Source organism: Protomyctophum parallelum, assembly GCF_964188405.1.
Source record: "Protomyctophum parallelum genome assembly, chromosome: 20".
Classification (NCBI taxonomy): Eukaryota; Metazoa; Chordata; class Actinopteri; order Myctophiformes; family Myctophidae; genus Protomyctophum; species Protomyctophum parallelum.
In genome coordinates this window covers 42,965,612-43,037,700 of record NC_139718.1, presented here as the reverse complement: position 1 = coordinate 43,037,700, position 72,089 = coordinate 42,965,612, and the positions used below count along the sequence as shown (strand labels likewise).

The following is a 72,089-nucleotide window of genomic DNA, read 5'->3' as shown; positions in this document are numbered from 1 at the left end:
TACAGATGTAGCATAGAACTCATGTATGCATGGCCGTTTACAGATGTAGCATAGAACTCATGTATGCATGGCCGTTTACAGATGTAGCATAGAACTCATGTATGCATGGCCTTTTACAGATGTAGCATAGAACTCATGTATGCATGGCCTTTTACAGATGTAGCATAGAACTCATGTATACATGGCCTTTTACAGATGTAGCATAGAACTCATGTATACATGGCCGTTTACAGATGTAGCATAGAACTCATGTATACATGGCCGTTTACAGATGTAGCATAGAACTCATGTATGCATGGCCTTTTACAGATGTAGCATAGAACTCATGTATGCATGGCCTTTTACAGATGTAGCATAGAACTCATGTATGCATGGCCTTTTACAGATGTAGCATAGAACTCATGTATACATGGCCTGGTTTACAGATGTAGCATAGAACTCATGTATACATGGCCTGGTTTACAGATGTAGCATAGAACTCATGTATGCATGGCCGTTTACAGATGTAGCATAGAACTCATGTATGCATGGCCTTTTACAGATGTAGCATAGAACTCATGTATACATGGCCTTTTACAGATGTAGCATAGAACTCATGTATACATGGCCTGGTTTACAGATGTAGCATAGAACTCATGTATGCATGGCCTTTTACAGATGTAGCATAGAACTCATGTATGCATGGCCTTTTACAGATGTAGCATAGAACTCATGTATACATGGCCTGGTTTACAGATGTAGCATAGAACTCATGTATACATGGCCTTTTACAGATGTAGCATAGAACTCATGTATGCATGGCCTTTTACAGATGTAGCATAGAACTCATGTATACATGGCCTTTTACAGATGTTGCATAGAACTCATGTATACATGGCCTTTTACAGATGTTGCATAGAACTCATGTATACATGGCCTTTTACAGATGTAGCATAGAACTCATGTATGCATGGCCTTTTACAGATGTAGCATAGAACTCATGTATACATGGCCTTTTACAGATGTAGCATAGAACTCATGTATACATGGCCGTTTACAGATGTAGCATAGAACTTTATACGGGGCCGTTTACAGACACCACTGCTTGTTTTCTATCCCTCCCGCATGCTGTGGTTCATGCAACGAGCAGTGCAGAGTAGCCCAGTCAGTGGTTCTCAAACCACCCAAAAACAATCATATTTGAACTGGGAACCCCCCAAAAGATTCATATTTGAACTGGGAACCCCCCAAAAGATTCATATTTGAACTGGTGACCCACAAAAGATTCATATTTGAATGGGTGACCCCCAAAATAATCATATTTGAACTGGTGACCCCCCAAAATAATCATATTTGAACTGGGAACCCCCCAAAATAATCTTATTTGAACTGGGAACCCCCCAAAATAATCATATTTGAACTGGGGTTGTGAACTTGTAGATCAGCTATTTTCACAATTGTTGCCTCTTATACGATTAACAAGTTTGATGATGACTTTTGATCAGGGGCGCAGTCATACAGATATTTTGTGAAGCCACTGAGGAAATCGGGATTTCCTGAAAGTTCATATAATGGCCTGTTGTGGCGCTGTCATTGGGCCCAAAAAAAACCATAGCCCCATAGAAATCCATGTATTTGGGCCCAACTTCACCTAGACTGTATTACCTTAATAAACATGGTCATGAATACTTTCTGCTTCCAGTCACTAGTTTAAAGTCTCATTTCTAATGTCATAATATTCTTTTTGGAAAATTATGGTCCCATTTATAAAAAGAATGACCATAAAGTCGCGTATGTTCTGAGGGGCGTGGCTACCGTTACAGTCTATGATCGGGATTCCCCACCCACTCGAGTCAAAATAAAAACCAACGGAGAAGAAGGGGGGAAGTCCCGCCTCGTTGTCGGGGCCAGCCAATGGCCAGCTGGGCCCAAACGGATGTAGAAAGATGGCGATGTACAATTCAAGGACTGACAGGCTTCATTTTACGTTCATGTTAGACCCGCGGAACGCTTTGTCCATAATTTTTTACAGTCTATGCTTTTGATGCAGCAATGGTCTTTTTTCCCCCTTTGTTTTGAGGTATTTAAAAAGGTCTTATAATGCCTTAAAATGTCACTTCATTGTCATCCTGGGACCGGCCCTGAGTGGTCCCGACCCACAGGTTGAGAACCAGCGGAGTAGTATCAATGTATGATAGCAAGTACAGTACATGAATCACACTTATGCATTTCACAGACCAATGATTTTATCCTGGGAGGCTGGGAAGAGGAAAAAGTGTTCCTATTTCTTTCAGTTCCTTTTTGTGTTTTGCTGACAATTAATCAAATTCTTTGGACGATGTGTGACTTAATGTATTCCTACTAGCAGAGACCAATATGGGTCCTTTTCTAAATCTCAGGATCCTTCTTTACTGCTGTGAGATGCCATTGCCATCTGCTGGCAGCAGATTGTCGTTGCACGTTGGAACTGTGACGAAATGCCTGATAATCAAAAACACTACTGTAATACAATCTAGTGATGAAAACCGGTCAATGCCTTCAGGAGAAAGATAAGATTATTTTATGTTGTAACATGTCAGAGTAATTTGAGATTTGGGCTAGTTTTACAAATATCAACCACTGCCTGATTGATTGGTAATAATGTCCTTTGTGCCCCCCCCCCCCCTTCCACCTCACCCCAGCCGCAGTCTGGATAGTTTTGAATCCTACTCAGGTAAACCATGTCGTCCTCGTCGTCGCAACCATCCCACCACCATTCACCTCCACTTTAGTCTTTATTCACATTCTAGGAGTATTGGTTTTCGGGGTGGCCAATATCAGGATGCATTCTTCTTGTGTCCTTGTGAAAGCCATGGCTCAGAAAAGAACCCTGTTCAGACAAACCTTGGCAGATCAAAAGGAGAAGATGATTATAATCGCACAGACAGTATACGATCCTTGTTCAAGCTTTCATATACTGGCACATGGATTAGAGTTCTCAGTCGCCACGACTGATTTCTGATTCAGTCATTTGGATCCTGCTAAATGCTGCGGAAGCATGCTGGCGCACCGGAAATAGCCGATCTACAAGCACACAACACGTCGCAGCGCGACGTGTTGTGTGCTTGTAGATCGGCTATTCTCGGTCATTCGTTATTTTAAGATGAAAGAGTATTTGAAGTGATCAAACAAGGCAATAGAATACAGGTTTAGAAGCATCTTCCTGGAACATTAATGATCTCTGAAAATGCCATGGTTTCTTCAGCCGGTCGGCCTAAAAAAACATCATTACATGTTCAGTCTTGAGATTTTATTTGGCTTCTTCATCCCACGTGATGGCAAGGTTCTCCGCGGCCATGATGGGACGTCCTCCTCGACATATATATAGCTCTGTCCGCATTCACATGTACGTTGTTCTCATCGGGGGAACAGGCGTCGTCTCCCCCCGACATGGTTCTGTCCATATTCACGTTACACGTTCTCATCTCGGAATGTCTCGTTGTGTTTTGGTCTTCCTGTCTCCATCAGCGTTGTGCTCCCCCCGTCGCTGCCGCGTCACTCGTTTGAGTGATGTCATGGTGGTGAGCAAATACGGTGTGTGTGTGTGTGTGTGTGTGTTCATGTGTAGCTTTTTGATGTGTTGATTCTACAATCCCGACATTTTACGTCCGTTCCGTTGTCTCCCTCTCCGGGTTGAGAGAGGTAACTGCAACGATGTACAAACTATAAATATATATATATATGTGCATATATATATATATATATATATATATATATATATATATGCACACAGAATAACGGAGGGTTACACGGTAACCCAGGTTCTCTGAAGAGAAAGAGCCGCTCCGAAATGTTGTGTAAATCAAACGTTAATCAAAGTGGCCTGGCCCGGATGGGGCTTAAACAGCCCGCTGATTGGGCATCAGGGACTACCATAGATAATGTCTTAAAGAGATATCCATCCACGTCCACTGTACATCCCGTACATATTGAATAATATGGAGTGGAGAGCCAAGTCTCGAACACGATGGAGAACTCTTCCTACTTCCGGGGCTGCTTGGCTTAACCTACTGTACTTCCGTCACAGGCGTTACTGACGAATGATACAAGTTAAAGGTATATTCAGTGATTTCACTTAATTCAAATATCACTTATTTTTTTGTTTTGTTGTGATAATCCTCCCTACTATAGAGTGTGCTGACCATATAAGGAGTTCCTCCCTGTCCCCAGTTAACCCCTGGGGGTCAAAAAACCTTAGGTTTCGTTTTTGACTCTCTATCCTGATTGGACGAAAGGCTGGGTCCCACAGCCAAAAACGAAACCTACGGTTTTTTGAGTGAAATCACTGAATATACCTTTAAGGCTCTGTTCCATTTTGTGTGCAGTACGTAGTTCTCAAACGTTTGAATTTCAAGGATCCCCATAACTCAAAGTGAACAAATGGAACCAAAAAATGGTTCCATTGACCGAAATTGGTTCTATTTGTGCACTAACTCAGAGTTACACACTCGTTCAGGGCAATTTGGAACCCACTCAAGGACACTTTGGGGACCCACTGGGTGTAGCCGTTTGACCAGAATGGAACAGATCAGTGTCATCGGACGGTAACGCACAAGGAAGTAGGGATGGGGTCCAAGTTCTTTCCAAAATGGCGTGTGTGTGTGCGCGCATAGAGCCCGTTGAGTGTTCTGTCGGATTCACATGACCTTGTCAACCAGCAGGCGTTTGTGTGCTAGTTGCGTTGTATTAACAGACTCTACCATTACAGATTGTTAAAATAATGTCCAGGATTGTAGCTTTAAAAGGGAAGTCTTGTGTTTGCACCGGTTGTAATCGTGGTGTGTGTGGGTGAGTCTTGTGTCACTGTGTGGTGTTATCATCTATGCTATAGATCGATACATGGGCAACTGGCCGGCCCGGGGCCCACATGCCCGGTTGGTTCCCAATGGGAACCGGTTCGGTTCATTTTTGTTCTTATAGGGCAGATCCTATTTTAGAGCCGAATAAAAGTCGTTTCGGCGCTGTAGAGCCTACAATGTGACGTCATTTGAGGTTCGGGGGGGGGCGGGTACCGTCCTAAAGTCTGCTCTTCGGTGCTACTGAAAATTTCTGACGAGCCGAAATCATTTCGGCACTACAGCGCCGAAACAGCGGTAAAATAGGAGTATGAATCGGCCCTTAGTCCATGAGCCAGATCTCCAACATGAATTCATGAATTGAGTGGGCAAAGCCATACCTATATTAGATTGTTATCACCATGACACTTCCCCCCAATTGATTACTTACACAAAGACAATGATTTATTGTATTACAGATTTACATTTAAAAAAAATGCAAATGATGTAGGAAAATATGCAAAATAATAGAAAATATGAAAAACGCTACTACTGTGGAAGGGTTATCGTGTATTAATGTACTTTTATTGATCCTATAAACAATTTAATATAGGTCTTGTTTTTTCCACCAATTTTGGAGCTCTGGCTGATGGACTTGGAACCAAAAAGAACTGAACCGGTGGAAAGGGGGTCTTAATGCCACCCGCAGGTTAATATCAGAATACTATTGATTTCAGCTAATTACTAGTATTAAAATATTATTGCCTCTTTTTTTTTAACTCCAATGTATTTGTATTTAGTTCATAAAAGTTAACATAACTATAACTGAATGCATTTGAAATTTAATAAAAAAGGTTACTTTTCAGGATTCCAATTGAAACATGGCAAAAAAAGACATTCAGGATTTCAATTCAAAATTTCAAATAATATAGCAAAAATAGCCGATCTACAAACTCAAAGCGCGTCGCGCTGCGACGAGCTTTGAGTTTGTAGATCGGCTATTTTTGCTTACGACGGTAATATGCAATGTGGCCCGGGCCTCTGGAGTGAGTGTGGACATTTAGTGGCCCTCTCCCATCGTCAAAGTTGCCCACCCCCCGCTATAGATGACCATTTTGTTCCCACTGTCAAGCCATCGTGCCTGTGTTTTCCTCGTAACAGACTGGTTTTGTTGTAGAATAGTGCTGTGGAATGGGTGCTGAAGTGTGTGTGTCTGTCTACTAGAATCATATATGTGGCTCATAACTTCTCACATGCATTTTCACGTTTCATCATCATGGTAGCTGTTGGGGGTCTGTGATTCTTCCCCCGTGCAATGGAGGTGCAACACTGACACTTTTTCCTTCTCTTTTCGTGTGTGTTGTTTGTCCCCCCCCCCCCCCCCCCCCCATCCCTTCCCCCTCCACACCTATGCAGACTCGCTGAGTCTCGCACTAACCCCCAGGTCCTGGACATTGGGGTGACCCCTCAGGACTTCAACACAGACGAGTGCCTGTCCCCTGCAGGCAAATGGGACAAAGCGGAAACGGAAGACCTCGGCGAGCAAAAGGACACGTTGGGCTTCTGAAATGCTGAAAGTATATAGCCACCAAGAAGGGAGAGGAGGAGAAAAAAGAGAGGGAAAGAAAAAGGAGGCGAAAAAAGTGGACAGAGAGAGACATGGCTGGAAAATGTGGAGAAAATGTTGAAAGGGACACCGCTGACATCGGTGTGTGTGTGTGGTTTTCCAACTTTCCTCGCTTGCCAAGTCCTTTCAATGGTGCCATCTAGTGGCTATCGGATGCTACCGCATCGGGGGCTAGAAGGGGGGGGGGGGGGGGTCACATGAGCTGTCTGCTCAAAGAACAGACCAAAGCAATACAGTACTACATACCAATGTATCCTTTTTTTTTTTTCCTATCAAAGGAACATGCAGTCGTTTAATGTTTGTTACAGTCGGCATTGCTACTCTTTGTTTTTCCGTTTACCCACTCACTGTATAATTTGTACGTTTTGCTTATTGGTAGCCTATGTATTTCTATTCATTATATTCAAGTATGTTTGTGTATATATGTACAAAGTGAGAGAGCAAAGGAACTATAATGATGATTTGCTTGGCACAGATTATTATGTCATTAAGGACATGCCAGGGTGCCGTTTTTCCCATACTTTGATATCGAGGCATAAATGCCCGATTTATACGTGCTTGCCCGTCATCGTGTCATGCACCAGAAGTATAGCTGATCTACAAGCGGACAACGCATTGCACCGCTACGTGTTTTTGCGCTCGCAGATCCGTTATGTTTGATGCTCGACGCTGGCGCGCAACTTTAAGGGTGCGTTCAGAAAATGAGCTTGAGAATCTGCTCTGATTCTAGAACACTTTGGTTTTGACGGATCGAGTGCTCTGATATCTATCTGTTCGTGAAATTTCAGTAGATGCTCATTAAATGATGTTGCCAATTTTATATTTAAAATTAACTATTTTGTTACACATACCGTACTGTATGTGTAACATTTTGAAAGTACCAATTAAACGACAAGCTGCGAGTATCAGAAAACCCGGGTTTGTCCCTGCAACGGAGCAGGGATAGGGAGACATCGCAACATGCATTGACTGCAGCTTGTTTGGTGCTCTAGACCAGGGGTTTTCACCTGATTATATGAACCACCTATAGGACCAGTGACCACCACCCTGACTTAAGAATCAACCTGGGGACCACTGTTGTGTTGTGTTGTGTTGAAGGTTATTTGGTGGGGTGTGGAAATGAAATATTGACTTAAGGGCTCCATTCAAATTGTTCATTTGAGGTGAATTAAATGAAGCCCTTTAACGGTCATTATTTAACTGACATACGCATGTGGTCTGGAGCTCAACAAAGAATGAGAACCACTGATCTCTTCCCTTTCCCATGGTTGCCCTTATTCTGTTCTTAACCTTCCGTAAACTCATACAGCAGACGCATTGCATGACAGCGATTGCATGATTATATGGGGACATTTCCTAATAATGGTAAACTTTCCCTTGAAATTCTAATTCCCCTTTCTTGACAACTTCCCAGTAACTGACAACATTGATGTGTCCTCATACATCACCAGTGCCATTTAGTGCACCAACTAGTGGTCGATAAAAACACATCTTCAATTTCCTACTACATCACTAAATGCATTCTCATCAGGGACCACATGCAAATACCTTCACGGACCGCCAGTGGTCCACGGACCACCAGTTGAAAACCCCTGCTCTAGACTGTATTCAACCGGTCATAATCATGTTAATACATGGACTGAGTTCATGTAAAAAAAAAAAAAAAAAAAAGTGACAACGTTAGTTTATGGGAGTCTCTCCTATGACAGCTTTGAGCATTATTCTCAGAGCATATTTGCAAACTCACCCTAAATGTAAATCGGTTTTGATGAGCAGAATTCCTTGGAGAAAAGGCGGAGAGGAATAAAGTTACTACCTGTTGGGCAATAGCTTTTGGACGGTCAAATAAGGCTTTAACAAAGTGTCTGTGCGTGCGTGTGTATGTGTGTGTGTGTGTGTGTGCGTTATGCCTAAACGTGTGAGAGATGAAAGAAATCAAGATGACAATCTTATTTTTTTGTATTGCAAAATCTATTTTTGCACTCCACTCACATCCCTCTCTAAAGCACATATTTCAATTAGAGGAAATGACCCTCAATACCATCAAGCTTATTATTAATTAAGGCATAGGTTAAATACTACTTTACAGTATGTTAAATTATATTGCTGCAATTAAGTTTTTGCTAGTGCGTTCTTTTTTTTTTTTGAGGATTGGTCCCAGTGTTATTTTTGACATTTTCTTAATCTTTGAAATTAATTTAAGTAACTGATTCATTTACACAAACTTCAATAAAATTGGCAGTGCGTGGCCTATCTTATTGTGATTTGTTTGTTGCTAAATCTAATTCTGTGTGTGTGGTTGGATTGTAATGCATGATTAGGGTCTGAATCCTTTTAGGATTGTAACGATTCCAGTTCCTTAAAGGCTCCCTTTAACCATTCCTATAAAAAGGGGGTTCCAAATGGACCCTCGCAGGTCTGTAACTCTGAGGATACTTACTTACTTAATCCTCTTCTTCGTGCTAGGTAGCACATAAGGTCTTCACCAACGAACGCCAATGCTGTCTGTCTTCTGCCCAATGTTGCATTTGTATTCTGAGGATACAAATGGAACCAAATGGACCTGTGGTTTCATTTGTACACACGGAGATTTGATGATCCTTCAAACAAACAAAAAAGTTTGTTACCGTTACTTGTAATTTGTATAGCAGACGTGAAGTCCACATACCAGTCGGGACGGTGTGATAAAACTTATCCATACTTTTATGACTATTATATTTATGCTCCATGAATTGGGCTTATGCCACAGCGTGATTTATTATGCCATGATTGTTTTGTACAGAGGAATTGTACTCGTGACACAATTGTGTGTTCCATTTCCATGTGTTTGGTTAAAAATGAATGGCTCTTGTATGATTCAAATCCATCTGTCTGGAACGCTTTGGAGGAATGACCTAATGGAGAACGCTGTGTAATGTTGTAATTTGTTCCTAAAAGGGACCGTTTTGGTATAGGATCTGACCGAGGCTGTTGCATGGAATACATCATGTAATGTTTGGAATAAACCAGTGTCGTCATGTACAATACAAGCCAGGCTAATGGAGAATGTGGCTAAACCACAGATGTTGGAGATATCATCACCGGATCTGTTCCTATTTTGGTCTGCACTCTGCAGGTCTTCAAGAGATCTAGAGGTGAAGAATGGATACTGTACATGTTGAGAGAGAAGCTGATGAACAGCCAAAAGTGGCATCCCAGCAGACCTACTAGGCTGGGTGCAAAAACAGTAAGAATGAAAGATCTGCACTCTGATATTGCTGCTCCCCAAATGCATGTTTACTGTAAATCGTGCATTTTGATGCAGCAATATTGCTTTGCACATCTTTTTTCTTTCTTGTATGCTGAAGAATGGATGCGTGCCACAAAACACCACCGAGGTTTGGAATACCACTACTATACCAGCAAGACTTTGCCAGTGGCTTAGACGGTATTGAATCCACGTACTGTAACACCCTGTCAGATGCGACACTTCCAGCACTGCCTCAGCACTCTTTACGAGTGCTTCGTTATTCTGGACTGTGCAGTGCACCTCTACAGTGGAGTGACTTGTCAGTTTACGCTGTTCACTCCACAGTTGTGATGTGTGCCGGCGCCTGAGGCAGAGCATCCTGTGACAATGAGTTTTCCGAAAAGTTTGGGGACACTGACAGAGATGCCATTTCGGCACCAATGTATTTTAGGAACACAACATGGCTTTTCCCAAACGGTTGGCACAACATGGAGCCGTGGTTGTGTGTTTGACTTTGATGTTGATCTATAGATAGGAAAATAATGACTTAACCCATTCTGACCTGAGATCAGATTCATACGAGGTTTTCCGCCGGACACACACTGGTCTGACGAACCCATTCTGACCCGAGATCAGATTCTAAAAAATGTCAGTCGTTCTTCGATTTTTTCAAAAATAGCAGACCTACAAGCTCGTATCGCGCCACTCGGTGGCGCGATATGAGCTTGTAGATCTGCTATTTTTAAATAGCTAAAGCATAACATGATGATCAACCTACAGTACCATGGACACAAAGTGGAGGGAGGGAGGAATGATTAGATCGCATTTCTATGTAGACATGGCACGCTATAGTGTACTGTATACTCAAAGTTTCATTGTACAGATATTCTACTATTAGACGGACGTTAGGTTCATAGCTTACGTATGATTCTTGATGACTATGTGTTCTTGCTTTAATAGGCCTATACTGCAAGTCGCTCTGGATTAAGAGCATCTGCTAAATGCCTAAATTGTAACCCAAAAACATCATCATTGGTAAATGGTGCATTCATATAGCGCCTTTATCCAAGGCGCTTTACATAGATTGAGGCACATCGGGAGCAATTTGGGGTTCAGTGTCTTGCCCAAGGACACTTCGACATGTAGACAGGAGGAGGAGCCGGGATTCGAACCGCCGACCCATGGGATCATTGGACGACCTGCTCTACCTCTTGAGCCAAAGTCAAAGGACAACGGTTCCAGTGGCTGCAGAGAGGATTGCATCACGCAATCCTCTGCCACCATGCGGTAGAAAGAATCTCAGGCCTTTTGCTGGCTCCTGCAGGACCATCATGGCGACCATGAGGATAGATGTCACACAGCTTAATGTCTGTGCAGAATGTATACAAAGAGGAGTTGGAACGGAACCAATCTTTGGAACTGCGTGACCACGTTGCCATTGGAGGTTCACCAATGCAACGTCACTCTCATCCCCTATAGTGGCATCAATTCCAGCATGAAAGAAAAGCGAAAGAAACCAAAGTGAATGCTGTGCTACATCCACTTGTGACTTCCCTGTGTTTCCATGGTAACGACGATTCAGATTCAGATACCTTTATTTGCCATTGTGTAACACACAGACATGTTGACATGTGTGCGTAAATAAATATATATAAAGTGCAGAGTTATAGTTCATAGTGCAACAATGTTCCCGGTGTCAAAGTGCCGGTGTCACTATAGTGGGCAGGGGTGGAAGGGAAGCCAGAGTCATTGAGCAGCCTGGCAGCTGAGGGGGGAAAAAAACTTTCTGTGTCAGGTTTTATTCGTAGCCTTCGGCAGCCGCAACCTTCTCCCGGAAGGGAAGGGAGCATGGTGAGGAGGCTGTGGCCAGGGTGCATCAATGCATCAACACAGGGATCAGAGCAGAAAGTTCAATTGCACCCAAAACCCACCAAGAAAGAACATGTTGACTAATCTTTAACCTATACGTAGTTTAGATGAACGGTCCTGAGTCTAGACTACTAGACTGACTGTGATCATGTTTCACATTGATCCACCTCCACAATAAATAAATAAAAATTATTAAATATTAAAGATCATACATGTAGCTATGTAAGCATCCTACTGCAACCAGTAGGCCAGTCACTGACTGTTGTATATAACCTTCTTGTTTATACACAAATGTAGCCGTTGTTACCGTATTATATTTTGTCATATCACATGAGAGAGTGCAATATGTATCCAAATACAGGTTTATGCTCTACCATATTGTCTATATTGTTTAGACTAATTAAAACTAGAAAAAGTGCCCTTCTGGGCACAGGTCTCCACCAGGATAGGAATGTAGGACATTGCAGCTTGCCTTCATCTGGTGGTTGGATAAAAGGGCAACAAAAGTAAACAAAGTTATCCACAGATCCATGCAGTTAGAGGTAAAAACACTTTTCGGCCAGTTATAGCACCACCTTGAGGCTGAGTTGAAATTGTTCATGTGGCATTTCTTCCTCGGCCTAGTGGGAATGTGCGTGCACAATTTCACGGAAATCACGCGATGTGTTCATGATTTAGGGAATTTTGTTTGAAACTGAGCACTCCTGTGAACTTTGGAAGCCAATCTTAACCAATCAGGATGGAGTCTGAGAAATCTGAAAGACCGGTTTCGTTGAATGGCTCTAGAGAGACTGTGTACCAATTTGCGCAATGTTTGGACAAAATCTGTAGGTGTACTGTGCAAAAACTTGTTTTGCACAAAGCGGCCTCCTGGTGGCGCTATAACAGGCCGTTCTGGACATTTTGGGGCAGAGGTTCATCGTTGGCATCCAGGGAGTGTGTGTGCAAAATTTGGCATCGACCGGGTTAACGGTGCCGGAGATTAGCTGCTCACGGACACACACACGGACGGACACACGGACGGACGGACGGAGTGCAAAACACACTCTCCCCCCATGCCTTCGGCCTGGTGGAGACAATAACCTAGAGGGAGGACACACTGCTGACACACTGCTGAGCAACGCGGCGATGGCCTACTAGAAAACCAGAATTGTGACAGGATGGAGGATTGCAATCCTATGAGCGAGGTGGCTGACTGGTGGCTGGTGACTGGCTGTGCCCACGGAGCACACATGGTGCCGAAATAACAGAGGGAATCCTAAACTTGCAGTGAATTTAAGACACCTGTAAAGTAATGGGACAAGTACTGTTGATTTGTATTGTTATTGGGGTTTAATCATCTGTTTTCATTGCTAACAGTCAATGGCTTATATTATATATGGCTTATATAAATTATGTTGGAGCCTCTACAGCGGTGTCCGTTGGGCACTGGCCTACTTGGAACGATGCAAGTTGGAAATGCATGCCCCACCCAGATATTATGTCTGTGTCCCTTATATGCCCATATGGAGTTCTTTGTCAGGCATGCCCTTAATATGGAGTCTATGCAGACGTCAGAATGATGTCAGAACAGGCCAGCTCCATATATGGGGCCCTGTCAGAGCCGGCCGGGGAAGAGGCCTTTTTGTGGCAGTTCTAACCAACCGACTTGCCACTGGGCACTGCACTCCCTGTGGGGGTGTGGAACGCGTGTGTCGAATTTGGATTTCAGACGTACACACAGATACTTGGTTCATTTATATTATTAGTTTTATGTTTTACTTTTTTTTTACTGTTCTTCTCTTTTGTTCACTTTTATCAGTATGATGTATGGACTGTCATACTCTGTGGCAGGCAGCTGCTGTGAACACAACAGTGGTTTAGTTTGGAGGTTTGTAAGTTTGGAGGTTTGTAAATATATCCGCTGTGTCTGGGCTCCCTCTAGTGGTGGTGTCTTGACATGCGACAGCGACACCCTGCGACTGCGAGTGTTTCATACTATTATAATTTGAAACAATTAACAAACAACAAAGGCGCAATATTAAAAGGACAATGGGACGATTTACATAAAAAACAATGAACAACCGACAGACAGAAAGAGAACCAAACAAAACAACAATACACAATTGACTGTAGGCCTACACAATTCTTAGATTTGACTTTTCCACAAAATGAAGAGGAAATTGCCTGCAACTGTCATCACATGCATTTATATGCACCACATGCACCATATTCTTCAGGCATCCACTTATATTATAGCACCTTTGAGGCATTGTGAGCTTGTAGATCTGCTATTTTCAAATGGCCCGTAAATGTATAGGGCTGAATATTGATTTCAGCTAATTACTAGTATTACAATTGCCTCTTTTTTTTAAATCCAATGTATTTCTATTTAGTTCATAAAAGCTAACATAACTATAACTAAATGCAGAGCATTGGAATACAATGGGACTATTAAAATAGCCTATGATGATTATTTGTTTTAATTTCCCCCCAATTATGCCGGTTTAAATGAGCATGTTTGCTAATTAATATGATTAATATATATTAATATATTGGTTGACGTGTTCTTCGCGTTAATACACAAAACTGCACGTATACGGACGCACGCACACGCGCGCACCCGACCCTTCATCATTTAGATTAGAAAGTCAACGTTTGTACCGTGAACGCGCAGCGACGTCACATCATCATCATCAGGAAGGGCGACAACTCAGACAGGTGAGCCGTTACTATACCACGGTTAAACTTGAAAACACAGATTAGGTACATTACTGCTACATAATTCTAAACTGGTTAGTTCCCAGTTACGTTTCATAACGTTGTGCTGCTGATATATCAGGACACACTTAGCTAGCTTTAATGCAGAATCCCGGTGGAGGTTGACTTTAAAGTTTGTCGGTCAATTTAACGTGTCATCATATCTGCATATTCTGTTTGGAAGAGCTGTTTGCTGTCTGCTGTGTTTACGTTTTGGACGTGTCTAGCTTTCCTCCAGCTGAACAAACGGGCGTTGATCTTTGGTAATTATGGAGTGATCTCTATCATCTCTTTATAAGCTTAATTTGAGCTTGTTCTTTGTGTGGCCATTATTCCACGATTAGGTCATATAATATTTAATGGGCTGCTGTCCTCCAATGTTGGCTGAGAGTTGAAAATCAATCTCAAAAGTTGTGCTAAATTGCGGCTATGCTATATATAGTTATACACTTTTATCAGTTCGCGAAAACATGCCTAAAAGTTAGTGCTGAAGTTGTCTCAGATGTTTAAAAATAAATCTGTTTAATTGTTATATAGCCTATAAGTAGGGGAAACTAGGCGAATGTGTTCCTACATGGTCATGGAGTTAATGGACCATATGCTCTTGTAGTGGATCTGGCCCAGGATCATAGCCTAAGATTTAGACTCTGAGTCTTGGACTCGGAATCGATAAAATACATCTACACTTTCTACAGGGAGTTTAAATCCTATAAGCTAGCAGTCTCCTATTGCAAATAATGGAGAGCAGAGCAAGAGCATACAGTACCTAAACCAGAGAAGCATAGGCGGCGGGTGCGTTTTACCTTTGGGTAGGCTATAGAATTGCGTTGGGGGGGATTCTCGCGGCCGAGCGGAGCGAGGCCGCCGCCGCAGATTTATTTATTTATTTATTTCCCAGATGGTCTAAAAATGAGTTATTTAGCATACTTTTACCAATGAATTAGCCTATACACAGACAACGACTTTTGGAAGTCTTTTTCTCAAGTCTCGAGTCAGTCAGTCAGTGACAGTGTAGATTACCCGGCGGTGTTGGCGTGTTGCTGCCCCTCCGGGAGTCGCGGCTCATGGCTCTCCACAGACGGCACAGAGACAGCAGTCACTCCACTGAACGTGCCAGTGTTGCTGCAGTGGTGTGAACTGTGAACCGTGCGGGCACTGGCGCTGCTGAGTTCTGACACCTTCTATAATGCTGCGCACATATATTATATATATAAAAAAAATACCCAGCATAATTTTTGGGAAGGCTAAGCCTTCCCTAGCCTTATGCACCCGCCGCCTATGCAGAGAAGTTGGATTCTCATGTCATGTCTGCTGACAGTTTGGTCTCTAGAAAGTAGAGGTAAAGATTAAGAATGGTAGCCTACGTATGTACATGCCACCAAAAGCCACAAAGGTTTGGCATTGGTTGACAACACTACAGGAAGACCTGGCGAGAGCTTTAGAGACTGAAGCTTTAGAGATGCTTCCTGCACTGCCTCAGCACCTCAATTGTGTCATTATTCTGTGTGCCTCATATTCCTCCAAATAATATGTGAGAATTGTGACAAATGTGCCTAAAGCACACTGATGAGTGATGATTATTGTTTTCACTTGATCCATATCTCACTATGGTGGTTATAGTACGCCCTGGCACTTATGTATATTTCATACACAAACCAAAGACAATGTATTGGTAGCATGGGTTCATTTATTGGCTGGTTTGGCATGTTCATGCCATGGCTGTATCCAACCTCTAACTTACTTGGTTGCAATTCCCTCCATTGCCCCATTTGAAACCGAAAAGTCAGATTTTTATTATGACACCAAAAAGCTGCTTCTCATCATGATGTTCCCTTGGCTGCCCCGTCAAGAAGGGGCTAACTTGGGACAGGCTCACCGCAATCCATCCTGAGCTTCTCCATGGGCCCGGAGGCCCTGAAAGAAGACTTCCTCCATCCTCTTTCCCAACATAACCAAGAGCCCAACGAATGGACTAGTAATAGTGGGGGAGAGATGCTTTTCATGGTTTTACAATTGTAGATTTCCACATGCTAACGCAGTGTCCGAGTGCTCGGATTTCACAGTGGTTGTCAATGTCACCCTCCCTCATGTTTTTCGTTCTTTGCTCCATGCATTTTGTTTTCTACTGTAGGTAAAGCCAGCCATGAGAGTTCGTCCACCAAAGGCCGACGTCCTGTCGCCGACCTCTACCTTTGATCCCTACTACTACTACAAGTCTAATAAGGAAAATGTGAGCCGACGAACACCTAGGGATACGTTAACTCGGTCTGAGGTGAACGTGAACGTGACCACGCCATTGGGGCTTCACTCTCATAACGGTAGGATCAATTTGAACACCGCCGCCAACACAAAAGTGAATGCCGGTGCCTTTATGCGTCCAAGAGTGTCGAATTATGTGGCCATATCACCACCACACCAACCCAAGCGGAACAAGACGGAACAGCCAGGACACAAAGTTACGAGTTTGGCGCATCCAAAACCCACCAAGAGAGAACATGCTCACAAATCTACGTTGAGGTACATCTGTGTTTTCTTTTATGATGATTCCCAGGTTTGACTAACTCCTAGCAGACACTGATGCAGTGATGCATACGGTTATAATTAAATAGTGGTCAGTCTTCTAAATGGCTTTGATTTTGATCTCTATTTAATTATAACCATATGCATCACTGCATCAGTGTCTGTATAGTGCATAGTGACCACAAAACTATGCGCAGACATTTAGGTTGTTTTGAGAGCACATGTCCACAGCATGCTGTAGAGATATCTCTACAATGTAGCATGTCGGAAAAATAATGCATCATGAAGATCTCCAAATTGAATCATATGCTCATTAAACAATTCCTCTGTTTTGTTTGTTAATTTAGCTGTGGGCCGGTGGCCAGTTTGAACAACGCCGGGACAAAAGAGAATACTGGTGTCTTACGTCCAAGAGTGTTGAATCATGTGGCCGTACCGCCACACCAACACACACGTCTGATCAACGGAGAGCAGCTAGGCCACAAAGTTCAGAGTTTGGCGTACTGCCCACCACTCGCCAAGAGAGAACATGCTGTGAAATCTATATCGAGGTAATGTACATCTGTGTACATTACCAAGTATTTATAACCGTATACATCACAGCGTAGTAGTAGTAGTAGTAGTAACCTACAGAACTGTGTGCAAAGTAAATGTTTAGGTGGTTTCGAGAGCCCATCCACAGCATGCTACAGATTCTCTACAATGAACGTAGCATGTCTGTTGGAATAACTGCATCATGACGGTCCTGGTGAACAAAAAAAAGCTCATTAAACAATTGTTTCTTTTTTTTTACTTTAGCGGTGGGCCGCTGGCCAGTTTGAACAACGCTTGCACAAAAGTGAATGCAGGTGCCTTGCATAACGTGTCCAATCTGGCCATAACGACACAGCAACACAAGCGGATCAACTCGGAGCATCCGGAACACGACTATGCGAGGTCGGCGCACACAGAAACCGACAAATCTACATCAAGGTAATGTACTTCTGTGTTTCTTTTCCTGATGATTCCCAGGTTGTAGTTATATAACTTGTAAGTTGTATCAATCTAAATGGTTATTTAGACCCCGAGTTAAAAACATTCACTTTGAAAGAATATATATTCAAAGATTTGCGCCACATTTTTACGAATTTTCAAAAATGGCAGATCTACAAGCTCGTAGCGTGCCACTCTGTGGAGCGCTATGAGCTTGTAGATCTGCTGTTTTTCATTAGCTAAATTATAACGTAATGTTTAAAACACCAAAAGGGGTTCCCGTCCAAAATGGGTTAAGGCCTATAAGGTGACCACGTAACGGCGGTTAGTAAAAACAGTGAGATGTGTTTGGTTGAGCGGTGAGTCGCTTGCCACCACTGCGTGATGTCCACAGCACCTCAAAGGCCCTTACAAAACAAGGCTCCAGACTTCCCAAAACAACTTGGTCAGGCCACTACTTGGCCTCACTGCCCGAACGCACCTCACCCCTGCCCATTTTAGGGTTGATGACAGAGTACAGCATCTTGCAATGGGGTCATCTTGCACCTGTCTAGATACTTCCTTATTGTCAACAAAGTTCACACCCACAACGCCAGAGAGAGTTCAACAAAAATGTGCAACCCAGATTCGGCATAAACAAGGGACTAAATTAATTTCACTCCTATGCCACAATGCCAAAATGTGGAACGCTCTCAAAGGGCACCAACGGACTGTTGCAATTCGAAACTGGCCCCTGAAAAACGACTGAATACGTTTCTTTTCCCTTTTTTACCTCCTTACATGACGCACATGCATATTTGTATCTAAATGTTCTGATGAATTGAAAATGGTGTAATGCTTTATCAGTGTGTTGTCCACAGTAAGTCTTTGTATTGAGTTGTGCTTTCATGTTGAAATGTACCCATTCTGCAAACTGTTAATAAATTCATCAATCAATCAATATCATGTTGTATAGTTGTCGGTGGTCACCTTATCACCTTACTCGAGTATGAATAGGCCTTTTAGAAGCCTTGGTAATTTTGATCACTATTCATAACCGCATGTGCATCAGCGTCTCTAGGAGTGGTGACCACAAAACTACGTGCAAACATTTAGGTTGTTTTGAGAGCACATTCACAGCATGCTACAGATGTCTCTACAATGACTGTATGCAGGCTATGTCTGTTGGAATAACTGCATCATGCCAGTCCCGGTGAACATCTCCCAATTGAAACATAAGCTCGTTTAAACAATTCCTGACTATTATTTTTTTTCTTTAGCGGCGGGCCGGTGGCCAAACGGATCAAGACAGAGCAGCCAGAACGCAAAGTTGCGAGTTCTGTACAACCAAAACCCACCAAGAGAGAAGGACATGCTGACAGATCCACATCAAGGTAGTGCACTTCCCGGAGTGTCCTCTAGAGGGAGCAGTGGGACCATGGTTCACAACATGGATCTACCTCCACAATAAACTAAAGATGAGAAACATGTAAAAACATTTGATGATACTCTTATTATTTTGCCCACATATCATATGAGCAAAAGCAATCCTATTTATTCATGCGAATACATGTTTTGACTCGCATAAATGCAGACCAGCCTCTCGTCTAAATAAAATCACACCTGTGTGAACTGAGTGGTGCAACTCCCCCACCCCCCCACCTCTCTCTCTCTCTCTCTCATTAGCAGGCAACAGTGCAGCACTGCACAACAGCGCCCCCTACTGGTACTCATTATTGGTGCTCATTTAATGTCATATAGGTGAACAACACATAGATCTGCTATTGTGGCGCAAATGAATATATATTCTTTCAGAGCGAAAGTGTCTAAACTGAGAACTTAAATGTAATTAAACCAACCTCACCAACAAGTCCACATCCCCATTTGTGAAAGCATATATTATTTGGTGAATTAAAAGAATGCCGATGATGACGCTATTTTACATACCGTCAACATACCGTCTAATTGGAAATTAGAATCACCTTTATTGTCACATCACTGTCTCAGTAACAGTGGATGAAATTCATTTTTTTTGTGCATAGTTCCCCACCGTGTCGTTATTCTAAGGAGACAAACAAAATGTATGGGTTGCATGATCATAATACATGTCTTACTCTTGCAGACCATCGGTTGAAAATGAGTCCTACCTGCTGCAGAAGAAGCTCGCCTACATTGACATGGTCAAAAGACACATGGCTGAGCATCCTGCTGATGCACAGAGTGAGTATATTATAATGCACATCTTCCCATCTTATCCAGCAAGCATAGCTATTGAAAAATAGCTATGCTATGCTGAAAGGTCGTGAAAATGTGGCGCAAATCTTTGAATATATATTCTTTCAGAGCGAACGTTTTCAAGTCAAATCTTTGCTTCTGTGGGGTCGCTGGAACAACATATCTTCAGATGGGGGGGGGGGGGGGGGGGGGGGGGGTCGGTGGCCAATTACATATATTTTTGGGCGGTCCTTGACATGAAATATTGAGCGCCATTGATACAGAAACGTGGGTATTTCAGAAAACTGTCGGCATTTAGAAGACATTTTGTAGAACCGTCCTCGGGTCTAAATGGGTTTGTTTTCGTTCTCATTCCCGGCTAGTCTCGACGGTCACACACGCAAAGACAGAGTTGCTGACCCTGATGACCCATGTGGCCGGACAGACACGTTCTGACAGCACACAATGGCAGCATCCATCTGACCTCACATGCAGGTATTTCATCCACTCATCGATTCTCTCTCTCTCTCTCTCTCTGTGTGAAAACATAATTTTGCCAATTAAAATCATTCTGACGGTATGGATTGGCAGTAGCTTTAGGTAGTAAGGGTTGCGTCGTCATTTGTTTTACTGTTCCAGACCCAATAGGTGAAAGCGGTCATTATTATTATTGATGGGGGATTTATTTAGTTTGAGTAGGATATGATACATAACTCGCAGCACTGAAAATGCCCAACTCAAAAAAGACACTATGATGGTTGTCGGAGCAGGTCCACCTGTCTTCAAACCAGGGGGGGCAGTCAGACAGATATTTTGTGAAGCCTGAAACTCCTGAAAGTTCATATAATGGCCTGTTGTGGCGCTGGACCCAAAAAAAAACCCATAGCCCCATAGAAGTCCATGTATTTGGGCCCAACTTCACCTAGACTGTATTACCTTAATAAACATGGTCATGAATACTTTCTGCTTCCAGTCACTAGTTTAAAGTCTCATTTCTAATGTCATAATATTCTTTTTGGAAAATTATGGTCCCATTTATAAAATAACCATAAAGTCGCGCATGTTCTGAGGGTCGTGGCTACCGTTACAGTCTATGATCGGGAGTCCCCACCCACTCGAGTCAAAATAAAAACCAACGGAGAAGAAGGGGGGGAAGTCCCGCCCCGTTGTCTGGGCAGCCAATGGCCAGCTGGGCCCAAACGGAGCCAGCCAATGGCCAGCTGGGCCCAAACGGATCTAGAAAGATGGCGACTTACAGTGCAGGAATAACAGGCTTCATTTTACGTCCATGTTAGACCCGGGGAACGCTTTGTCCATATTTTTTTACAGTCTATGCTTCAAACACCACCTCCACCTGCTACATGCATGCTTGCCTTCCTTGATATCAATGAGAAGAGAAATAGAAACATAGGAGTAGGAGGCTCTTTTGTTCATTTATTAGGACTGATATTTCCTCATCTTAGACCATCCATGCCTACGTGTGTGTGTGTGAGTGTGGGGGGGGAGTTGAATAAAATGTGGCAGAATGTTGGTAGTCCGTATCGTTCGGCCGTAATCGTTGTCCGAAGTTAGTGGGAGGGGGGCCTATTTTTACAAAACAATGTCACAAATCACAAACGGAAATATCCAATCCATCACAAATTTGAATCGCATGTCGTGGGTGGTTTAATCAACCCAGAGGCCAGAGCCAAAAGCAATTCCATTTTCATTCATAGGGGGCACCGCAAATGCAAATGATGTAACCGTTTGTTGCAGAAAAATGATTTTTGGGGGGGGGATAAATAAATCCCCTCCAAATTACTTACACATGATCACAGGGGTGATGTGACAATGTAATTGGCTAGCAACAATAGTGGGAGGGGCCTATATAAGCCATTACGGCAACCAGACTTTGCAATTTTTTTCCAAAATTGAGACTTCTAGTTGTATCAATCAAATGGCTTAGATTTTGATCAGCATTTATAACCACAGTATGTGCACACATTTAGGTTGATTTGAGAGCAGCTTATTCATCCACATCATGCTACAGATGTCTCTACAATGAATGTAGCATCATGTTTGGAGATCTTTACCAGAACTGTCTTGATGCATTTATTCCAACAGATTGAAAACATAAGTTCATTGAACAATTCCTCAGTTTTATTTTCACTTGGTGAGCCTGTGGCCAGCAACCCACCAATGTAAACAATTTAATTTCAATACAACTTTATGTCCCGTGAACTTGGTTAGTTCAATTTAAAATAAATGAATAAGGGTCTATTGGACTCCGGTGTGGTGAGGACCCCGGTACACGTATTCATGTGTTGTGTGGGAGTGCCCGAGGGCACAGACTAGTCTACGGTGTGCTATTCCATGAGAATATAATGCAAATCACAAACCAGGATATTCCTTATCCCATTCTGACCTGAGATCAGATTCATACGAGGTTTCCACTGGACACCCACTGGTCTGATTAACCCATTCTGACCTGAGATCGGATTCTAGAAATGTCAGTCGCTCTTCGATTTTTCAAAAATAGCAGACCTACAAGCTCGTATCGCGCCACTCGGTGGCGCGATATGAGCTTGTAGATCTGCTATTTTTCAATAGCTAAAGCATAACATGAAGCTGACACCAAAATGGGTGCCCGTTCAGAATGGGTTAAAACACCTGCTCTGTTTATTCTGGGTGATTTCCTCCCATCGCCATTAAAACACCTCCCCGCGCCTCTAGCTGACTGGATTCATACAGCATTAACAGATTCTGTACATAGGACGTCTGAGAACGTCATAAGGACCCCGAAATATTAGTACTATTGACGTGTGAGGACGTCCTAGCGACGTCCCAGCGACACGGGGCGAGATAAGAATATTCAGAATCTTTTCCTATTTCTTTTTTTTTTTTTTGGCATTTCGCTTTTCGCTTGCCGTAAGCTAATGCTCAGTGCAACTATTATCTTGTCATTGACTCCCATGTTAGCGCGGCGGAAAGAATGACTCGTATCTCCTAATCCAGGGCGCTCTCCGCTGTGATGAATGGATCGATATGCTGGCGCTTCATTTCTGCTCATCCGTCTCTCCCGCAAAATATGAACGTTTTTTGGAGCGTAAAACAATATATTAAGATGATCGGGGATGTGAGGTCCCTTTGTAAAGTCAACTTTTTTAGGCAAGTGTTTCCTGTTTCATGGCTTTCAAAGTAAAAGCGATCAGACAACTCTGGCACTCTATAGCCTTTATTTTGAAGGCACTTCCTGTACTGAATGTGTTAAAACACCTCCCCGCGCCTCTAGCTGACTGGATTCATACAGCATTAATGGTGGGCAGGAAGATCGTCGTTAAGAGAATGGAAGTCTCAGGATTTACCTCCAGCACATGTCCGGTTCACTCACGCTTGGTATTGAGGGGCTTTGGAGAAGTTATCCAGTTAGATAAATATGATTTGTAGTGGCACGTGTTCCTCCGTCATGTTTGCAGGCCCTTGGATGTGATCCATGGTCGAGCAATGTCCTTTTGATTGTTCGTTGGCTTGATATACATACGATACGGTTGATGATGCTGGTCGTGTGAACTAATTTATTTTGTTTTATTTCAATTAACTTTTTAGTTTATCTTGTCTATGTTATGTTTCTGTGCACATACATAATGGCCATGCATACTTGTATTCTGTTGTTGTTGCGTGTGTTCGTTCTTTCCGTTTATTTGTAAAAAAAAACCCAAATGAAGTGCTGATCATAAAGAAATCACACCCGTGTGAAGTGAGGGGCGCTCTTATGATTAGGTGATGTATTTGATGTAAAACAAACGGTGTCAAAACAAACATTAAATTATCTGTATTGTTAATGGGATTTAATGTTTGTGTTGGTGACAAAACGGACATTGATTTCTCTTCATTGTCAATGGCGTTTTTGAAGGGCGCTAGACCCTCCAATACACAGGTTTAATGTTTGTCTGTAGTTCAAAGTTTGTTTAGTAAACGCATTGACAATAAAGGGAACATTTATGTCATGTGTCGTTTACGTCATATTGTCTCTTTATTGTTAATGGCGTTTAATGTTTGTTTTACATCACCTAATCAACATATTAGCGCCCCCCACTTCACACAGGTGTGATTTTTTTTATAACTATAACTAAAAACAAACTGGAATTCCTTTTGGTGTTAAGCATTATGTTATATTTAAGCTCTTGAAAAATAGCAGATCTACAATCTGGTGCAAATCTTTGAATATAATATTCTTTCAGAGCGAAAGTTTTTAACTCAAATCTTTGCTTCTGTGGGGGTCCCTGGAACAATATATTTTCAGATGGGTGTCCGTGGCCAAATACAGATAATTCTGGGGGTTCTTGACATGAAAGATTGAGCACCACTGATATAGAAAACTATCATGATTTAGAAGACATTTTTTTTAAATTTCGACATCAGGCCTAAATGGGTTAAACCTCAAAAATATAACTTTATTAATTTGTGAAGGCAAGTTGCCGTAGATTGTGCCCTGCCATCTCCTTTTATCCTCTTATTAGGCCCTACAGAATATACCTCCTTTCCTTGTATGATGAACAGTGAAAATGGCAGATCTAATTGGCTCACAACTAGGGATGCACCGAAAGGGAAATTCTTGGCCGAAAACCGAATACCGAATAGCCGAATACAGCTTTGTTGTAAAGCTACCTGATTATGGCAAAAGACATGATTATGGATTTTCATAATCGATTCATCGGGCGATTATTTAAACGATTAATCGGATTATGGCACCTTTTTTGCAATTACCTTAAAAAAAATGCTTCAAGTTATTGTAGGCATGTTGTAACTAACAATAAAGACAATAAAAATGAATACTCCTTCAAAATTAATATTTTACCCCCTTTTTAATACAATTTGATTTCATTGCCATTCCTTGTACTTGTAATGCTACTGTAATCTGTAATGTTGACTGTGTATAGCTGACTGTCTTTCTTCCCATTTCTATCTCTGGGACCCCAATTTATTTTTATTTCTATTGTAAAAATCAATGTAAATTTTGAGAGTGTATTTGGTTCCATTTTTGCACTCTGTTACAGACCCCCACTTGGTTTACTTCCTAACTATCTATAATTTAGCTGGAACTCCCACTATGAGAACCACTGTCCTACACAGTGTGTGGGCACGCACACGCACGCACGCACACGCGCACACACACACACACACACACACACACACACACACACACACACACAATAGCATGCTAGCTGATAGGGGAAAACGTTCTTATTTAGCAGCCATATTAGCATGTTCTCTAGGCTCTAGTATCACATATTGCCAAAGTTAAACAGCACTGAACAACTGATCATTGTTAAGCAAAACGTTCACGGACGTTCTGCTTTTGCCCTGCCTGTGCCCACTTCAATGCGCTGCTGAGATTACACACAGGTGAAACAAATTTGAGGAGCTAACGAGCAAGCTACTGCTAGTGTTCGTCGTAGCCTGCCTGCAAACTCACAGATTCAGACATTGGGGAGCATTTTTTGTCATACGACAAAAGAATAGACAGTGGCGGTGCTCACAAATACCATGTTTTGGGACCTGTTGATGAGCTCGCAGATTTCACGGAGCGCATCGCAGCCACAGCACAGAGCAACTTGACGCTGTGTGTGTGTGTGTGTGTGTGTGTGTGTGTGGGGGAGACTGAAGTTGGGAGAGAGGGAGAGGTAGATGCGGAGCGCTCTGGTTACGTTCAAGACAATCGCGTGTTGTGTTTATACCGACCCGGTGTTTTGACTATTCGGTGATATATTTTCGGCCTATTTGAGCCGAAACCGAATAGGCCGAAAATACATTTTTAGCCATTTTCGGCCGAATATTTTCGGTGGCCGAATTTTCGGTGCATCCCTACTCACAACACATCCCAATGATGCTTGTAGATCTGCTATTTGTAGCAGGTTGTATTACTATTTTCATTTCCATGGAGCCTTCCTGGGGGTTGATAACAGTTACTTTACTATAATAGTTTTACTGTTTAATATACACAGCAAGAGTGCTCATGCGGCCTATAGTTGCTTCTTTAAGGCTTGTTTTCATAGACCTCGTTGCTTGTTTCCCCCGCAACAGTGGCTCTGAGCTGACTGCAGTGAAAGCAACTGTGTCTGAAAAGCAACGTGGCTTGTCTGCGTTCTCTAGTGTAACTCCGGATGGATGGATGTTCACAAGCTGCAAAGTGGTGCTAGCAAGTATTGTAGCCATCTTCCGACCGGGTGCAGTTAACTTTTACGTCGTTGGGTGTCTACATGCCAAATGATCTCGCGCCCTATGGTGGCTCTCGGGGTCAATAAGGTGCGGTCTGGCACTATCGACTGCTGCTATCTTGAGCACAAATCAAAAGACATCTGGAGTCAACACATTCATGTTCAACATGGTTAAAAAAAACACATGTAATTTTAGATTTTAGCTATATAATATAGTCTGTACGGTGAAAACTTCATGTCCAAAAATTGCTTTTACTTTTGTGAGGTTGTATGTATGTATGATGAACGTAGGGTCTTAATTTACAAAAGTGTGTGTGTGAGATATATATATAAGGTTTTCTGCCTGACAGTTCAGAAAACTCTTAATGCATGGGTTATGGCAGTGGTTTTCAACCCTTTTCATGTCAAGGTCCAATATTTGTTTGATATTTCAGCCACAGACCACTACTTGATGAGATTTAAGTCTCTCAGACCCAGAATGTATTTTGTTGTCAAACACGTTGATCAAAATGACAATTCTTCTACATTCCACAATTGTGTATATTAAGTGATGCAGCTGTTTAACAATAATTTAACTCTTCAGAGTAAAATATCTATGAGGGTCCATTTGGTTACAATTTAAGCAATATTACATGAGAGGGCGTGGCCCCTCTAGTGTAATATTGCAATTATTCAACAATTACCCTTAAAACTAAGATAATCGCAAAAAATCGTACTTTTATTTTTTAAATGACAGATGTAACCACTATGACCACAAATGTACCAAGAAACTAGCTAGCTTAGCCACAGAGTCTCCTGCGTTTTGGGAGAACAGAGCAGCTGAATTATTTGTTTTGATTAGGCGTTGCATCATGCTGGTTTGAAGCACGGCTTAGAAAGCCGTTTCAACCAATCGGATTGCTTCCTCGAAACAATCCTGTTGTATAATTCTCAATCATATCCTGGAACCCCCCCTCAAGGACCACTGATGGTCCCCGGACCACTGATTAGGGACTTCGGTACTGAAATATGTTTTGGGAAATTGTCGGAATCCGTCAGTAATGTCAAACTATCCAGTGATGCGTAGTAAAATGGACCAAATGCCAGGCCGGCATTATTATGGTCCGTTATGATTCAATGGTCGTCATGCCAAACTGTGAAAATCACACCAAGATCCCCCCCCCCCCCCCATCTGGTAACCTTGGTTCAATTTTGCGGCCCTGGCTCATGGACTAGATGCTACTCTAGTTCCAACATGTGCTCCTTTTCAGACAGTACCGGAGGAGATTTGAACAGAGGACCCCACCCCTGCCTCTTGGTGCGTGGAAGGAGCAGAACTCCAAGATCGGGCGACGCTTCTACAGAGTCCCACATGGTTTCCAAAGGACTCCAGTTCATCTGTACAGATGAACTGGATGCATTGTTTGCATTGATTTTTGTTTTTATTTGTTTTAATATACTCGTGGATTAAATGCATGTGTGTGCATTTTGCACTATTTTTTCGTTTGAGTTATGTGTGGCTTAAAAGCATGTTTGCACTTTTTGTGTGTACTTTGTGTATTTTAATGTACGTGTCGCTTTAATGCTGTGTATTTTGTTCTTGTTTGTTTGATGTGTGGCTTTAATGCATGTTTTTTTTTTCTTCTATGTTTAGATAATTCAAATAGTTAATGTTTCAAGCACTGATCAAACATCGGAAAGTTGTATTGTTCTCGAAGTTGTTCTCGACCAATTTTGGCCGTGGGTCTGTTCTAGACCTGGCCTTGGTCTCTATTGAGGTATGCAGCAACACTGTTATAATTACATTAAAAATGTTAAGACTTTGTTGAGTGCAAACGGAACGTACACATCCGTCATTGCAGCTCTAGTTTCCGCTGGTTCTTTTCAGTGGTGCAGCTTTAGCTGCGGCGCGTGAAACTTCACAGCAACTCAGGGGGGGTTCGGGGTATGTGTACCGCCACCAGCCATAGGTGTTTCGTTGAGACCCCACATGTGTCCATAGAGTTGGAGATTGTGTGTTTGCCCTGAGAGTTATTTAATCTATAAAATGTTTTATTCACAAAGCTGACTCTGTCATAATTTACAGTATGTATGTTTCACATTCTCCTTCTTCCTGTGGGGTTTTTCTTTATATACCGACGGTGCAGTAACGCCTTCCCAGCCAACGGCACAAAGCTGTTCACAAAAATGAAATCAAATCGGGAGAATAAACGCTTAAGTTATAGCAACAATGTAACGTAATGAAAGTGAATGCATGTCCCGGTCTTATTGTACACATCAGCGGAAAACGGTGGTGAGAAATGAAGAGGGAAAAAAAAGAAAGCGGCTGCACTCAGAAGGTCTTATCAGTATGGCCTCCTCGTCCACTGAATAATGCAGGCTGTTAAAAGTATAAGCAGTTACAGTTACCGGGGCAACCATGTCTGTTGGCCAGCCCACCTGCACAAGGGCCTTGTTGTGATGTTGCAGCATGTGTACTGCACATGTATGTGCTTTCCTTTTAACCCATTCTGACCTGAGATCAGATTCATTACGAGGTTTCCGCCGGACACACACTGGTCTGATGAACCCATTCTGACCTGAGATCAGATTCTAAAAAATGTCAGTCGTTCTTCGATTTTTCAAAAATAGCAGACCTACAAGCTCGTATCGCGCCACTCGGTGGCGCGATATGAGCTTGTAGATCTGCTATTTTTAAATGGCTAAAGCATAACATGATGCCGACACCAAAATGGGTGCCCGGTCAGAATGGGTTTGATTGATTGATTGAAATATTTATTAACAGTTTGCAGAATGACAGTACATTTCAAGAAACAAACTCCAATACAAAGACTGTTAACTGTGAGTGGACGACCCAATTAAGCGTTACACTTGTTTACAAGAGGGTCCACCATGTTCAATTCATCAAAATCTCTTCCAATGCCCAATGATTTGACTTCTATGCTCCACCGTATCTCGGAGGCAAATATTGTAGCCTACTTTTAATCCACTATAATTATTTGAAAACTTTGGTTGCTATTTACTTTGTAGATTTAGATTATTATTACAAAACCTCTTCAGACCTATATTGGCCTGAGTATAATCTTGTGTTTTTTTTCCAATGGAAATATCTTAAAAAAAACAGGGTCATATTATATATGGGGACTCGACTATTTCACAAAAATGAGTCTTGCAAAACAGGGGTCGTCTCGTGATCAAGATGTCGTCGTATTCGGGACAATGCGGTCCATACATTGGCAATTCGAAAATGGCATATCTACAAGCTTGCAAGCGACGTGTTGTGAGATATTTTTTATATATACATACATAAAGCATACAAGTATAACGGCAGGCGGCATCAATGTTACTTAAACATATTTAATCTTTTTTTTTTACCGTTCTGTGCCGTCCAGCAGGTTTTGCCGTCTACCTGATTCCATGCATTTCCAACGCAGCATCATGCAGTAACTTGTCTTTCACCCCCCACGAGTATTGTGAGTGAAATTAATATATGATTAAATGATCATGCTTGAAATTGCCTGTCTTGAAATATGAATTTTATGGTGGTGTGTTTGAGAGGTGAAAACATTTTTTTTTCCCCCCCTCAACTCTCTGCTCAAACATGGGCAGGCATTGCACTCGTATCGACGCGTGCGTCGGAGAGACATCTGTAAACATAATCTAGTGTGGGGAATTTAGTGAGATAAAAGCCATTTGTGGGATTATATTATGCTATGCGTGGGACATCGATATCTTGCAGTGGCGTGCACAGATAGACACTAGGGGGTGCTAGAGCACCCCCTGCCCTTTTGGCAATTTTGCTCTTAAAAAAACCAAAAACAATCTTATTTTTTTCTTAATTTGTAGTGTGTGGACCATGGTGACATTGATCAAATCTTGATAAAAAAACGCTTCAACTATATTATTTAGGCCCCCCACAATCTAAAGCTATGTTTCTATGTCAGTGGTTCTTCGATTAAAGAAAAATAGCAGACCTACAAGCTCGTAGCGCGCCACTCGGTGGCGCGCTATGAGCTTGTAGATCTGCTATTTTTCAATAGCTAAAGCACCAAAATGGGTTCCCGCCCCAAAATGTGCTGCACAAGGTGCCCTTTTTTTCACTTGAGCACCTGCCCCTCTAAATATCTGTGCACGCCACTGATATCTTGGGATGTTGAGAGAGTCCCGACACGTTTTTTTCACGCAGGTTGCTGACACCACATTAAACGTGACCGTTGAGTGGATTCTTCATTTGGATTAATGTCTCGCTCGGTCAGAACTCTTATACACGACTTCAATAACTCCAAGGGATATTGCGTTTCAATGGGGAAAGTGACAGTTGCCGAAGTCTGAGATTCACATGCATTAATTATTCAGAGGAAAGAGAGACGCCCGCATGTCTGCTTGGAGTTTTTAGTATTATTCAAAATAAAAGGTCAGTTTCAGTGGGAGTGTTTTTCACATTTTCCTTTTTGAACTTCATGTAAATACAGCCTATATATATAAAAAAATAATCAAAACCACAGTGAATCTTTGTGAAAAATATTTAATATTTTTTATTTGATTTAAGCATACACAAGAAAGCATACACCATATTCTTCATAACTGAAGTTGTGTAACCTTGTGCATAATAGTTAAACCATGCTAGCCCTCTTAAAGCGATGTCTATACTTTACACACAGGATGGCATATGGATAGAGCAGTCTTTCTTTGTCTATAATTAGCATTAATTAAAACTGCTGTTGTGTCATGAGCAGACCTTGCATCCACACAGAATGCCAACATTCTATCATGTCTATTTTTAGACTAGGTTAGGTTAACCTATATGAATGAGACATCGTCATCACCACATTCATAGTTTTTTATTAAAAAAAAAAACTTTTTATCCCACGATTTTGTAACCCCATTTTTTACACCCAGTGTCAATTATGTAATGTAATCCTATTCGCTACACTCCCTCTGCCAACCTGGGGAGAGCAACGGACTGACCTCATAGTCTCTTCACGGCATGAGGAGTCACTTAACGCGTGGAAGGAACACGTTATTCCGACCAGTTCCTTTCCCCTCCATCAGGCGCCCCGACTGGCCAGGGGGAGGCAGTATAGAGACCAGGATTACTGCATGTTTTTTTGTGAGGGTACCTACTACCTATCCTAAGGGGCATGGGGAGAACATGCAAACACCACACAGAAAGGCCCTTTCTCCAACCCCACCTAGGGTATCGGCACTGATGATGCGGAGGTCCTCGGTTCCCCAGATTCATAGTTTGATGTGAAATATTCATGACACATTTTCAGATCGTTTTATTGGTCACGCTCCAGGTGTGTAAGGACCTTTTACGACGGTGTTGTGCACCACACAAACACCCGAACTACAAGCTAACAATGTGTCGCACATGCGACGCATTGTGAGCTTGCGACCACAACATGGTCGTACAAGCATAAATAAGGCTTCAACCATGCTTCTTTGTGAATCTAGTTTTTTTCTATGCCCACAATCAATCAATATCTCTGTATTGTTGACACTAGTCTAGGTTCTCTATACCATTCTGAAAACTCCCAATTTGTGTATAGGCCTACTACTTTTTTTTTTTAAAGCCCACTGTGATTTGCCTTTTTTTCAATAGGGGGGGGGGGGGGGGATCGTATAAACCTTATCAAGCATGTCTTTCAAACAATGCATGAAATGTCTGCAGCTTCTCAGTCATCGAAGATGGCTACAATTGTCAGCATCTTATAAAAGCATGGCTTACTGCCACAGGGCCCCAACGTGGAATGTTAAGTTTCTTACAGTCGTGCACCATAATGTATTATGTTATTGAGAAAATATACGCTTTTCACCTCAATTTTCGCATTTCTGCACTAAGGTTTATATTGTGTGTTAAGACATGTCTATTATGGATAAGGGATATGCTACTGTATAAGCTCATGAACGGCTTGTACGCTAAGGAGAAGTTGGATATAAACAACAGGCCACATTCATGGAAGCCTGCATGGTAGAAGATGTATAGTCGAATTCCACGAATCGAATCTTCACTGGGTGACATTGGTGTGCTGCTGCTCGATTATGGGCTACCTACAAAGACTCATAATCTTAGTGAACCAACGTCCATCAGGAGTCATGTTTACTACCCAGCTGAGGCATCTGTAATCTGGACACTGCCAGGGAATAGTCACTCAAGTGTGTTTTAACGCATTCTGACCGGGCACCCATTTTGGTGTCAGCATCATGTTATGCTTTAGCTATTGAAAAATAGCAGATCTACAAGCTCGTATCGCGCCACCGAGTGGCGCGATACGAGCTTGTAGGTCTGCTATTTTTTAGAAAAATCGAAGAACGACTGACATTTCTAGAATCTGATCTCAGGTCAGAATGGGTTCATCAGACCAGTGTGTGTCCGGCGGAAACCTTGTATGAATCTGATCTCAGGTCAGTGTGGGTTAATATTGCCTTGATGCAGAAACCTGTTCTCTATAGAGGCAAACGGTAAGACACACCTGCATGGCACAAAAAAAAAAGAACACATGTTTAACATTAGCCCTAAAAATGACGATTTAGCATTTAGAGTTGAAGTAAAGAATATCTGTGATATTTAAAATGGCAACGGAGAACTATAGCCGTCTTAAATAATTGGTGAATTAGTTTGCTAAATGAGCTTAATTTAGATTAGTGGGGAGCTTTTAATAGCGCTGTGGCTTTAAAGTTGAGACTTGGACGTTTTCATTCAACGGCAACTGTCTTGAAGGGTAGAGCGAGCGGAGGAAAAATGTGTATAGCGGAAAATTGGCCGTTGAGAAATAAGATGATGCTGGCAAACGGCAGTCGTGGCTGCAGTTCAAAAGAGATAACTCAAAGGAGGAGAGATCATCTGTTACTGCGCGCAGATGGATGGTCGCCGATCGATCGGGGCTGCAGTGACTTCCAGGGGAACAAATGGTTTCAACCTTCAGCACAAAAGTTTTTCAGCAAAGTGCTGATCACTCCGGGGTAATGCAGCGGAACGACTGTCATTTACCTCTCCCAACGTTTGTCTGGGGGACCGGTCAATCAATCAACAGGGCCTCGCGTGACTTCCCTATGAGTCGAACTCTCCCCCCGGGGGCCTCGACCCTGGCCCTCGTGCCCTCCCCCCGACCTCTCTACTTAAAACACACGTGCTCCCGGGTCTCTGACACTGTTCTTTAAGTTAAAGCCTTTAAGCCTGTCTATAGTCATTTAACTTAAAAGCCTCAGTTCATAATCATTGTTGTTCTTATTTAATCTGTAAACTATTATTTGCTAATATGAAGCCCGGTTCCTACTCCACCATGTAGGGGTGCCAGGTATTTTCTTTTATTTTCTCTGATTTATTGTACTTTTGGTTAGTTAGGTTAGTTAGGGATTTAGAATTGTATTTTCGTTTAACTCTCTGTTGGGGCCTTTAGTTGGGGGTAAACCTTTGACTTTTTGCTAACTTTTTGCTAAGCGGAAAAAAAAGAGCTACAACAATTAAACTAAAGTTCTTTTTCAACCCTGTCTCCTCTCACATTATGTTGTTTATATACCTTCACCCTAGACGAAGGTGCATAACAGACACGGACACGCGTGCACGCATGGGAGGAATGAAATGTGAGTTCCTCGACTCTTTCTCATTAGGAGTGGCAGTGGAGAGAGCCAGAGAGAGGGACCGATAGAAGCCTGCTCTTTCATTAGTCATCACTCTGCTGCATGCCCACTCCTCTCAACAACCAGAACCACCTCCTCTCTCTCGTCATCTCTACCCCCCCTCTATAGCCACCCACACGTATGTATGCTCTTTAACGCTACACGCTAAATTCTGCACGTTAGCGGCCCGGGCTAGGACGCTTGGCTTCCACGTGTGCGCCGCTCATGCATGTGCTTAACGAGATTCACGTCGAAATAAACGAACGCATGAGTCATAATACCGCTGTTTCAATCACGGGTTTATCACGGATGAATGAGTGCGATGTGAATTTTTCACGCTAAGATTCGCGGTAGGGTTATGAAAACCTGCTGCCGTAAAACAATTGCTCTCCTTGCCCAGATATTATACAGAGCACGTCCGCCATGGGCCATCAATGACATGAAGTAGAGTATGTCAGTGTTGAGAATAACTATACGCTTGTAAGCGTTCTCAGAAACCACACTTTTATGGGCGTCACTTTGTCTACAAAATGTCACCTTCGTCAGTGTACTTTTGTTTCACATTCAATGTTTTGATTTTGAAACAGCTTTTCACCCCAGTGACACCACCCAACAAAAATAGCAATATGAAATGTATTTACAATGCCCCCCCCCCCCCCCCCCCCAAAAAAAAGGGAAACATTTCCAGAAACATTGCATTCAATCACATCCAAATTGGCAAAATAACCTCAACTTGTCATCACTAGTAGGCCTATGTTTCACAATAATTAGCAAAATAGACGTCGGTGGAAAATGCAGGATACACTGGGGAAAATGTGAGACATTAACTGGGCTTTCGGGCATTCCTTACTATGAACTAAAATGGAAGATTTTGATATCTTTAAGGCAGTATACTATTGTATTTGAATCAGCCCTCTCAAAAAACATGTTTTTCTTTACTTAACGAAGCCTTTAAACCCGCCATAACCTACACATCAGTGGGGAACGTTAGTTTTGCCCATTCAGAAGCTGCAACGGTATAAGTCCTCATACAACATACAGTGCATGATACTACGGTATATGGCGTTATTTCATCGACGTTGGACATCGTATTTTGCCTCCAGGACTTTTGAGTGTCAGCACTAATGGTGAGGATGAGTTGAAAATACATCTTGGTAGAGAAGCCCTTCTGTCGCGGTGACATCTGTTGACGACGTTGAAAAGGGAGTCTTTAGCGGTGAATGTTCGGGCCCCAAGAAACCTTGTGAAGCCTGCCCCCTCTCTCTGCAGAAACCTAGTAGAAGATATCGCCACTGCCACTGTCTTTTTTCGACTTTTCAGTGAAAGTTCAGAGAATGACGTTCCCCCAATATGACCTCCCACTGTCTATAGTTTCCCCGCTGCGTGAAGTATGGCTGCTTCTTGTGCCCAAGCCAGTACATGCGGGGCACCCAGGATTTGGTGGATATAGATGCAAAAAAAAAGGGGGGTAATTGGGGTTGAAACTTCATTCGACTTTTACTGCTGCTGCTGCTTCCTTCTTTGACCGAGGGCCGTTATTGCTGAGAAGAAAAGGGCCTTATTTTTTAGCCGTTCTACAGATACTAGTCCACTTCACAAACGCGAGTCCATGACAGTTCACTTTTCACATGACCGCACCCGATTAACGAATTGGCCTCCTCAAATGCTTATCACCACAAAGGAGCAAGACACAAGGAAATAGTAAAGGGTTCACCGTAGATGTGTTTTCTTTTTGTGTGTGTGTGGAATGTTAAGTTACAAACCGACCAATAATAAGCACGAAAGAAATCAGAAGCCTATTTAAAAAGCAAATAGAATTCCAAATTTGACCTCGATGAGGACGCTATTGTAGGCATGTTAAATTTTAGTGCCGCCTGTATGACTTATGCGTAATTTATACTCCAAAGGTATGACGGTGCCGCATGCTGAGAATTACTTTACCGTGTGCCTATCGCATGGCGGACGTATGAATCTGGCTTTTTCGGCCTTCTGCTGTCACGTTTCATCATGAGCTTTTGAGTTTTCCGGTATTAAGTGAGATGTTGTTTCTGCCCCTGGTGGTACTGGCGACACTGGCGGTATAAATACCGGACCGGTGCGGTACTGGTACTGTAGTCACATCCTTGTTGATGCTGCTCTATGTTGATCATGCCTCATGTCAGAGATGGGCTCCTGAATCGGCGAGGTGTGAGTCTACATTCCCTGAGGGGAAAACGTTTCCCAGAGGTACGTCAAAGAGGACATCTAATAAAAACCAAAGTACCAGCAACGGTATATGGTGTACAACATCCTTCTCAAAAGAATCCATATAAAAAAATATAATGATATCCGTACTATAGAATGACTGAGCTATTTCAAAAGTAATTTGACCAAGCTAGAGAGATTGTACAAAAGTTGAGGATACGATTATACTAAGTGTACAACGACGGATGAACAGGATTTTTGGTGACGAAAACGAGGTGCGAGTGCTTGAGGGGGAGATTAACAGTACACTAGACGGGCGAGTGTTTCTGTGAAGTGGACAGACCTTCGCGGCGCTTCCGAGGCCAACCGTTGCAGAAGTAGTAGGAAATGGGGCCGGTGTGTGTGTGTGTGTGTGTCCATTGATCACGCACTGATAGATGGGGAGAAGAAAGATGGAGAGAGACAGCGGGAGAGGGAAGAAGTGATGATGCACAGGGGGGAGAGAGAGAGAAAAGACAAAGAATGGGTGTCTGGCTTCGGTCCCGGCGGCTTTGTTTATCTGCGCTCTCTCCGCATTTGGAGCCACCTGGCCTCTTGTCTCTGACGACCCGTGGGTAGTGATTAAGCATGGTGGAGGCACGCCAGTCTCTCTCTCTCTCTCTCTTCTGCAGACTCTGTACTTTAGCCCAGCGTCGGCCATAGCCAGCCCCCAGCGTGCTGCGGCTTTGTCTCAGCGCCGCGGAAGGCCTTGTGCCAAAAGGTGTGTGTGTGTGTGTGTGTGTGTGTGTGGGGAGTAGCAGCTTCATGTCATCCCGGCCAGCGGATGCCCTGACGAAAAGGGGCCTGGTTTGTTTGTGAAGACAAAGGTCTTTTGGATGAAGAGAAGAAGGCTTGCTTTGCGCCGGTCACACCTCGATGAAGTTGATCGTCGGCATCCGGTTGTTGTTGTTGCTGTTGTTGTCGTTCTAGAAGAAAAGATGACACATTATGAGAGACGGGAAGACACGGGAGGATTTGTTAGTCGTTCTTCAATGAGTTTTTGATTGATTGATTGATTGATGTATTAACAGTTTGCAGAATTACAGTACATTTCCAGCACAAACTCAATACAAAGACTTTTAACTGTGAGTGGACGACCCAATTAAGCATTACACTTGTTTACAAGAGGGTCCACCATGTTCAATTCATCAAAACATTTAGATACGTACAAATAGACACTTCCATATAGTCAAAGAACAGAACAGGAATTCATCATAAAGGAAGCAAAAAGGGAAAAGAAACATTGAGGGGAAAAAGGGGGGGGGGGGTTCAGATTTTACGGGGCCAGTTTCGAATTGCAGCCGTCCGTAGGTAGCCCTTTGAGAGCGGTTTTGAAGGAGTCAAGGGATTCACACGTCTTAATGACTGTTGGTAGGGCGTTCCACATTTTGGTGGCATAGGAGCGAAAATAATTTAGTCCCTGGTTTGTGCCGAATCTGGGTTGTACATGGTTTTGTTGCACTGAGCATGAGGATGTTATTTTTCAGATGTTTTACCTACAATGGGGTAATGATGAGGCGGTCTGTAGGGCTGATTGTCCACACGGTTATTCGCCAGTGATCAGATCACAACACAATGACATAATAGGCATGTTCATAACGTACTCTTTCTCACACTGAGACTTGGTGTTGCCTGCTGGAAATTGCCGATCGGCAAGCTCACAATAAGCTGCGTCGCTATTTCTGGCGATTGACACTGTCTTACAATGTAGTTGTAGTGTATACGCTCATGGCTTCAGTGCCCAGACTGAGATACAGACTTGATTAAAACACCCGCATTAATTTCTACTTGCAAAACATAGATTTCAACCTTAGGTACTACTACTTTGTACTACTAGGACTAAGACTAAAAAATATGTTAAAAAAAAAAAAAAAAAAAAAACGTTTGATGAAAAATGTATAATAATTATATAATAATATAATAAATTAATAATTTACATTTTGGGGATATCTTTCACAATAATGAATAAAACATGTTCTAGACATTCTAATGATCACAAAAAAACATATATTACAATTATTTTACAGACATTTTTTATTTGTGCAAATTTCAGCCTCTGTGGGGGGTATTTATATGCAAATATCATGACCAATGGCATTGAAATGGCATTGCAATGAACATCTCTGATGACGTTTAGGTGAAAAAATAACAGAAAAAAAAAAGAAATTAGTAATTGAATAAAATACAATTGTTGCTAAAAAGCAACGCTGGGTCTTAGAGGGTTAAAACCAATCTGATTCCAATCTAGATTCTGGATAGGCCAAACAAATCAGATTTGGCCTGCCAGTCTGAATAACATATATATAGCCAAGAGCCAATCGTTACAGTCTCATTTCTATTTTCTGTATGACAGTTTAGCTAGTTCTGCATGGGCATACATAGTTTTTATTTATTTGTCTTTATTTACTTATTACAACACCAAGTTAATATGATATGAATTCAGGGCTGTCTCTTGATCCAAAGATAACTACTGTATGTTGACTGTTTACATACAGTAAGTGCATGCTGTGCATATTTTAGTAGTATCTCTGTACATTTTAAACGGCATTCACTGTCATTCATGTTGAAATGGTGTGGAAACTTTGAAGTTCACTTTCACCCTTGGGGAAGTTACCGCTACACCATTAATTTGATCTAATTCAAATTCATTCAAATGAATGAAATGTGTCTGGGTAGCTCAGTCATTATAGAGAGTTGCAGTCTCGCCCCCGACGATATTCTTTTTCCCATAGACGTTTCAGAAAGTATTTGTAAATAAGACCTGTAAGCCTCAGTCAAAGCCAACTCGGATTGGGACAACTCATGACAACAAACACAATTTTTTGGAAGAAAAAAGGGCAGGGTTTTTTTGTTGTTGTTTATTTGTTCGGCCCAAAATTGTGTTTGCCATGAGTTGTCACTTGTCACGATCCGAGTTGGCTTTGACCAAGGCTACAGGTCTTTAAATAAATACTTTATGAAACGTCTATGGGAAAAATGTATTGGAAAATGTATTCCGGGCCGCTCGTCGTCATGAAAGCGGACGGTACTGCGATGCTCTATGGAGCTCTCGCCTTTGACCGCAAGTTCATGGGTTCGATTCCTGAGTACCGCCAACTCAGGGTATGAGTTAGTGCGGTACGTTGGGGGTGGAGGAGCTAGGGACCCAGGGGAGAGGAGGAGGGGTGGGTGGTTATTGGAGGAGGAGCTAGGGACCCAGGGGAGAGGAGGAGGGGTGGGTGGTTATTGCGAATGCAATGATTGCAAACTATGAGACCTAGCAGAACATGTCTGTCTGTCTGTGTGTGTGTCACGCTGTAACACCACCCGCCCGCCACCAGAGGGCGCAGCTGTATCACACACAAAAAACACACGCACGCACGCGCACACACACACACACACACACACACACACACACACACACACACACACACACACACACACACACACACACACACACACACAAAAACTTAACTTAAAAAACTTAACTAAAACTTTAAAAGAAAAAAGTTAAGCGTAAAGAAAACGTTAAAAAAACACGCACGCACACACACACAAAAACTTAACTTAAAAAACTTAACTTAAAACAAAACTTAACTAAAACTTAAAAAGAAAAAAGTTAAGCGTAAAGAAAACGTTAAAAAAAAACACGCACGCACACATACACACTAAAAAAATAACTTAAAAAAAACGTAACTTAAAAAACCTTAACTTAACAAACATATCTTTAAAAAAAACACACAAAAAAGGAGAACTTATTGCAATTTACGAGCTGCGTTCGCTCCCCACGTCCGCTTCGTCTTACTTGTACCTTACTGCGCAACAGCCCCCCCGTGGGGTGCTCCGGGGTGCTGCACTCCGAGGAGGTCTTAGCTTTGACCACCTTGGTGTCGGGCTCGTTGTCTTTGATGATGTCATACTGACGGCAGAACATGATGATGACGCCTGCAACGGGGGAACAGGGGAGAGGAGAGAGCATATTAAGCACATAGTCCTATAATGGACCCACTTAAACCCGTTCTGACCTGAGATCAGATTCATACGAGGTTTCCGCCGGACACACACTGGTCTGATGAACCCATTCTGACCTGAGATTCTAAAAATGTCAGTCGCTCTTCGATTTAAAAAAAATAGCAGACCTACAAGCTCGTATCGCGCCACTCGGTGGCGCGATATGAGCTTGTAGATCTGCTCTTTTTCAATAGCTAAAGCATAACATGATGCCAACACCAAAATGGGTGCCCGGTCAGAATGGGTTAAACCCATTCTGAATGGGTTAAACCCATTCTGACCTGAGATCAGATTCTAAAAATGTCTTCCACATCCTGACAGTTTTGTGAAAAAGCTATGTTGCTATGTCAGTCGTTCTTGGATTTTTCAAAAATAGCAGACCTACAAGCTCGTAGCGCGCCACTCGGTGGCGCGCTACGAGCTTGTAGATCTGCTATTTTTCAATATAGCTAAAGCATAACATAATGCTAACACCAAAAGGGGTTCCAGCCCAAAATGGGTTAAACCCATCGATTCTACAACTACCTTCTAAATCAGTGGGCTAGTTCTCACAAACTTTCAAAAATAGCAGCTCACAGTGCCAACGTTACAATCTAAAATGAGACTTTCCAGGTTTCAAACGAACTAAAGCTATAGCTGATATTATCTAGACAAAATGCCCTTATAGTTTTAGTTAGCATAGCATTTGTGGATGCGGATGTGAATAAACTTTTAAATCCTATCTTTTGTTACGTTTTCATTACACAACACTTACCTTTTTCAATCCTGCACCTGACAAATAACCCAAAGTATAAAAATAAAAAAAAACATTTTCATGAAATAAAAACTAGCAAATCCTATCTGAAAATGATTTAATTTTTTTTTTAATTTTTTTATATTTTTTGTCCCACGATTTTGTAACCCATTTTTCACCCCTGTGTCAATCATCCTGTGATGTGATCCTGGGCTCTACACACACATGATTTAAAACTAACTGAATGTATTGTGTGAAACGAATTCAAACTAACCCGAAATGATGAAATCCCCAAATATAACCTTGGATCTCACCTGCCCACATGATCAGTACGACCACGACGATGATGCACTCCCCGGCCCTCAGCTGTGTGGACAGAGCCACTTCCTCCATGGTCACTTCGTCTGGTTGGCCCGGGAGGGGAACGACAAGGAAACACCTCGTTTTTCATTAGATACTTCATCAACAAGACTATTAAAACTCCTTCAGTGCCACCTGGTGGTCACCAGTTTAGGCTCTGAGTGCCAATTCTCCCATTATAAAAAAAAGAGGGCGTTAAAAAAAAAAAAAAAAAAAAAAAAAGTAAAGAAATGTAAAAAAAAATTAATGTTTTTTTTTTGTTTTTTTTTTTTACGTCTTTACGGGCATGGCACTCAGTGCAAAGACGTATCGGATACGGGATTATGTCCCTGGCACTTATCCTGTTATAAACTCTTTAGGTGCCACGGACGACAAGACGTCTTATTGCCGTCTTTGTAATGGATGCCACAGGCGTTAAGACGTCTCTCCCTTGGGAATTCAAATTATTCTTAATTATTATTATTTTTTAACCATATTTTGAAAGTTCCTCTAATCTGGTGTACAGGTGGTGACATGCACATTACATGCATAATATAATTACAAATTCTTTCTTTCTTTATAATGGGAGAATTGGCACTCAGAGCATAAACTGGTGACCACCAGGTGGCGCTGAAAGAGTTCACAACAGTGAATAGTATACAGTCAAAACGTCATGCTCAAAGAACAACACGAAATGTTTCCACTGTGGTCCATTGTACTCAATTCATCAGTAAGACATACTGTATTACAATGCATGCGATATGCAATACATATCAGCAAGGGCGTCAATTAATAATAATGGATTTACATTCGTGAAAATCTGTTGTCTGTTATTGTGCTACAATAAGCAAATGCATGAAATTAAAGAAGAATCGTCACTAAAACATCACTAAAAACATCTTAAAACACGAGGGCATGCTAGGAAAATGCTGCTTTGTTCACGTTTAACCATACAATCAGTTATTGTATGCATATTGTGCCCGAATCGATGCCCATCCATCTACATGTGACACGTGATATAATTTAGACAAACGTTTTATTGTGTGCGACCATTTATTTATTCATCACTTTCACTGCGGCATCCCTATATGTTTGGGAATGGCATGGGTGAAAAAAATAAATCTTCCAACGTTTTCTCTATTCATTTCACCCCCAAAACACTTGGTTTTGAGTTTGGGTTTTTTGCAAAAAATAGATTTCAACCTTACTACTACTTTGTACTACTAGGACTAAGACTAAAAAATATGTTAAAAAAAGTTTGATGAAAAAAATTATAATAATTATATAATAATTATATAATAATTATATAATAATTATATAATAAATTAATAATTTACATTTTGGGGATATCTTTCACAATAATGAAAAAAAACATATATTACAATTATTTTACCTACTTTTATTAGGGTAAAGGTCAAAAGTCTTAGGTTAAAAAATGTTCAAAATCGCACAGAGTCCAGACATTTTTAATTTGTGTGAATTTCAGCCTCTGTGGGGGGGTATTTATATGCAAATATCATGACCAATGGCATTGAAATGGCATTGCAATGAACATCACTGATGACGTTTAGGTGAAAAAAGAACAGAAAGAAATTATAATAATTTAGTAATTAAATAAAATAAAATTGTTGCTAAAAAGCAACGCTGGGTGTTAGAGGGTTAATGGCTTTTGGTAAGGCGTTCCTTTTTTTTGGGTGCATGGCAGAATGGTAGAATGCATTCCCCCCCCCCATGTTTGAGCTGAATTTTAGGGCAACAAGGGCAGGTGAGCTCCCTCTGGTGTCATGCCCAGCATGCATGCCCGCTCACTATAGAGAAGTATAGTTTGACATGTTCCACCTATCTGTATCGTAGTACAGGAATCTCTGTATTTACAGTAAAACAGTATGCCGTTCCGTATATTTGTCCTTCACATTATCTCGAGAACAGATCGTCCGGTCGACCTTCCATTTGGCCGGAGTATTGCTCCAAAGAAGCACAGTGTCGAGTGTGAAATTGATCGGATCATGGGCGGGTCTCCATGAACGTAGTCCATAATGTCCCGAGCGGTCACTGCACTGTAGTTCCTACAGTATATTAATCTGCTTTAGTTGCTGTTTTGTTGGGGTTTTTTTGACCCCCTTTCACCCCCTCGACACTGCAATGTACCATAACCCATTCTGACCTGAGATCAGATTCAAACGAGGTTTCCACTGGACACACACTGGTCTGATTAACCCATTCTGACCTGAGATCAGATTCTAGAAATGTCAGTCGCTCTTCGATTTTTCAAAAAATAGCAGACCTACAAGCTCGTATATGAGCTTGTGGATCTGCTATTTTTCAAAAGCTAAAGCATGACATGATGCTTACACCAAAATGGGTGCCCGTTCAGAATGGGATAAAGTCAGGATGCTGACTCAAGTAAATGAGCTCTATCGAGGTGGAACTGGACTTGAACTGGAGCCCAGTACTGTACTGTATGTGTGAGATCTACAGTTGCTACAAGGAGGACACGTACAGTACAGTAGGTGCTTGTCAGTTAGAGTGGTGGTTTTTCAAACGGTTTGAGCCCAGTTACGGCACATTTTTAGAAGATCTCAAGGCACTACAGCTGTATTCATCGCGATAGAAAATGGCAGATCTTTTGAATGAATCGATGGTTTATTTTCTGTCTTTTGTTTACAATGAACCAACGAGACAATCATCATATACTGTACATGTCTATCCAAACAACTCTCACACAGAATCCACAGTCAAGGGACCGGAAAAAGGAACAGGCCGCATGAAAAGCACAATGCTTTCATTACTAAATTACTAAATTAGTAGCTTAATGAGTAGTATTAAAATGTTTTCTTATGCAATACAATGTATTTGTATTTAGTTCATAACTTTAACGTAACTATAATTAAAGCCATTAGAAAAGCATTTGAAATTAAATAAAAATGTAACTTTTCAGGATTCCAACAGTTTCCGTGCCGGGAATGGATTACTCCAGGTTAATGTCGCTGCCAACCCCGCTAATACCGCCTTTTGTTTTATGTGTTTAATCCGCTGTATTGTAATAAATAAAAAGAAAATCCGTCTTCGTCGCGGAGATAGAGAGTAGATGCATTCGCTTTGATGACGAAACCGGAAATCGTCATATGCTGTGGGCTGCTAGGGCTTCTGGGAAATTGAGGCCAATGGAAATGCATGGGGTGCAACGCCTCATTGAGACGAGTGTTGTGTGCGTCTTCCGGGTGCACCAAGATGGTGGATGATACGCTCGGATCACAACAAACCACGGGAGCTTTTTTTGCTGGATTTTCGCGGATTAAAAGCCCAAATAATTCAGCGTATGCTCTAAAGGTAATACAACAATCTCGGCAGTGAAGGGGGGTTGATTAAAATGCGGGTTAAGCGTGTAAAACAGTCAAACTGTTAGAAAAGAGCAAAAAAAAGAAAATCGGGATTTCAATTCAAACAATAACAAAAATAGCTGATCTATATACAAGCTCAAAACGCGCCGCACTTCGACGCGTTTTGAGCTTGTAGATCGGCTATTTTTGCTACGACAGTAACGAGTAATATACAATGTGTGCCCTCTGGAGTGAGCGTGGAAATATATTGGCCCTCGAGTCGACAAAGTTTCCCACCCCTGCATGGCCTTGATAACCACTGTCCTAATTGATTGTAGGCTACCATTTTCTCCTTTCCTGGCAATATGTGTTTTTGTGTGTGTGTGTGTGTGTGTGTGTGTGTGTGTGTGTGTGTGTGTGTGTGTGTGTGTGTGTGTGTGTGTGTGTGTGTGTGTGTGTGTGTGTGTGTGTGTGTGTGTGTGTGTTTTTAACACCAGTGTCTTTTTTTTGTCTGCACAAACCCCCTGTGAGACAATGTGAGAAAGGCGGCTAAAAGGAGCATGGTACTCTACCATCATAAATCACCATGATGCCATTACTGCTACAGTGAAGTCCCTGGGGGTCCCCTGGACCCCACATGGAGAACCAGGGAGCTAAGCTAGCTATTACTCTAGTCCGGGGATCTACACCACAATGCTGGCCTGTGGTTTGTAGGCTACTTCCTTTTCTGCTAAGCAACAAGCTATATATGCTTAGATGATCTCTATTTATATTAGAATAAATGTGCGGAAGTGGGGAGGAGGCTCCTCCACTTCCGCTTTATATTTGACTCCTGACAGCTCTTCCGTTGCTCCAGACTGTATGATGCAAGCGTTTGGAAATTGCGAGAGGCAACAGTCTGGTAATGCGAGACTAGCTTGTGGTGGACATTTTGGTCAAAATTCAATTTTTGCCACGGACATACAAAATTATCAATAGCCTAAGATTGCCAGAAAATAGAAAATACAGCAGCTTCACGTGTGTGTGTGTGTGTGTGTGTGTGTGTGTGTGTGTAAAAATACAAATATATGTTATACAAACTCTTATAATCTTCATCCAGTTAATAAGTAGAGTGGAAGTCAAGCCTGTGTGTCTGTGAATCAATGCCTGCACATTTTCCCTTCAAATCACACACACACACACACACACACACACACACACACACACACACACACACACACACACACACACACACACACACACACACACACACACACACACACACACACACACACACACACACACACACACACACAGAAGTGTATCTTGTGCTGCGTTTGGTAAAGCAATGTCTATGTGTCACGTTCCGTGACTTGTTTTGTACTTGTTTTTTTGTTATTTAGTGTTTTACTTTACTGTTTTCCTGTGATTGTGTAGTTTTGTGTTCCATGTTTCTTATTTCCAGTTAGAGTTGATCTTGCACTGTGTACCTTTATTTTGTAGTATGGTTTTGTGTCTTCCTGTCTGCCCCTGTATTCTGTACCTGCCTTGTCTCACAAGTACTGTGATTAGTCTATGTTTTGAGTGTCCTTTTAGTCTTTTAGCCAATCCCTGTGTTGATTGTCAGTTAGTTTCACCTGTGTCCTGTTACTCCCTGTGTCTATATATACTCCCCTGTTTGTGCAGTTCCTTGTCGGATTATTAGTTAGTCACAGTTTTTTTGTTTGTTGCTCCTGTCTTCCTAGTGTTCCTTGCTCCTACTGTTTGTTATGTTCCCTATGCTCCTCATGCTCCTTTAGTGTTAAAGGGATTGTGACATTAAAAAAAAGCTTTTGGAATTGTTCTTATTTCTTTTAGGTTTTCTAATCTCAATTGCACCCAAAATGAACTTTTAACATTCAGTAGATTTTCTGTGATCTGGGGTTTTCTGGCTCAAACAGGTGCTCTGATTTGCCGGCAGTAAGTGACATCACTTACTGCAAATCCAGCAGACTGCCAGCAGATGTCACTGTTTCACTGTGTTGCCTGTTTTCATTGTAGCTCAAAAGTAGCTCCAAACCCCAAAGAAAACTTCAGACCACAGAAAATCCACTGAATGTTCAAAGTTCAGGTTTTTTGGGTGTAATTGAGGTCATAAAACCTAAAAGAAAAAAGAAAAATAAATGAAAATGAATGTCATAAAACCTTTAATAAACACTTTGAACGTTTCCTGACTGTCGTCCTGCATTTGGGTCCTATACCCTCTCTGATCTCGAACCGTGACAGTCTTAAGGTTAACTGCAGCACAGAGAACGCTCCTGTCCTTCTCTTGGACACAGCCACTGACATTGTAAAGGGCGCAGGGGAAACAGAGGCCACACGCTCCAGTAGCTTTTAGCCACACGGCCAATCGATCGGCCTCTCTGTTGACCAGTGTTAACAAATCAAAGTCCAAGAACATCCCGAGACCCCCTGACACTTTTGCCAGTAGGCTAAGTCTCCCTGGGCCTGGTTGGCCCGGCCCGCGATGTCACTGCCGCGGCACACTAGACATATAGGATCCAGCATGGAAGCACGCACGTCTAAAAAAAAAACGTTCTACTGAACAAAAACACGTACAGGTGAGAAGAGAAGAAGTTTGCGCAGCGGTCTTGAGCTTTTTATTTAAAGGGACACATCACCCCTTTTGCAACCAGATCTTATTTTAATGATGTGTGAGAGACAAGACACACTTTCCTGGGGTTCTTATGTGGCTAATATGTGTTTTTAGATATTTGAGTGTCATCAAGTGTCCATGATGTCATGGACACTCACTTCCTTCCTGGACTACAATTCCCACAATGCTTTGGAGCACTGCTCCTCCTTGTGGATAGGGACAGGGGCTGTCTTACAGTAAAACATTCAATGAGATTTCTATGACTTGACAAGAAACATAACAATGTTTACATGTGGTAAACATTTGTTTGTAAAATAACACAAATTTGTTTTTGTTTGTGTGAGGTCAACTTTAGACCACTCGAGTTTTAATCCCATAGTCCGAAGAGACGGGACAAGGCGGCTGAACCAAGCCCCCGGTGAGGCTCTTCAACGTTGAGGCGCTCGGCCCTACTGGTCAGTGCTGGGACTGCAGGCGGGCCTGGGCATTTAGCGCAGGGGTCTGCAACCCAAGATGTTGAAAGAGCCATTTTCGACCAAAAATAAATTCAAAATCTATCTGGAGCCGCAAAGAAAATGACGCATTATAATGCAGCTTGCCAAGCTTTATTATCTCCCGGGTTGCAACGAAACTAGCAGAATTTAGCATGCTTTCCCTGGAAATGTCGTTCAACGTTACTTATTTTGTTGTTTGATAGCTTCTCACTGCAGATTAAACATACAGGCAGTCAATCTGCATTGGCTGTGAAGGCAAAAGCCTCTGTCCACGAACTGTTAAATCCTGTTTTTCGTCGGCTATCTTTATTTCTCTTCCTGTATAGAAGCCATAGCGTAGCAGGCAGCAGCCTCACACACCCACCGGTTTGTTTATAATAGACACCTGGCTGGCACGGCACTGCAGTGTGTCGCATGCTATGACGCAAATTTTAGTTTAGTTAAGTTTTCCAATTTTGTGAAAACGTGTAGAATAAATATTAAGAATGCTTGTCACGTTTGGCCTCCTACAGAAACCATGAATGAAAAATAATTTATTGCTACTTTTAATGCTACAGGGAGCCACTAGGGGTGTGCTCTAGAGCCTGTTGCAGACCCCTGATTTAGCGCAAGGAAACCCTGTGCAGCTGGGGTTTAACATTGAGCACTGCACTGGTAGACCATTCTTCCGGGTGCTTCAAAAACGCCACTGAGCAACTTCCATTGAAATTAATAGCAGGGGGCGGGGCTGTTGCTCCGGTTCAGTCTCTATCCTTTTAACCCATTCTGACCTGAGATCAGATTCGTGGAAGGGTTTCCACTGGACACACACTGGTCTGATTAACCCATTCTGACCTGAGATCAGATTCAAAAAAATGTCAGTCGTTCTTTGATTTTTCCAAAAATAGCTATTTTTCAATAGCTAAAGCATAACATGATGCCGACACCAAAATGGGTGCCCGTTCAGAATGGGTTAATACTCTATGGGTTTGACATTGAGCACTAGTAGACTAGTAGAGCACATATAGTTTCATTATATAGATACTCCACGGCTATGTTCTTAGCATGTTTCACGATAACTACTTTTATGTGACGTATGCCTTGCTTTTTTGTTATTGCTTAATGTAAATCGCTCTGGATTTAGAGCGTCCATGCCCTAAATGCCTAAATTCCTACATTTGTATTGTAAATTGTAGACCGTTCTTCCGGGTGCTTCAAAACGCCACTGAGCAACTTCCACCCTCCCTGGAATTGGCTGAGAGGCTGTTTTTGCGGAAAGCCATTGAGGTCTTTATTATACAGTACCTCCCTTTCAAAATAATGTGCTTTTCTGTAACGTGGCTCGTGTGTGTGTGTGTGTGTGTGTGTCCTTGTGTGCACATGACGAGAAAGATGTGATACAGGAGGAGGGCACCATTGGGGCCAACTGGAAAATACAAAATAAAATCCATACAAAACACCAAAGGACCCTCAAGGCCATAGCTCAGTCGGGTGTAAGACATTCTCTGCATGTTCCCGAGGTCATCAGTTCAACCCTGGCGATTACTCACAGATAATTAAAAAAATCATTTTACGTTCCAACTCCTTCTGGAGGAGAGATCAAAAAGCCCTTTCACACTGTGCGATGCGTGTGTGTGTGTGTACGGTCAGACTGTAGCTTGGGGTGTTAACAACGCCCCTGTGTTTCCAAGGTCATACTTTTAGAGTTAGACCCCACTCTTATACTTACAGAGAAAGTCACTTTGTGAGTCAACTCCTGGAAGACGAATTGAAAGACTTCCACACACTGTGAGGCTGTTGCTCGGTGTCTGTAGAATAGGTGTATTATATAATGACTTATTCTAACTAAATGCGGTGTATCTAGGACACCATAATTAGAGGTAAACCTCTCGCGTTTAGATCTGCTCTCTCTTTATCCTAGTTTCATCCTAAATTGAACCACCCCATTCGAATGCTATCAATCCATTGAATGGTCTCAGTAGCCGTCTACTGACCTACCAAGATCTCAGTAGCTGCGTTCTGTGCGTTGACGACCGCTACTGTCTTCACAGCGACGGAGGGGCTCCAACGAGGGCCACCACCGAGCGATGCTAAACGCGAGCGAGCGAAGTTCGCTTGAGCCGACTCGGCCCCATCCGAGTTGCAACTCGATAGGCACGGAGTCGTGAATAACGTTGAGGAGAGCACATTTATTGCCCCGTCTGAGACAACGGGGTGAAAGCCACGTCTCCGTGGTGGTCAAAACGCTAGCCGTATTCAAAACAGTAGCCGTATTCAAAGTGTGCACATGTGAACACTTTCTTAGTTACAGACCTTCAAGGGTCTGTTTGGTTCCTAACTATCAACCTTTTAGCTGGGGACCCCCGTGAAATCTCCTCAAGGTCCCTTGGGTGTCCCCGGGCGCCAGCGTCAAGATCCAATGCAGTATGACTCCGTCTCATTTTGGAAGGATAAATGCTGGTCACGAAAGTACCTCATAGCTCTCAGTACATCAATACCACTGTCATGGAGGAAGCAAACACAGAGTTGTTGACAACAGCGGTAGAACCGACCCAACCTTCTAGACCTGCAGTCGAGAGGAGACTAGCAGGGCATAAACTGCATGTGAAATGGCCCCGGTGCTGTGGATAAGAAGCTGTGGGAAACTATCAACACTGACCTGAACCTGTCTCTCTCGAGCAACTTCGAGGGACAGTGGAAAAGAAGTTGGAGAGAATGGGGGGACATCATCTATCAATATGGGTCAGAACGCTTTGGAGTGCAAGAAAGGTCAGGTGGGAGAAAGATTCCGACCGCACCCTTTTCCTCTGGAGTGGAAAAGGAAGGCATAGATGATCTCCAGGTCGACATTAAAACTCGACTGGCATCCCTCCGCAGAGCAGAGAACCTACGGGAACGTAGAAGGAAGAAAGAACATACTAGAACACAGTTCTATAAAGATCCCTTCAAGTTCCTAAAAAGTATCTTCATCAAGGAAAAAAGTGGAGCTCTAAAAAACAACAAAGGCTGATCTGGAGGCTCACCTGAAAGCAACACACTCTGACCCAAGGCGTTATGAACATCTGTCCATTCCTTCAGATATCCCACCAATTGATCCCCCTGAACGTCACATTCCGATTGTCCCTCCAACGTGGAAAGAGGTGGAAAACACAGTGCGTCGAGCAAGAACAGCCTCAGCCCCCCGGGGCCAAATGGAGTCCCATACAAGGTGTATAAGAATGCACCAGATGTCCTGAGGTTTCTCTGGAGGCTTATGAGAACAGCATGGGAGAAGAAAATAATACCTAAAGTGTGGCGTTGGGCAGGTGGAGTCCTCATCCCAAAGGAGAAGGATGCAGTGAACATCAGCCAATTCCGTCCAATCTCCCTACTAAACGTTGAGGGCAAAATCTTCTTTAGTGTCATTGCACAGAGGATGGGCGAGTATCTGCGAAGAAACGAGTACGTATCGACACATCTGTACAGAAGGCAGGAATATCAGGATTATCCGGCCGTTCAGAACATTCCAGCATGATCTGGCACCAGATCCAAACGGCAAAGGTGGAGAGAAGGGACCTCCATGTAGTCTTTCTGGACCTTGCCAATGCCTTTGGCTCAGTGCCCCATGAACTCTTGTGGTCTGCCTTTGAATTCTTCCACATACCAGACACCATCACAGCCCTGGTTAAATCCTACTTCCAGGATGTCCAGTTCTGCTTCAACACCACTGACTTTACCACCTCTTGGCAGTGCCTAGAAGTAGGCATCATGGCAGGATGCACTATCTCACCCCTGGCATTTACGATGGCATTCCATGCACCAGGAGGCTGCTCAGAAAGCTGGAAGAGAACATCAGTTGGGCCCGTATGAAGATCAAACCATCCAAGTCACGAAGCATCTCAATCGTGAAGGGAGTGCTCTCTGACCTGAAATTCTTCATCGGAGAAGACCCAAGTCCAACAGTGTCTGAGCAGCCTGTAAAAAGCCTTGGCAGGTGGTATGATGCAAGCCTGAAGGACAAAGACCAGGTGCAACAATTGCGTAAGGACATCAGCAGTGGCCTACAGTCCATTGACAACACCCAACTGCCTGGAAAGCTAAAGGCCTGGCGCTTGCAGTTTGGACTCCTACCCCGGATGTTGTGGCCCCTCGCAGTTTATGAGGTACCAATCTCAACTGTGGAGAAGTTGGAAAGAACAGTCACAGGCTACATCAAGAAATGGCTTGGAGTTCCACGATGCCTTACCACCATATAGGCCTCTACGGAGATAGCATCCTCAAGCTGCCCCTCACCAGTCTCACAGAGGAGTTCAAGTGTGCAAACTCAACAAAAACAAGACTCCAGATGACACTGAATGAATCTAGAGACCCAGTGGTGAGCAACAATGCACCAAGCTTAGCAACTGACATTGTGGGCTATATGTCCAGCAAGGAAGAGGAGGCCATGGGCTAACAGCCACCCTGGAGTAAGTCCACAGCACCAGAACGGCGGAAAAATGGTGGTGGAGGAAGTACGCCACCAGGAGGAGGCTGCACGGTGGGCCAAGGCAGTCTCTCTTGGCAAACATGTGGGACAGTGGACGAGATGGGACAGTGTGGAGAAGAGGAAGATCAGCTGGAAGGACACGTGGGCCATGGAAGCGAGACAGTTGAGCTTTTCCATCAGAGCTACATACGATCACCAGTTAACCTAACCGTGTGCCCTATATGTTCCACGCCAGCCACCCTCAGGCACATTCTCACAGGGTGCAAAACCAGTCTCACCCAAGGACGTTATACATGGCGTCACAACCAAGTCATAAAGGTCCTTGCATCCACCCTGGAGGACAAACGAGCTGCCACCAACTCTCTGCCACCACCAGCATCCAACCAACAACGGGCATCTACCTTTGTCCGGGAGGGGGCTTAAGGTGACCAGGAGCTGCTCCACACCATCTGAGCGAGGCCAGCTACGCTTAGCCCGTGACTGGAAGATTCTGGCTGATATTGGCCGACAGCTGGTTTTTCCTCGAGAGATTACTACAACCACCCTGAGACCTGACCTGGTGCTCTGGTCCCCTTCTCTAAAAAAAAGGTGTACGTCATCGAACTCACAGTACCCTGGGAGGACGCAGTGGATGAGGCTTATGAGCGAAAACACCTCCGTCATGCCGAGCTCGCTGCTGAAGCACAACACCGCGGCTTGGAACGCAGAGGTCCGCACAGTAGAGGTGGGATGCAGAGGGTTTGTGGCAAGATCTACTACCAGACTGTTTGCAGACCTGGGAGTCAGAGGCCAGAACTGCAGTGCTCAGCCATCAAAGCTTTATCGGAGGCAGCCGAAAGAAGCAGCCAGTGGCTTTTCATGAGGAGGAAAGACCCCTGCTGGGCACCGAAGTAGCAAGCCAGGAGGTCATGCGGTCAGCTTTGGCTTGACTCAGGGAATAGGACGCCCCTGCGTAGTGCATAGTCCCACGAGAAGTTTGCCATGCATGGCTCTCTTTCTCGTGACGAGTCTGGAATAACGCACGCTCAGGTCTGATCAGCCTGTAGCTGGCCACCTTGGGGAGGGTGTATAGTGTTAGGGCCGAAACATCCCAAGATCCAAGGATACACTACTGATGATGCGTATCCAGCTCCCACCATTCACCACCACTCATCACCAAGACGGCAGGATGACACCAAGACATTCTACCATTCATCACGACGACACTCTTGAGGTATGTGCTTGCACAAAGGAATGCACATCTTGTCCTGTGTTTGATAAACATTAGGCGCCTCGTTTTATCCAAAAGGTCACGTTAACTGAGACAAGCAAGAAAGCTGATGATGCGGATGTGACTATTTTGTCAAATGTGAGGCAGCGTGGCACGGTGCATGCGTTTTCCATGTCAATCGAGCGTCCGTACTTGCCCCAATCCAGCCTCCCGCGCAACAGACGAACCGAAAGGAGTTTCAGTTCAGCAAGAGGCTGAAACAGAATAACATGTTTCATCTTTTCCCCCTGATTTTGCTCGCTATTCAGCCTTACATATATATACATAATATATATTACCGTCATAACAAATAACTTTAAATAACTCATTCCTTTCCGACAACTCTCTGCTCATCTTTAGTTGCCATCAAAAGCTGGTGGGCTGAGGAGCGGAGCTAATTAAACAGACATCCATGAACAAGCAGCCCAAATGAGGGCCAAAGTCTTTGAAGCTTATATGCAGCATCCCTCTGTAGAGATGGCTTTTAGGAAAGGTGTGCGTGTGAGTGTGTCTTTTTTGGTATAATAAATAATAAATCATGTACCATGTGTGAAATGGATGGGAGCTGTGAGGCATTTGAACCCATTTAGAGGCCGATTCTAAAAGCGTGTTCTAAATACCAACAGTTTTCTGAGAAGGTTATGTAGATCAGTGGTGCTTTTTCGGGACCCTCGGAATTATATGTATTTGGCCAGGGACCCCCAGAAGCAAGTATTTGGGTATGATGAGGTCAGATCAACATAATTGGAATGTCAGAAGAGGTCAGCTCCGTATATGGAGATCTAAGGGTGGTAGCGGCGACATTCTCTTGAGTGTACAGGGTTTGATGAGGGCCGGGCCTTCATTTTCGCGCCTGTTGAGAACTGTACTTTTCGCCGGCTGCCGGGCACGGCTGCACTATTAACTTTGGGGCAGGCCTGTCTAGAGTTTGAATGGACAGGTATCAGTCAAAAGGGAGACATTCTGACACATATCCATATATGGAGATCTAAGGGTTTGAGGTCATGATTGCTGATTGCTGGCCAATATTGATGACATCAGGTCGCATTTACTATGACTATCTCCATCCCTGATGATGTCACGTGATGTCACGTGCCCTGGGCACCATATTATGGGGGGGGCATTCCCATCATCGAGAACATCCAAACGGCATTCCCATCATCCCCATGTATGGGGATGTTGAGTGACTAACTGACGGGAAATGCAACCTGTGTGGTCGCAATAACTCATAAATAACTCATAAACACTCCTCTTGTAACTAACCTAACTAACTCATAAACACTCACTCCTCTCATAACTAACTCATAAACACTCACTCCTCTCATAACTAACTCATAAACACTCACACTCCTCTCATAACTAACTCATAAACACTCACTCCTCTCATAACTAACTCATAAACACTCACGCTCCTCTCATAACTAACTCATAAACACTCACACTCCTCTCATAACTAAGTCATAAACACTCACACTCCTCTCATAACTAACTCATAAACACTCACTCCTCTCATAACTAACTCATAAACACTCACTCCTCTCATAACTAACTCATAAACACTCACTCCTCTCATAACTAACTCATAAACACTCACTCCTCTCATAACTAACTCATAAACACTCACTCCTCTCATAACTAACTCATAAACACTCACTCCTCTCATAACTAACTCATAAACACTCACTCCTCTCATAACTAACTCATAAACACTCACTCCTCTCATAACTAACTCATAAACACTCACTCCTCTCATAACTAACTCATAAACACTCACTCCTCTCATAACTAACTCATAAACACTCACACTCCTCTCATAACTAACTCATAAACACTCACTCCTCTCATAACTAACTCATAAACACTCACTCCTCTCATAACTAACTCATAAACACTCACACTCCTCTCATAACTAAGTCATAAACACTCACACTCCTCTCATAACTAACTCATAAACACTCACTCCTCTCATAACTAACTCATAAACACTCACACTCCTCTCATAACTAAGTCATAAACACTCACACTCCTCTCATAACTAACTCATAAACACTCACACTCTTCTCATAACTAACTCATAAACACTCGCACTCCTCTCATAACTAAGTCATAAACACTCACACTCCTCTCATAACTAAGTCATAAACACTCACACTCCTCTCATAACTAAGTCATAAACACTCACTCCTCTCATAACTAAGTCATAGACACACACTCCTCTCATAACTAACTCATAAACACTCACACTCATCTCATAACTAAGTCATAAACACTCACACTCCTCTTGTAACTAACCTAACTAACTCATAAACACTCACACTCCTCTCATAACTAACTCATAAACACTCACACTCCTCTCATAACTAACTCATAAACACTCACTCCTCTCATAACTAACTCATAAACACTCACACTCCTCTCATAACTAACTCATAAACACTCACACTCCTCTCATAACTAAGTCATAAACACTCACTCCTCTCATAACTAAGTCATAAACACTCACACTCCTCTCATAACTAACTCATAAACACTCACACTCCTCTCATAACTAACTCATAAACACTCACACTCCTCTCATAACTAACTCATAAACACTCACACTCCTCTCATAACTAACTCATAAACACTCACTCCTCTCATAACTAAGTCATAAACACTCACACTCCTCTCATAACTAACTCATAAACACTCACACTCCTCTCATAACTAACTCATAAACACTCATACTCCTCTCATAACTAAGTCATAAACACTCACACTCCTCTTGTAACTAACCTAACTAACTCATAAACACTCACACTCCTCTCATAACTAACTCATGAACACTCACACTCCTCTCATAACTAAGTCATAAACACTCACACTCCTCTCATAACTAACTCATAAACACTCACACTCCTCTCATAACTAACTCATAAACACTCACACTCCTCTCATAACTAACTCATAAACACTCACACTCCTCTCATAACTAAGTCATAAACACTCACACTCCTCTCATAACTAACTCATAAACACTCACACTCCTCTCATAACTAACTCATAAACACCCACACTCCTCTCATAACTAAGTCATAAACACTCACACTCCTCTCATAACTAACTCATAAACACTCACACTCCTCTCATAACTAACTCATAAACACTCACTCCTCTCATAACTAACTCATAAACACTCACACTCCTCTCATAACTAACTCATAAACACTCACACTCCTCTCATAACTAACTCATAAACACTCACGCTCCTCTTGTAATGACTACTGTAACTCAACTAATTCTCATAAACACAGTCTAGCAGCACCATACGTGTGTATTTCACCTGACACAGTGTGTGGTATGCAATGGGAGGAGGAGGGAGGCGACAGACAGCCCCCACCAGACACTGTTGCTTCTCAAATTTTAATTACCCCTTCCTCTGTCTAGCTCTCTATTGGTTTGTGTGTTAGCAGATGTTTATTGTGCAGTGTGCACACAGGCTTGCGCGCGTGCATGCGTGTGTGCGTTTGTGCATGTGTGAGAGAGTCGTGTGTGTGTGTGCATACAAGATACTACTTGAAGCCAAAGCGTGGGTGTTAGAACAAATGTTGCATTACAGAGAGAGAGAGAGAGAGAGAGAGAGAGAGAGAGAGAGAGAGAGAGAGAGTGAGAGAGTCAGACTTATACATAAAAATTGAGCAACCATAACAGACATCACATACATAGCGGAGAGCCGCCCCATGGTTGTAACATTTTGCACGTTTCATCCCTGGAACAACATATTTTCAGATGGGGGGTCAGCGGCCAAATACATTTATTTGTTGGGGTCAGACTTTGACATGACATAGTTTGAGAACAACTGACATAGAAACCAGGTCTAAGAACCCCCACAAGGGAACAACTCGGCCCGTGTACAGGGTGACGTCGCCCAATGGAAGCGTGTCTGTCAATACACTGTGAAGTTGACCCCCCCCCCCCCCCCCCCCCCCGCCCCCCCCGCCTCTGGCCATTTATTCATGAGGCGGTCAGCAGGGCAGAGTGTTCGCGGGACATTGTGTTGAGAAATGTAATTTCACGCTTTGTGTCCCTATTGATTTTTTATTGGACCTTTTAGACAAAACCAGTCCATGGAATGAATTGTCAACGGGCCAACGCCACTCCCCCTCGGCCCTGCCTGCCATGCCTGCACGGGACACGGGGAAGAACTTTGCTGCTTTGCTCGCTCCGTTGTGTGTGTGTGTGTGTGTGTGTGTGTGTGTGTGTGTGTGAGTGCGCGTGCATTTTGTCTACTAAAACTTTGCTAATTAGCTAATTCCCAAATGCATGCATGCAACTGCAGCACTTTGAGATTTTCACAAAAAAAAAGTAAAGTGAATTATAAATAAAATCCATTATTATTCATTATCGTCATTTTGTCATACGGTGACGACAGGGACACCACGGCATAGGATGAAAAGGTGTTGAGAGCCTCCATACAGTATGAACAGTGCAGTGTTGTTTTCGTCGACTAACACTATGACGAAACATGTTCATTGACTACCTTTTGTCACTGACGAAAACTACAGTAAATAGAAACTAAATGAAAACTAAGCTACGATAACTAAAACTATAAGACTAAATATATCGACAATTTCGTCAAGAAATAAAAACTATACTAAAATGTTAGGAAGGGACTTAGTGGACAAGAGATCCAGTATAATTTACACTTGGTTGCATGCTAAAAAAATACAAGCTACAAGCTCACAACGAGCTTGTAACGAGCTTGTAAAAAATCGACTATTAAATCAACTGTAGATTTTGTCAACTAAAATCTTATGACATTTAGTCGACTAAAACTAGACTCTAAAACATTTCAGATGACTAAAATGTGACTAAAAAACGAAATTAAATTTTATTCCAAAGACTATGACTAAACTAAACGAAACTAAAATCTAAATGTGCTGCCAAAAACAACACTGGGTACCAGTGGCTGCACAGACATTTAGAGGGGCAGGTGCTCAAGTGAAAAAAAGGGCACCTTGTGCAGCACATTTTGGGGCGGGAACCCATTTTGGTGCTTTAGCTATTGAAAAATAGCAGATCTACAAGCTCATAGCGCGCCACCGAGTGGCGCGCTACGAGCTTGTAGGTCTGCTATTTTTTTTTTTTATCGAAGAACCACCGACATAGAAACATAGCTTTAGATTGTGGTGGGGGCCTAAATAATATAGTAGAAGCGTTTTTTTATCAAGATTGGATCAATGTCACCGCATGGTCCACACACTAAAAAGTAAGAAAAAAAAAAAAATATATATATATTTTTTTTAGCACATTTTTAAAAGGGCAGGGGGTTCTCTAGCACCCCCTAGTGTCTATCTGTACATGCCACTGCTGGGTGCAGTGCACGTTGCAGTACCTTTACTCTTGGAGGCCTGCGTCTCGGCCTCCTTGGGCGTTCGGAAGCGCAGAGGCTCGCTCGGCGGGCTGGCATGCCCCGACACGCTGATGGACTGGACGTGCACAATGTAGTCCGTCTCCTCCTCCAAGTCCCACAATGCACAGGAGCGCGTGGTGGTGTTCACTTCCTGGATGAAGCGCAGCATGCGCACGTCCTTCTTCTGTCGGAGGAGGAGATCGGTCACTTAGAGGATTAAAGGTTTCATGGCGTTAATTTTCACTTGTTACCAGTGTCGCAACTGAACGCCCTTACATGACGTTACGTTATATATAACAAAACTACTTTTTGCAGTAATTTGTTAACCAAGTGAAAAGTCTGAGAGAGCGCTCTCTGTGTTGTACTCTGTCGACCGGTTGTGCTCTCATACTAGCCTCTGAGCCCACATGGCGTTTCACTCTAACATGAACAAAGCACGTCACAGAAGAGGTCATTGAATTGGCTAACGTAGGGCCAGATTTCAGGGTAAGCCAATCAGAGACAGTCTGACAGAGTAGGGCGGGTCTTACACGGTAAACACAGACCTATATACAGTCTATGACACAGACACACAAACCCTTGTAACGCGTGCACAGAAAACGCCGGTTGAACGGACGTTATTTACCACACGCTACAATGGCAAATGCGGATAACAGCGAGATCGGATGGTTTGTGGGTTGGAAATACAAGCATTATTTTGAGAACTTGCGGCGGACAAAAAGCATTGTCCACAGCACCACCAAAACAGACAAAGATCGATTTGTAGCATGTCACCAAGAGTCAACTTGACAAAATGATTGCTAGGTAGCCTATGTTGTTGAGGAAATGCTTCCCCTCTCAACGGTGGAGTCTGTTCCTTTCAGACCACTGGTCAGCAAAATACCAGTGAAAGCAGGGCCAATGTGCAGAAATACATTTTCCAAATACCTGAACAGTGAATATTCTAAAATGGAAGATGAGCTCAAAAATACATTTGATGAATTAGAATTATCTCTCTACCACTGCAGGTATATGGACTCATTTTTTTATTTGATTATTATAAATAAAATTGAAGGCAAGTTGAGGCTACAATAAAGATGCCTGTCAACATTTCTGAACATGTTTTATTGTTCCACTACATTTCATAATGGGGAGTTGTCTTTTCTCTTACTGTGCGACAGAACAAAAAACCTTCTTTTAAATCATTTTTTATATTATTATTTTTTAAAGTAAAGTAAAGTAACTTGAAAGTAGTCACTTTCACAATTAAATAACTAGTAAAGTAAATAATTACTTTTTTAGATAGGTAACTATAACTACTATAACTATAACTCTTTACTTTTTAAAAGTAACTTGAACAACAATGCTTATTACACGTACTTTCGGTTTTTCGACCTCAAATACACCCACACAACCTGAACCTGAAAACACAGTTTTCTCTGTGTGTTCTGAAGCCAAAAACAGGCAAAATCCTTCAACAGTGATATGAAAAATCAGAAAGATTCCTATATGTCATACAGTATATGGGATTTGTGGACTCTTACCTCACAGTCCACTGGAAAATCAGAGCACTTGTTTGAGCCAGAAAACCCCAGACCACTGAAAATCTACTGAATGTAAAAAGTTCAGGTTTTTTGGGGTGCAATTGAGCTCAGAAAACGAATAAAAAAACGTATACAATGTAAAAAGAAAAACTAATTTTATGTCACGACCCCTTTAACATACACAGATAATATGATATACTGCAGAACACAGGACAAAAATACTGGTTCACATGAGGGTCAAAACACAGTTCATCCACTTTCTGTATCATATTATAAATGGTGCATTTGCATACAATCTAGATTGCGCATTACATTCACACATTCACACAGACATTCACACCCCGATGGCGGAGGACACCATGCGAGGCACCAACCTGCACGTCGGGAGCAGTTAGGGGTTTCAGAGACTTGCTCAAGGACACTTCTGACACTAACTCCGAGGGGAGCCCGGGAATCGAACTGGCGGCCGCTCTGCCCCCCGAGCCACACTGCCGCACCATATTATGAGTAGAATCTTGCGCATATACGGCGCGCCCACGTCTAACGCCACACGGCTATATGGGGCAGTGCGATCTGAGTGAGACACACACAAGCCGTATAGATTTTGAACGAAGGCAGACAAGCGATTTATCTTTGGCCTCTGACCCGTGTTTCTTCCGTGCTGGCCCAGTGCTGGGCAGGTTGTGCATATAGGCGCACTGTAATCGGGGCCCATCGCATCACAGAAAGGGAAAGTGCGAACTCCCACAGAAGCTGGGTTGAAAACGCAGAGGTGAAATCAGTGACGCATCATCACGGCCACATAAAGCACAGACGTAAACGGCAAAGTTCTGCATACTTCACGGTCTATGACTTGGGTCTACCAAACTGTACTCTCCTCAATTTGTATATATATAGAAGACACTGTGTTCTCACTTATACACTACAGAGGTCAGAGCACCCAGATAAGACGCTTTGTAAAGTAGATGGACTGCAGGGCTGTGGCTGTGTGATTCTGCAGGGTCTGTGAGGAACTATAGCCTCGGAAACCCAGACGTTTTTATTTCCAGGGAGAAGGAAAAACAAAAGTCTGGGTCCGAGTCCACTTCAATTCGGCATAGAGTGCAGCGCAAACATCGCTCACTCTCTGCTGATTTCTTGATCGTCTGCACCTTTGTTAAATTGACACGCAGACACACACACACACACACACACACACACACACACACACACACACACACACACACACACACACACTCCTCTCTATCTCTGTCGCTCTAATTAAATAGTCTCATGTATAGCAGCTGCGCATAGTTTCTCCCGGCGGATCCTATGCCAAAAAAGCATAGGTGAGTTCCAGGCTAGTGAGGAACTGACTGTGTATAGCAAAGGTTCCCTCCAACGACAGTGCATTAATCAGACCAGTGTGTGTCCAGTGGAAACCTCGTATGAATCTGATCTCAGGTCAGAATGGGATAAATACTGAAACCAGATATAATCATTAGGGAAGGTGTATGCATGTACTATGTGTACTATATGTAAACTCTTCATTTCCACTTTCCAGCCATTCAGTTGCAATTATTATTATTATTATTATTTTTTAATAATTTGGTGACCCCCCAAAATAATTTGTTGACCCCCCGAGGGGTCGCGACCCACGGGTTGAGAACCCCTGCATTCATCATTATTAAAACGTACCTGAGATATTATTGATGCACTTGTAAACTGTAATTGTATACGCTATAACTTTTGGACGTGTTTACTTAAGATTGCTTTTTTTTTTTGGGGTCATCACTTATATACAATACAAATTAAAATCCCATATCCGTGCAGAAAAAAAGCCAGTTTGTCATTATTATTTTCTTGGCACACTTCTGCTTACCCTTGTTGTTGTTGTTGTTGTTGTTGGTTGATTAGAGTTTTTGCTGTTTACACTGATCTTGCACTTGAAACTGGTAGAGAATCTGTGTCATTTGTAGATTTTTGTGTTGGCAATTTAAAAAAATAGCAGATCTACAAGCTTGCAGCGCATCACTTCATAATTTACAATTTACAATTTAGGCATTTAGCAGACGCTCTTAATCCAGAGCGACTTACATTTAAGCAAGAACAAAAGCATGGGAATACATCACATAAAAGCATTTATCATGAAACATGCGTAAGCTAAGAACGTAACAGTGGAATATCTATATAATGAAACTATACATACACTATACATATAAACTATACATATTTACTACTATGCTATACATATGTACTATGGCGTGCTATGACTATATACAATACAAGTATAGTGCTGTCTACATAACATGCTATACGTCTGTGTCAAATGCTATCTAAGCCAACAGAAATGCTATCTAAGGGGTTAGGGTAAGTGCTATGGGCCATGATGGAGTCTGCAAAGGTGGGTTTTCAGGCTACGGCGGAAGATTGGGAGTGATGCTGCAGTTCTGACTGCAACGGGAAGTGCATTCCACAGTTTTGGAGCCAGAAGGGAGAAGAGTTTGGGACGTGTGGAGCGTTGTCCCGGCGTTTTTAGTGAGGGTACTTCCAGTTTCCCTGCGTTGGCTGATCTGAGTGCGCGGGAGGGTTTGTAGGGTTCAATCATACTTGTAAGATATGGGGGAGCCATACCTTTGGTTGCTTTGAATGCCAGCATCAGAGTTTTGTATTCTGTGCGGGCAGCGACTGGGAGCCAGTGGAGGGAGCGGAGCAGGGGGGAGACATGTGAGACTTCATGCCGCCGCTGAATAATAATAATAGTAATAATAATCTTGAAAGTGTGACAACTATCGGTTTATTGGCCCCTGGGGGTCCGGAGACCCCAGCTAAATGATAGATAGGAACAGAATGGACCCTTGTGGGTCTGTAACTTCTCAGAGTTAAATTAACATTGATTTTACAATATAAATTGGTTGTCCCAGAGACAGAAATGCCATTAAACGGAGGGTCCGCGTAACCTAATGTATGTCCAACTGGGGGTGCTTGAAATTAAACGGGTTGAGAATCACTGCTAGAGCCGTAAAAGTCTTCTTTTATGGTGGATCCCCTGGCATTATCTCTCCGCGGCGTCCATGGGCTGATAGATGTCGATTTAGGGGTCCTTGACATGAAAGGGTTTGGGAACCGCTGGTTTACAGTTGTTGTGGATGAGAGCATCTGCGAAATGCCTAAATTGCAAGTAAAGTAAACTCAAGATGTTACTTAACCCATTCTGACCTGAGATCAGATTCATACGAGGTTTCCGCCGGACACACACTGGTCTGATGAACCCATTCTGACCTGAGATCAGATTTAAAAAAATGTCAGTCGTTCTTCGATTTTTCAAAAATAGCAGACCTACAAGCTTGTATTATATGAGCTTGTAGATCTGCTATTTTTAAATAGCTAAAGCGTGACATGACGTCGACATCAAAAAGGGTGCCCGGTCAGAATGGGTTAATTACAGTACTTGAGTAAATATATATAGTTACTTTCCACCACTGTGAGGACATATTATTTGGACATGATGATGACGACGACATGGATATGACATCAGCAGACAGCACTATATAATGGCATTATGTAACGATGCCTTGTGGGTCGATGGAGCCGAGTGAACGCTTTCCAACAAGCGGCGCCGCGGTGAAGATCCGAACCAACGCTCCAGAACGGGTCCGGCGTCACAGACGTGCATTGTTTGTACTTGGGTCTGTTTGTATTTGATTCCGCTCTGGAGGTTGGCCGTCTAATCGGTATTGATGAGTTGAATAGAATTGACTTTGGCCGAGAATACCCCCAGGCACGGCGAGTGCCAATTCTTCTCCGTTGGTTTCGCGAGGCAGATTGAAATAACTGCGCCAGACGAAATTCTATGGAGCTTCGCGGAGGATGATTTTTGGTCTCCAATGGATTTTCGAACCGTGAAGAAATTGTGCCACCTTGATCTGGAGAATTCAGAGATTCAAATGTTCATCTCGGGATGTTTTAAATCCGTGCTGTGGACATTCCATTGGAAATTAGGTGTAACGTCCGTGAGCAATAATATGGTAACCTGGACAGAATCATTTTAGTGGTCGAACCAGGCGTTCGTCGAGGTAAATATCCTAGTAAGACTTACGAGGTTTCCACTACACTGTCGAGAACAATACAGACATCCTCATTAGAGAAGCTCCTCTTCAGAGAGGACTTATTGCCGTTGACGCCACCGTCTCAAAAACACAACTGGTGATGATCCACCCCCCCCCCCCCCCCCCCCCCCGGGAGACCTCATCCTCCGCGTCTGCCAATCGGTCGCCACCGATTGGACCGCCCGGCTATGCTACGGCGGTCATAGGACGCGCCCTGGCTACGACGGTGGCTTGTTGTTGTTTGTGTGCGTGTATGTTAGTCCGGTGCCGCTACCACCTCCCTTCTGGAGCATTGCAACTCATTGACTGCAGTTTCCCACCGGGAAAGGTATTACGAGCCATTGACCAGGTAATACAACCCAATAAACCAGGTAATACAACCCATTGACCTGGTAATACACCCCAATGACCAGGTAATACAACCCAACGACCAGGTAATACAACCCAATAAACCAGGTAATACAACCCATTGACCTGGTAATACAACCCAATAAACCAGGTAATACAACCCAATGACCAGGTAATACAACCCCATTGACCATGTAAGCTCCGCAAGTCCAAGTAATCCTACACTGTCTTCCTCCCAGCTTTCCATCCGGCACCGTCACCGCCACCGTCGAGCCGGTGACCTCCTGGCGAAGCTCCTCCGACACGGGAGAACCTCGAAGCGCTCGTCGACGGGCGACACTGTTGAACAACTCCTAAAGCGAGAGCAAGACCGAGACCTTCTGTATATGAAATAATGACGTGACAAATGACGACAACATTCAGTCAAGTCTACTACATACTGCTCAGTATCAGCATTTAGGAAGCTGGTCGATTTGGAGGATGTCCTTATAGTACAAGGCATCATTGTACTTGTGTGCGTGTGTGTGTGCGTGTACAGACTCACCTGCTGTGTGATGGCGAATCCAATGACAGGGTCTCCCTCTGGGATGTCCCATGTTACGACAGCGGCGTTAGCCTTCAATGCTTTGATGGTCACATTGGCAGGAGCCGCCAGGCTGTCTGCAAACAGAGAGATGGTTGGTTTTTACTGGATACTTTCATGGAGCAACATTTTATTCGTGTGGGGAATTCTTGGGGAGGAAAAAAATAATAATCGAGATTCACATTTTGAGCAAGTGCAGCACTTAATCTCAACTGCAGTTGTGAAAGTGCATGGCTGCACCGCCGAGCTGAATTAGTAAACGGGCCGAGACGACGATGCCTTGAGTTGTGTAGAATCGGGAAATACATAATACCTTCACGGTGAGGTACTTGTACACTAACACTGCCTGGGGCAGATATAACATATGTGCGTGCGTGCATGCGTGCGTCTATGTGGTTAATAGGAAGTAGCAATAAACATCAATCAATCAAAGTATAGGTGTTCAGTTGACGGAGGCTCGAGAAACTCTCTCTCTTTCTCTCTCCCTCTCTCCCACTGGTCATTTTAAACTATCAGGCCGATTCATAACGGCACATAAATTCTCCCTGCTTAAATGCAGACACCCGTGCATTAGCCTTCCCTGCTCGCCGCCTCCTGGCCCCCGTTTCTCTGCCGCGATGAGTTCGGTGAGTGCTCGAATAAAATACAATAATGACATTAAATGAAAACTTGGCTGTTTGTCGTCAAGCTCATTCCAGGTCACGGGCCAACAGTGGGCCAAAATGCAACTTTTACTTACAAATGTTTTTTTTTTTTTTTTTTTTTTTTGAGCACGCAAAACGTAACTTTATGCATTGCGGCGTGCGTATACTCTCACAGCTGTCTTTTGATTGATTGATTGATTGATTGATTGATTGATTGATTGACTGACTGAGTGTTTAGCAGTACTCTGGATGTTGCTCTGGAGAGGGAAGTCTAGAGGATTTAAAACCCAAGAAGGCCAAGAAGGCCAAGAAGGCCAAGAAGGCGGCTCCCGTAAGCACGCACGCACGCACGGACGGACGGACGGACGGACGGACGCACACAACGTCCCAACAAATACATTAATCCATTCTGACCGGGCACCCATTTTGGTGTTAGCATCATGTTATGCTTTAGCTATTTAAAAATAGCAGATCTACAAGCTCATATCGCGCCACCGAGTGGCGCGATACGAGCTTGTAGGTCTGCTATTTTTTGAAAAATCGAAGAACTACTGACATTTTTAGAATCTGATCTCAGGTCAGAATGGGTTCATCAGACCAGTGTGTGTCCGGCGGAAACCTCGTATGAATCTGATCTCAGGTCAGAATGGGATAATTAGTGTCAATTTGGGGGTCCTTGACCTGAAAGGGTTTGGGAACCACTGCTATACAGTATCACGGCTGTGCAAACATCTTTTGTACTTTTTGTACTTTTCTTCTTCAGTGCTGCAGACTAATACACCGGTGATGGACGTTTCCCATTAATTGGCTGAATCATGTGCTTACATTTCTGCTATTGAAAGCTATAAGTCATGCATCATAAGTTATGGACATTACATACCGATTGAGCGAGACCAGAGGTGGAAAGTAACATTACTGTTACAGCAGTACATTTACTGCAAGTAGCAGTACATGTACTTCTTAAAGTCAAGTGGCTGCGATGTGACATAACACAGCCTACATGTAAAATAAACGCTGTGGTTTGATGCCATTCGTGGGTTTCTGCAAAGAAATAATCTGGCAGAATCCACCCTCATATAGGTAGAATTAAACTTCGGTGTGACTGTTCCCTAACAGAGTATTTCTATTTATTTTACTCAAGAAGTAAAAACAAAAACAAAACGTGAGTGCTTTTTCCACTGTGTAGTGTACCGCTGGCGGTCAAAGACATGCTTTCCTCCCCCAGGCTGTCCCAGCCAGGCCAGCTGACCCAGGCTGTCCCAGGCTGACCCAGGCTGTCCCAGGCCAGCTGGCCCAGGCTGTCCCAGCCAGGCTAGCTGACCCAGGCTGTCCCAGGCTGACCCAGGCTGTCCCAGGCCAGCTGGCCCAGGCTGTCCCAGCCAGGCTAGCTGACCCAGGCTGTCCCAGGCTGACCCAGGCTGTCCCAGGCCAGCTGGCCTAAACACTATGTGGGTTTCTCTTTGCTAATGTCCCCAAAGTTCTGCTCACTCAGCCCTTTTCTATCTTTGGACCCGCCCACCTGTCTGTGTCAAGGTTAGTGTCCCCGCCTGTGTGTGTCAAGGTTAGTGTCCCTGCCTGTCTGTGTCAAGGTTTGTGTCCCTGCCTGTCTGTGTCAAGGTTAGTGTCCCCACCTGTCTGTGTCACGGTTAGTGTCCCCGCCTGTCTGTGTCAAGGTCATAGTTTTCGTTATTTCGTCTCCCATTCACTCACGAGTTACACAAGTTAATTGACCGTAGAACAGCCTCTCTCCCAATAATGAGTTACACGAGTTACGTTTTCATTGTTTAATTCGCTATTTATTTTATTACGTTTTAAGACTCACGGGTTTCCATCGGACAGTGTGGGATAGGTGATGGATGGTTTTGTCTTCGGATTCAGGTTCTTGGAAACGCCCCCCCCCAGCCACTGCGTTAGTTTTACTGAGGTTTTCGGTATAGTTTTACTGAGGATAAGGTTAGGGTTAGGTTTAGTTTTACTGAGGTTAAGGTTAGGGTTAGGTATAGTTTTTCTGAGGTTAAGGTTAGGGTTAGGTTTAGTTTTACTGAGGTTAAGGTTAGGGTTAGGTTTAGTTTTACTGAGGTTAAGGTTAGGGTTAGGTTTAGGTGTAGGCTGTCAATCACAGCGACTGGCCAGTCACAGCGCACCCTCTACGTCACTCTGTACTCAACCTGAAGACGAAACCATGCTCTCAAAAAAAAAACAGCCCCGTCACACTGGCATGCAAAGGGTTCTGGGAAATTGAGGCCCAATGCATTTCAATGGCGGACGGTGGCACCGCCACGGTGATCGCCACTTTGAACACCACGACAAAGGATCACACATTTTAACCCATTTCGGCCTGATAATGGCCCGATAATGTCGGTCGCGGTCGTTCTTCAAAGCTTAGTGAAATCCAAGGCAGTTGAACGTGGCATTGCGGTTCAATTAATTCCGCAGTCAAAGTGTTAACTTCAATAACCTTGGACGAGTGCTGCTTTACACGATGCAGGGACCTGGGGGACGGTGGCAGTGACCTATAGGGTCTTAACCCATTCTGGGCGGGAACCCCTTTTGGTGTTTTAATTAAGCCTCTGTTATACTTTAGCTATTGAAAAATAGCAGATCTATACGAGCCTGTAGATCTGCTGTTTTTGTGGCGCAAATCTTTGAATGTTATATTATTTCAGAGCGAACGTTTTTAACTCAAATCTTTGCTTCCGAGCTGGAGTTCCTGGAATAACATATTTTCAGATGGGGGTCGGCGGCCAATACTATACCGTGAAAGTAAAAGTATACAGACAATTAGAAATACTGGGGGGGGGGGGGATAGGGGATTGAGTTTTATTTTTATACTTTATATGTCTGTTTAATACTTGCCGCTGGGCTTCTATTACAAAAAACCTGCATGAATAAAAAGATTTTGAAACAATAAATTTCATATCCTTTTTTGGAGTCCTTGACATGAAATATTGAGCACCACTGATATAGAAACGTGGGTATTTTTCCGAAAACTGTCAGGATTTAGAAGACATAATTTTTTTAGATTTCGGACGTCAGGCCTATAAATGCGTCGAATATCCACATGGCGCGACGATGAGCTCTATAATGAAACACCACCAGACAGATGTCTTCATAATAAACTCCCCCCTCCTTCTCTTCCCTTCCGAGCATGCACCGCGGAGGCCTGTTTGACACGCCGTGAGAAATCGGGGTGACATTGTGACACTGTCGGTTGTCTCTATATAGTGTATACGTGTGCGTGGGTGCGTGTATATGCGTGCGTGCGCGTGCATGCGTGCGCACGAGTGACAGACACGAAGTTGACGTGTGTGCCTTTGCCCGTGACGGTGACCAGAGTGACAGCCGGTTATCCCATTCTGAACGGGGAACCCATTTTGGTGTCAGCATCATGTCATGCTTTAGCTATTGAAAAATAGCAGATCTACAAGCTCATAGCGCGCCACCGAGTGGCGCGCTACGAGCTTGTAGGTCTGCTATTTTTGAAAAATCCAAGAACGACTGACATTTTTTTAATCTGATCTCAGGTCAGAATGGGTTAATCAGACCAGTGTGTGTCCGGTGGAAACCTCGTATGAATCTGATCTCAGGTCAGAATGGGTTATCTGAGCCACGCCGAGCGGTCTGCGTGGCTGACAGCTCCTCATTAGCCCCGCTCCGTAGGTGTTCTGCGTACCGCATTAATGTGCCACGTGCGCGCCGTGTACGCGTATGTGTTACCGTCTAAAATCGAGGGTTTTCGACCCCTTTCATATCAAGGACCGTTATATCTATTCATCATTTGAGCCACCAAATGGCATGGAATGGAATGGAATGGAAAATACTTTATTAATCCCCGAGGGGAAATTGATTTGTTACAGCAGTAACAGGCAGCCAGCGTTACGCAGCGCCATGACTGACATGACATTCGGCCTCTCAGACTTGAGAATATTTTGTTGACGATTTTTGTGCAATTCCATGCTCTATTGCTGTGAGAGATAACAAGCAATTGTAAATTAAGTACAATGCAGATGTTTTATATGATTTTACTCTCGAGAGCATGACATGTTTAATTTCATGCTCTCAAGAGTTAAACATGTGTGATGTATAGTATGTGTGTCTAAATCAGTGGTTCCCAAAGTTTTTTAGCAGAAATAGAATGTAGAGACATTCTCCCGGGACCCGGCAAACTAGTGAAAATAGCAGATCTACAAGCTCACACCGCGTCGCTTATAGCGCCACGTTGTGAGCTTGTATATAGATCGGCTATTTTCACTACTTAATTTCTCCTAATTTATTGAAATTCTTCGATTTTTCCTTTTATGAAGTTATGTACAGTATGAGGGTACTGGACTCTTTACATTTTGGATTAACCCATTCTGAACGGGAACCCATTTTGGTGTTAGCATCATGTCGTGCTTTAGCTATTTAAAAATAGCAGATCTACAAGCTCATATCGCGCCACCGAGTGGCGCGATACGAGCTTGTAGGTCTGCTATTTTTTTTTAAATCGAACGACTGACATTTTTTAGAATCTGATCTCAGGTCAGAATGGGTTAATCAGACCAGTGTGTGTCAAGTGGAAACCTCGTATGAATCTGATCTCAGGTCAGAATGGGTTAAACATCGTCATTACTTCATTTACAAGAAGTCTATAAACAATTTGAGTGTCGAATTGTCGTTTTGATCAAGGTTTGCCTGTTATCTCTCCTAATGGTATACCAACATCAATACGGCCTGTTATCTCTCCTAATGGTACCAACATCAATACGGCCTGTTATCTCTCCTAATGGTACCAACATCAATACAGCCTGTTATCTCTCCTAATGGTACCAACATCAATACAGCCTGTTATCTCTCCTAATGGTACCAACATCAATACAGCCTGTTATCTCTCCTAATGGTACCAACATCAATACAGCCTGTTATCTCTCCTAATGGTACCAACATCAATACAGCCTGTTATCTCTCCTAATGGTACCAACATCAATACAGCCTGTTATCTCTCCTAATGGTACCAACATCAATACAGCCTGTTATCTCTCCTAATGGTACCAACATCAATACAGCCTGTTATCTCTCCTAATGGTACCAACATCAATACTGCCTGTTATCTCTCCTAATGGTACCAACATCAATACAGCCTGTTATCTCTCCTAATGGTACCAACATCAATACAGCCTGTTATCTCTCCTAATGGTACCAACATCAATACAGCCTGTTATCTCTCCTAATGGTATACCAACATCAATACAGCCTGTTATCTCTCCTAATGGTACCAACATCAATACAGCCTGTTATCTCTCCTAATGGTATACCAACATCAATACAGCCTGTTATCTCTCCTAATGGTACCAACATCAATACAGCCTGTTATCTCTCCTAATGGTACCAGCATCAATACAGCCTGTTATCTCTCCTAATGGTATACCAACATCAATACGGCCTGTTATCTCTCCTAATGGTACCAGCATCAATACAGCCTGTTATCTCTCCTAATGGTATACCAACATCAATACGGCCTGTTATCTCTCCTAATGGTACCAACATCAATACAGCCTGTTATCTCTCCTAATGGTACCAACATCAATACAGCCTGTTATCTCTCCTAATGGTACCAACATCAATACAGCCTGTTATCTCTCCTAATGGTATACCAACATCAATACAGCCTGTTATCTCTCCTAATGGTATACCAACATCAATACAGCCTGTTATCTCTCCTAATGGTACCAACATCAATACAGCCTGTTATCTCTCCTAATGGTACCAACATCAATACGGCCTGTTATCTCTCCTAATGGTACCAACATCAATACAGCCTGTTATCTCTCCTAATGGTACCAACATCAATACAGCCTGTTATCTCTCCTAATGGTACCAACATCAATACAGCCTGTTATCTCTCCTAATGGTACCAGCATCAATACAGCCTGTTATCTCTCCTAATAGTATACCAACATCAATACAGCCTGTTATCTCTCCTAATGGTACCAGCATCAATACAGCCTGTTATCTCTCCTAATGGTATACCAGCATCAATACAGCCTGTTATCTCTCCTAATGGTACCAACATCAATACAGCCTGTTATCTCTCCTACTGGTACCAACATCAATACGGCCTGTTATCTCTCCTAATGGTATACCAACATCAATACAGCCTGTTATCTCTCCTAATGGTACCAACATCAATACAGCCTGTTATCTCTCCTAATGGTACCAACATCAATACAACCTGTTCTCTCCTAATGGTATACCAACATCAATACAGCCTGTTATCTCTCCTAATGGTACCAACATCAATACAGCCTGTTATCTCTCCTAATGGTACCAACATCAATACAGCCTGTTATCTCTCCTACTGGTACCAACATCAATACAGCCTGTT

General features: G+C 43.0%; 2 protein-coding genes and 2 long non-coding RNA genes across 6 annotated transcripts in view; 3 read left to right on the top strand and 1 right to left on the bottom strand.

The window, feature by feature from the left end:
• ldlrap1b (low density lipoprotein receptor adaptor protein 1b) overlaps nt 1-8,684 on the top strand; it is a 113,743-nt gene extending 105,059 nt beyond the window's left edge. The window contains exons 9-10 of one of the 3 annotated variants that reach the window (XR_014570867.1): nt 6,210-7,531; nt 7,584-8,684. Coding sequence is in view for 2 of the 3 variants with exons in the window: in XM_083792314.1 (XP_083648440.1) it covers nt 6,210-6,360 (151 nt within the window). In the remaining variant the exon portion in view is untranslated. Of the gene's footprint in view, nt 1-3,486; nt 3,540-6,209 lie in introns of all 3 variants that reach the window. The other 2 variants (XM_083792315.1, XM_083792314.1) reach the window with 2 other exon arrangements.
• Nucleotides 8,685-14,249: 5,565 nt separating this feature from the next.
• LOC310878412 lies at nt 14,250-17,726 on the top strand. The gene is made up of 4 exons (XR_014570900.1): nt 14,250-14,520; nt 16,389-16,774; nt 17,125-17,328; nt 17,576-17,726. It is a non-coding gene; the product is annotated as an uncharacterized lncRNA (long non-coding RNA).
• Nucleotides 17,727-19,006: 1,280 nt separating this feature from the next.
• Nucleotides 19,007-28,175, top strand: LOC310877850. Its single transcript, XR_014570833.1, has 4 exons — nt 19,007-19,122; nt 19,851-19,948; nt 20,326-20,437; nt 27,390-28,175. It is a non-coding gene; the product is annotated as an uncharacterized lncRNA (long non-coding RNA).
• Nucleotides 28,176-36,830: 8,655 nt separating this feature from the next.
• Nucleotides 36,831-65,584, bottom strand: fndc5a (fibronectin type III domain containing 5a; the record flags this gene model as incomplete). Its single annotated transcript, XM_083792801.1, has 6 exons — nt 36,831-36,890; nt 39,749-39,888; nt 41,002-41,091; nt 58,522-58,723; nt 65,043-65,158; nt 65,578-65,584. 6 exons carry the CDS (start codon nt 65,582-65,584, stop codon nt 36,831-36,833), a joined length of 615 nt encoding a protein of 204 aa, XP_083648927.1.
• Between the last annotated feature and the right edge of the window lie 6,505 nt (nt 65,585-72,089).